The sequence below is a fragment of the Mobula hypostoma genome, chromosome 24 (assembly GCF_963921235.1).
Source record: "Mobula hypostoma chromosome 24, sMobHyp1.1, whole genome shotgun sequence".
Lineage (NCBI taxonomy): Eukaryota > Metazoa > Chordata > Chondrichthyes > Myliobatiformes > Myliobatidae > Mobula > Mobula hypostoma.
The window spans coordinates 9352984-9425072 of NC_086120.1; the positions used below are offsets into that span (position 1 = coordinate 9352984).

General features: G+C 42.7%; 1 protein-coding gene and 1 long non-coding RNA gene across 2 annotated transcripts; one reads left to right on the plus strand and one right to left on the minus strand.

Moving 5' to 3' along the window:
* The first annotated feature begins 18450 nt into the window (after positions 1 to 18450).
* LOC134337347 (uncharacterized) lies at positions 18451 to 48595 on the plus strand. The gene is made up of 3 exons (XR_010015971.1): positions 18451 to 18564; positions 22663 to 22828; positions 47075 to 48595. It is a non-coding gene; the product is annotated as an uncharacterized LOC134337347 (long non-coding RNA).
* Positions 44782 to 52131, minus strand: rpl37 (ribosomal protein L37). The gene is made up of 4 exons (XM_063032271.1): positions 52015 to 52131; positions 49376 to 49511; positions 48614 to 48698; positions 44782 to 44900 (listed from the first exon to the last, which is right to left on the minus strand). The coding sequence occupies exons 1-4, from the start codon at positions 52015 to 52017 to the stop codon at positions 44831 to 44833; spliced, it is 294 nt and encodes a 97-aa protein (XP_062888341.1). The 5' UTR covers positions 52018 to 52131; the 3' UTR covers positions 44782 to 44830.
* Positions 52132 to 72089: the final 19958 nt, after the last annotated feature.

Genomic DNA, 72089 nt, shown 5'->3' on the forward strand with positions numbered 1-72089 from the left:
TCCTTGATGATGTCCTGGATAGTACAGAGGCTATTTCCCATGATGAAACTGACTAATTCACAACTCTCTGCAGCTTAGTTTGATCCTGTGCACTAGTAACCCCCTCCCCCCTCATGCCAGAAAGTGAGTTAGGTCCCCAGAGACATTAACATGCAGGACCTTGATCACTTCATAGAGGGACCACTTCTGATCCCTCTGAGGGCTGGTGTGTGTTCCCTCATCTTAACTTTTCTGAAGTCCACAATCAGTTCTTTGATCTTACTGACATTGAGAGCAAGGTTGTTGTTGCAACACCTCCTCATCACCATCGGAGATTCTACCAGCAATGAGTGTATCACCAGCAAATTTACAGCTGGCATTTGAGCTGTGTCTAGCCACACAGTCATGGGTATTGAGAGAGTAGAGCAGTGGGCTAAGCACACATCCCTGAGGTGTGCCAGTGAGGTGGAGATGTTATTTCCAATTCTCACAGATTGTGGTCTTTTGGTTAGGAAGTTTTAATAATTAATTAAATGCAATAGTTAATTAAACTGTCGACCATAATGTGTATATCTGCTCTCTGAGATCAAGAGCTTCTGGTAGTGACATAAGTTGCCTGTCACTACTTCAATTGAACTCAGTTTTGTTTTCTTGTTTGGAGCTGCCCTGATAATGCACAGATCAAAGGAGGCCATGGTACAACTTCCTTGTAATACTTAGTCAGCCATTGTTTGGCATTCCATTCATTCCTTCAATTGGTCCTATTGACTCTGGATGATGTGGGCTATAGTTCGACAAAGTTTATGACAAGGATTGTTTAGACCCAAAAGCTGGGTTATCCAAAGCAAGGTTCGAGACATGGTATCAAACTGGATCTGAGCTCAAAACAAACACTAGATGATATCACGAGTAGGCTTACAATTGAGCACCAAATCACAGTTCAGGTGTTCCTTAGATACTTGATTCTTGGCACCCAAAACATGATTACCAATTAGTGGGACCATCCTGAACCCTCAAAGGCTATGCCAACTATCCGTGCTCCAGGGAGCTGGACCGTCTATATCCTGGAAGCTCAGAGAGATGGTCTTGGTCATCACGGATAAGAGCCAGTTCCAAGATGTGACTTTCAGGCACCCAGCACCTCTCCTCAGGTCTGAAGCCTTCCCAGTCCACGAGGTATTGTCAACCTCCCCGAACAGTACACAAGTCCAAATGTCTTCTCACTGTGAAGACCTATTCCCCTCGATAGACCTGGATGGCCGTGGGGCTGATGGTGGTGTGGCTAAGGGGCTGATGCAGACAGGTTTTAATATAGAGATGTGGAAGGTGGGATTGATCTTTAGCATCTTGGGGAGTTGCAAGGTGTAAGCCACCAGGCTTATGTTCCTCGGGACTTTGAAGAGGCCAATGAACTTGCGTGCCAACTTTCTTGCTTCCACTCGGAGAGGCAAATCACGAGTGGACAGCTAGACTTGCTGCCCAGGCTATAAAGCCGGTCCCTGTCTTCTGTTTTGGTTCAACGTGGTCTCCGCTCTTCAGGCTGCATCCAGCAAAAGCTCTCACCCCAATCCATTTCTGCCTGCAGTTCTGGATGAGATCTTCTGCTGCAGGGGCACCACCCTTGGCCTCCCGTTCTGACAAGAGAGGTGGAGGATAACTAAACAGGCATCAGCAGGTGACATCCCAGGTACCAAGTGCTGTAAGGTGTTGTGGGCGACCTCTGCCCACGTGAAATGGTTACACCACTTATCAGATCTTTCTGAGGTCAGGCATCTAAGTCTTTCTGAGGCCAGGCATCTAAGTCTTTCTGAGGCCAGGCGTCTAAGTCTTTCTGAGGCCAGGCATCTTACAGTACATTTTAAATCTTGGTTGATCCAATCCATCTGAACATTGGACTGCGGGTGAGACCCAGAGGAAAGGCTTGCTGTTGCCCCTATCAGTTGACAGAACATCCTCCAGAAATGGGATGTGAATTGTGGACCATGATCCGAGACAATGTCCACTGGGAAACCATGGCTCCTGAGGACCTGGTCCAGGTCAATTTTGGCCATCTCCACTGCAGACATAGTCTCTCTAAGGCAATGAATTTGCAGGCTTTCAAAAACCAATTGACAATTACCATGATAGCCGACCCTCTCGGAAGGTGGGAGACCCGTGACCAAGTTCTTGGGGCTGTGTGCCCAAGGTGGAACGGGTAGAGAGTGGGGGAGCCCTTGGGGTGGAGTACAGGTTCCTTGTTCTGAGCATACACCTCACAAGCCTGCACGTATTGCCAACCCTCTTTCATCATTCCAGGCCAGCAATACCCCCTCTTGATAAATTCGAGTGTCCTGGCTATCACTGGGAGAGCAGCCATTCTCGATGAACATCCCCATTGGAGAGCCTGGGGCCAGGCAGAACTTGGGACCAACAGCCAACCCGGAGGACTGTTCCGAGGAATCTCTACTTGTGCTTGGGCCCTGCAGACAAGAGCATCAATTCCCCAATGAATTGGCACTACCACCTTGGCTTGAGGCCAAGTTGTGGTAGGTTGCTCCACCTATTCTGGTTTGTCAAACTGAAGGGACAGGGCATCTGGCTTTTGTTTCTTCGACCCCGGTCGACAGGTCAGGATGAAATCAAAGCGGTTAAAGAGCAAACACCACTGGGCCTGCATGGAGTTCAGCCTCTTGGCCTCCTGAATATAGGCCAGGCTCTTGTGGTCGGTCCAAATGATAAAAGGGTTCTTGGCCCCCCTCAAGCCAGTGATGCCATTCCTCCAAGAAGCTTAACTGCAAGAAGCTCCCGATTCCCGATGTCATAGTTCCTCTCTGTCAGGGATAGCCGCCTGGAGAAGAATGCACACAGATGCAGTTTACTGTCTGAAGGTGGTCCTTGAGACAAGATGGCACCCACTCCAATGTTTGAGGCATCCACCTTCACAATGAAGGGAAAGTCCAGACTAGGAGAAACCAAGATGGGAGCTGTTGTGAACCATCATCTAAGCTCTGCAAAAACAACCTCCGCTTCAATCGTCCAGACAAAAGACCCAAGGATTTCTTAATTAGCGCTATCAGTGGGGCTGCTACTGAGCTGAATTTCCAGTAGAAGTTTGCAAACCCCAGGAATTGCTGGACTTGTTTGATGCTGTAATGTGGCGGCCAGTCTCTGACTGGGTAGGACCCATGTTGGGATTGCCACTGGAGATGATGAAGTCCAAAAATGCAACAGTCGTCACATGAAACTCAGACTTGTCCAACTTGACATAAGGTCCATGGTGTAGAAGCAAGTAGTCGAAGGCCTACTTGTGGAAAGCATCCCGAAGCACATCATTTATAAAGGACTGGAAAACGACTGAAGTGTTTGCAAGGTCGAAGGGCATAACCAGGTACTCGTTGTGCCTTGTCGATGTATTGAATGCAGCCTTCCCTAATATGGACCAGATTGTAAGCCCTCAGTAGGTCTACTTCTGTGAATACTCTCACTCCTTGTACCATCTTGAAAACCGTGTTCATGAGTGGAAGGGGGCTGTGATTTTTTGCTGTTTTGCAGGTTAATCCCATCTTTCTTTTGCACGAAGAAGAAGCCCGCACTGGCGGGTGAGGTGGAGGGCTGAATGAAGCCCATGGTATCTCTCTGGGCCTGAAAGTATGTACAATCGACCCTGCAAGGGATAAGCACTGGGCAACAGGTCTATAGCACAGTCGTAGGATCATTGCAGTGGAAGAGTTGAGGTCTTTTCCTTGCTGAAGCCTTCCTCCAAGTCCCTGTAGACAGAAGGGATTTTGACCAGTTTGGATGCTGCTATCTCCTGCAGTTCTTTCTTCAAGGGTGACTCCTGAGGCTTCTTAGGTGACAGGGGTGATTTGACAGATCTTGGAGTCCTCTCTCTGAGCTCACAAAGTTCATTTGTAGAAACAGAGTCCAAATCCCCGTCTGTATCATCAGGCATTGGCAGTGAGGTGTTACAGACTGTTCTTGCACCCCCCGTGCGCCCCCACCCCCATGCCCAGGAATATGCTTCAAGGATCAGCCTAAAGGAGTCTTTACCTCCCTTGAGACCTGGTGGCTGGATTCCTCAAGTTTAGCGGCAAGTTTCCCGGACTGTTCAGGCATCTCCTTGGGCCTCTCCTGAACTACAGAGTCCCTCTCTCCAGCTCCAGTGGGATCCCAAGGAGACTATGTTGGGACTCACACAGATCCATTGGCTGGAATTGGCCTTTCCACTCTTGAGGGAAGGACTAGGTCTCCAGAAGGTCTCGGGTTCCCTCGCACTAAAGGCTGCCCCTTTATTGATCATTGATCATGGGTCAAAACACCACACCACAAACAAACCTTTTAACAATGACTGAACCAGTCAATGATTGTCCTCTCCCTCCAGTCTGTGGATAGGTTATGCTGGGACAGCCAAGGGTACCCAGGGATCAGGGGTACGAGTAGAAAGTCAATAACGTAAAAACTACTGCCATCCACATATCCCCCTATCCTCATCTGCAGAGCCACAGTCTGGAATCAACGAGGGATGCTCAACAGCTTTGGCAGGGTTTGAATGCCATAACCTCCTACAAAGTTAAATCTAGCTACATGAGGGACAGCAGAGCCCCGCTTCCAGATGAGCTCAATGCCTTCTATGCTCAGTTTGACCTCCAGAAGAGGGAGGAGCCTTCACGCACCCCACGTCTCCCGATGATCCTTTGGTCAGAGTATCTGAAGATGTGTGCAGGCTGCCTTCAAAAGAGTGAATCCAAGGAAAGCATCTGGTCCAGACAGAGTTCCTGGCTGAGGATTGAAGACCTGGGCTATCCAACTGGCTGGTGTGTTCATAGATATCTTCAACCTCTCGATCCAGCAGTGTGTGGTACCCACCTGCTTCAAGCAGGGTTCAATCATACTGCTGCCCAACAAGAGCGTGGTGACCTGTCTCAATGACAATTGCCCAGTGGCACTTGCACCCACAGTAATAAAGTGCTTTAAGAGGCTGATGTTGAAGCATATCAACTTCTGTCTGAGTAGCAACTTGGATCCGCTCCAATCTGCCTGCAACATGTCTACAGCAGGTGCTATCTCATTGACTTTTCAAACAACAATGAAACATCTGGATGCTCTTTATCAATCACAGCTCTGCATTTAACACCATCGTCCCCTCAAAACTAATCAGTAAACTCCAAGACCTGGGCCTCAATACCTCCTTGTGCAATTGGATCCTGGATTTCCTGACTTGTAGACCCCAGTATATTCAGATCGGCAAAAACATCTTCTCCACAATCTCCATCAGCACAGGAGCAAACCAGGGATGTGTGCTTAGCACCCCGCTCGACTTGCTTTACACCTACGACAGTGTGGCTAAGTACAACTCCAACACCATATTCAAGTTCATTGATGACACCACTGTTGTGGGCCATGTTAAAGGTAGTGATAAGTCAGCATATGGGAGGGAGTTTGAAAATTTGGCTGAAGATGTCATAACAACCTCTCACTCAATGTCAGCAAGACCAAGGAACTGATTGTAGACCTCAGGAGGGGGAAACCAGAGGTCTATGAGCCAGTACTCATTAGAGGAGCGGAGCTGGAGAGGGTCAGTAACTTTAAATTCCTGGGTGTCACTATCTCAGAGGGTCTGTCCTGGACCCATCATATAAATGTGATTGCAAAGAAAGTACAACAGCGCCTCCACTTCCTCAGGAGTCTGCGGAGATCGGGCATGTCATCAAAAACCTTAACAAACTTCTGTAGATGTGTATTGACTGGCCCGTTATGGGAACACCAATGCCTTTGAGCAAAAAATCCTCCAAAAGGTGGTGGAGTACATCATGGGTATAGATCTCCCAACTATTGAGAGCATCTACATGAAACACTGTCGTAAAAAAGCAGCATCTATCGAACATCCTCACCACGCATGCCATGCGCTTTTCTTGCTGCTATCATCAGGTAGAAAATACAAGTACCACAGGACTCAATCCACCAGGTTCGAGAACATTTCTTCGGCTGTCCATCGATTTTTGATGTTGACTGAGGCCTGGGCCAGGTTGTATGGAAGACCGACAGTTGCCCATGCTGCAAGTCTCCCCTCTCCATGCCACCGATGTTGTCCAAGGGAAGGGCACTAGGACCCACACAGCTTGGCACCAGTGTCGTTGCAGAGCAATGTGTGGTTAAGTGCCTTGCTCAAGGACACAACATGTTGCCTCAGCTGAGGCTCGAACTAGCAACCTTCAGATTACTAGACCAATGCCTTAACCGCTTGCCACATGCCACAAACAGTTACTACCCCTCAACCATCAGGCTTGTGAACAAAAGAAGATAACTTCACTCATTCTACTTCTGGTGCTCCCACAACCAACAATCCCACTTTAAGGACTCTTTATTTTGTTATTTCATGCTTTCATTATTTAATGCTATTTATGAATATTTGTATTTGCATAGTTTGTTGTCCATTGATCCTGTTTACAGTTACCGTTCTATAGATTTGCTGAGTATGCCCGCAGGAAAAAGAATCTCAGGGTTGTATGCAACAACATGTATGTATTCTGATAATAAATTTTACTTTCAACCTTGTTTGTTTTCTGGCATCTCCTACATCTCTCAATTGTTTGACAAGCCTGCATCCTGAACTTCAGATTCCACCAAATTGAGAGAATGTATCAACCATGTTTTGAACTCCAATGTGTCCTAAGGAGTATATCTGCTGTGACAGATAAGGATGCAGCTCAGCTGGGGTCACCAGTCTATGACTGGTGCCGTAATTCCATACTCCATCGTCATTTAATAACCCACCATTTTCCATCCAGTACCACTTCTCTTCATTGGAGGACTGATGTTGCATTTCCTGAATACCTTGCATGTTCATCTGTGATACAGTGTTTAACTTGGTTTCCATGGTTTCAGTTACCAAGGTTTCTTCCACTTCTTTGATTTTCTTTATTCCTTCTTTTGCAGGTTTGTCTAGAAGTGCATTTCCTTGGCTTTCCATTGTAGTCATTTTAGAGCACAACCCTTACATTTTAATACTGTAACTTCTGATGGTAGATGTATGGTGGTGCAATGGCATCAGCGCCGGACTCCAGAGCGAAGGCTCCCGAGTTCGAATCCAAGTCGCCCCCCACCCCCCCCCCCCCGCCCAAGCACGCTTTCCATCCGTGCTGGGTTGAACATCCAGCTAGCCACTCGGCCTCAGGAAAAAAAAGGGTCGAGTCAGGAACGTTCATATCGTGACCCGGTTAATCCGAAAGGAGACCAACCCTGACACTACGTGCCGGACAAGAATGGCTGACTGTCTGGTGCGACACGCTAAAAAAAAATTGTGCTTTGCATTCCCGAGGGCAAGATCATCGAGCAAATAAAGTGCATCACGTTTGTTTCCAACTAGTAAATCAACATATTGCTGTGAGATGCAGTTCCACTTTTCTATTGGTTAGCAGGTGTGGAAATATATCTGGAACCCTGAATTCTTTATGAATTTATAACGTTTCTAAAACATAATGTGACAAAATGGAATGGAACCTGTGTGATCCAGAGAACTTTGTTAGTTAACTGGTTTGGATGGAGGCTTATAGGAAGTTACCTGTGTGCTTTATGACAGGGGATGTGTGTTTTATGTCTGAGGTGATTTTTTGAAAACAGAGAAAAACAAGACACAGCTTTCATGGGGAAGAAGCCTCTAAAGATAAACGGATTGATTGAAGAATAAATTGCACGAACCATTCTCCCTCTATCTCTCGTTGGTGGGGAGAGTTTGCTGCCGATTCCCAAGTTGCACAACTCGAAAAGAAACAACACATCAGACTTCAACATGGAAAATCAGTGAGTTGTTTTTTGCTGTTGGTCTCCCCTCTCTCTGAGTGACAACTCTGTGCCCCTTTTTGTGATTCATGAACAAGCATTCCCAAGTCCCTCTGCACAGCAGAATGCTGCAATCTTTCACCATTTAAATAATAATCTGCTCTTCTATTATTCCTTCCAAAGTGAATAATCTCACATTTACCAATGTTGTATTCCATCTGTCAGATCTTGGCCCACTCACTTAACTTATCTACAACCCTCTGCAGACTCTCCACATCCTCTGTATAATTTGCTTTTCCACTCAGTTTAGTGTCATCAGCAAATTTTGCTCACTACGTTCAATCCCTTCTTCCAAATCACCAATGTAAATGGTTCGAAGCAAGAAGGCTGCGAGTGGAACGGCTAGGGATTTCCGGAGCAAAGACATTTTACTACTCAGGGTAGAGAGAGGCAAGACTGCGCAGGTGCATGACGTCAGCCAGTAGAGCAGGAAAAGTTTAAAAAGAAGACTGCCTTATCCAGCGGGCAGCGTTTGGAGTGGGCAATGGAGTGAGAGAGTAGCAGAGTGAGAGGGCTTTGGCTCAACAGGCTTAGACGGTAACAGGACAAGGTGAGATAGGTTTACCTGTGTTAATTGCGGAAAGGAAGTATGTGTGAGAGGCCGGTGTTCAGTGTTCGATGTCAGATGTGGGAGATCCTGGAGTCTACCAGCTTCTCGGACAGCCACATCTGCACCAGGTGTGTCGAGCTACAGCTCCTAAGGCAGGGGTCCCCAACCTTTTTTTGCACTGCGGACCGGTTTCACATTGACAATGTTCTTGCGGACCGGCCGACCAAGGGGTGGGTGGGGGGAGTAGGGTTGCCAACGGACAAGAGTAGCAGTCAAACATTGGGTTTACCCCGGGAAAGACTACAATGACCATGAAGCCTTGCACGGGTACCAGTCCGCGTGCGTGACTTGCGCATGTGTGTTCGTGCCAATTTTTTTCTTCCTTTTTTTGGGCGATTCTGTTTTGGGGGGGTGTTAATCTCGACTGCAATATAGGTGATAAGTGGCTAATACACTCAAATTCGTTCCTCAAACGGTTTATCTAACGAATTTAATATTAAACACACAGAGCATATTTTTCTCGCATGAATATAGCGATGTCAATTATCAGGGGAGGACAGGGGAGCTTGAAGTAAGTGTTGAACGAACTTCCAGTAGAAGTGCTTAGAGGCAGGTTCAATATTATCATTTAATGAAAAATTTGATAGGTATATGGACAGGAAAGGAAGGGAGGGTTATGGGCTGAGTGCAGGTCAGTGGGACTAGGTGAGAGTAACGTTCAGCACGGACTAGAAGGGCCGAGATCACCTGTTTCCGTGCTGTAAGTGTTATATGGTTATATAAGTCAATAGCATCATAACATTTTAAGTAACATTTGGATATTAACCACACAGCACATATTTTCCCCGTATGAACATATAAAATCATTGCAACACACCAATATTGCTGAATCAATGGAAACCCCAGACTTGTTTTCCTGCAACAAGACGGTCCCATCGAGGGGTGATGGGAGACAGCGATACTCGAAGGGGGTTCCTTATGTCAGTCTATTCTGCAATTTAGTTTTCGTTGTATTCATTGCAGAAATATGTTGGAAATGGAAACAATGTTTTCAGTGCTTTCGTGGCTATCTCAGGATATTTAGCCTAGACTTTGATCCGGAATGCCGGCAGAGATGTTATGTCAAACATACTTTTTAGCCCGCCGTCATTTGCAAGCTCGAGGAGTTGATCTTCTTCCCGTGCTGACATGGATGACGCGCAGGTCATGACCTCACGTGTGTTCAAGCTCAACAGTGGGCGTGTCAGGGAATGAGGAAAGGTGCAGCTGACTCTTATCACCAAAATCATATCGTTTCCTCGCGGACCAGTAGCACATGCTTTGCGGCCCGGTGGTTGGGGACCGCCGTCCTAAGGGACCGCATTAGGGAACTGGAAGTGTGGCTCGATGACCTTCGTCTGGTCAGGGAGAGCGAGGAGGTGACAGAAAGGAGTTATAGGCTGGTGGTCACACTGGGGCCATGGGAGACAGACAAGTGGGTAATAGTCAGGACAGGGAAGGGGAAGAGTCATGTACTAGAGAGTACCCCTGTGGCTGTACCCCTGAACAATAAGTACTCCTGTTTGAGTGCTGTTGGAGGGATGGCCTACCTGGGGGAAGCAACAGTGGCACAGAGTCTGGTCTGTGGCTCAGAAGGGTAGGAAAAGGAAAAAGATGGCAGCTGTGATAGGGGAGTTAGGAGGTCAGACAGGCAATTCTGTGGACGCAGGAAAGAAACTCGGATGGTAGTTTGCCTCCCCGGTGCCAAGTTCCGGGATGTTTCAGATCACGTCCAAGATATCCTGCAGAGGGAGGGAGAACAGCCAGAGGTCGTGGTACATATTGGTACCAATGACATAGGGAGGAAAAGGCAAGAAGTCCTGAAAACAGACTACAGGGAGTTAGGAAGGAAGTTGAGAAGCAGGAGCACAAAGGTAGTCATCTCGGGATTACTGCTGTGCCACGTGACAATGAGTATAGGATTACAATGAGGTCGAGGATACAGCAGGGGCAGGGATTCGGATTTCTGGATCATTGGGACCTCTTTTGGGACAGGTGTGACCTGTACAAAAAGGACAGGTTGCATTTGAATCCCAGGGGGACCAATATCCTGGCGAGGAGGTTTGCGAAGGCTACTGGGGAGAGTTTAATCCAGAATTGTCGGGGGGTGGGAACGGAACTGAAGAGACTGGGGAAGAGGTGGATGGCTCACAAGTAGAGAAAGCTTGGAGACAGTGTGTGAGGGAGGATAGGCATGTGATAGAGAAGGGACGCGCTCAGACCGACAGTTTGAGATGTGTCTATTTTAACGCAAAGAGTATTGTGAACAAAGCGGATGAGCTTAGAGCATGGATCAGTACTTGGAGCTATGACGTTGTAGTCATTACAGAGACTTGGATGGCTCAGGGTGTCACAATAGCTGGGCATTGGGAGCAAGGGTGGACCCAAATGCAAGACACATCTTGTGAGGTTACTTAGATTTAGTTTATTGCTCAATACCAGGAGAGCAAGGCAGGAGCAGGAAATAGCGAACTGGACAAGGACTGAGGACTACGACTAGGCTGGGACCAAGGGTCTGGGCTTGGACTCGGAATCGGCTCCCAGAACTAGAGGAGACATGAAGAGGCTAGGGTGTGGACTCTGAGCCAGGGACTGGGCAAGGACCCAGTACCTGGCTCTTGCCTCAGGCTCGGACCCCAGAACCAGGCAAGGACATGACATGGGCTAGGGAGAGGAGGAACGTGGGAACACAGAGCCTCGGTCTCGGGGAGCAGGTACATGGAACCATGGACATATACACAGAACACAGAGTCGGGACCCCTCCTTGGGTACAGGACATAGAGTCGGGACTCATGACCCTCCGCGGGGCAACAGCAAGATGGCCTGACTTACCCCACGGAGGCAAGGACAAGACAAGACAAAACATGACCCCCTGCGGGGCAATGGCAAGACGGCCTGACCTACCCCACGGAGGCGAGGACAAGACAAAACAAGACGACTCCCCGCGGGGCAACGGCAAGATGGCCTGACTTACCCCACAGAGGCGAGGACAGGACAAGACAAGACATGACTCCCCGCGGGGCAATGGCAAGACGGCCAGACTTACCCCCACGGAGGCGAGGACAAGACAAGACAAGACCAACACGAATGAACACCAGACAGTACCTATCTAGCTCCGGCGATGGAACTAGACCGAAGTGCAGACAGGGGCTGCAGACAAGGGCTAGAGGCGAGAGGAGCAGAGAAGGGATTCAGACAGGAGGTAGGACAGGAATCACAGACCGCCAGGGCCAGGACTTGACTCAGAACTGGGAAGCCGCCAGGGACAGGACTTGACTTGGTGCTTGAATGCTGCCAGGGTCAGGACTTGACTTGGTGCTTGAATGCCACCTGGAACAGGACTTGACTTTGTGCTTGAATGCCGCCTGGACCAGGACTTGACTTGGTGCTTGAATGCCGCCAGGGCCAGGACTTGACTTGGTGCTAGAATGCCGCCAGGGCCAGGACTTGACTTGGAGCCTCCGGGTAGTGGCAAGCTCTCGATTCGGCCCGGGAACAGTAGACAGTGGTTCTTGATTCCCTCCGGCGGATTAAATGACGGACCCACCTCGGTGAGGAAACTTTGCAGGCTCGCTTTAGCGGGGTAACTTGACAGGGTTGCTCCGGTATGGAAAGGAAAATTACCGGCACTCGCGTCGGCAGAGACTAGGCTTGCTCCGGCCAGATGACATCGGCACACTATACCTTGGTGACTTTTCAAATGCTCCCCCACTGAACGGCTGAAAGCCGGAGACTATAAACTACCGGTTCAGCCAAGTGTTAATTGCCTCTAATCACCAAAGTCAAGACACACGGGAAAACAGGGATTCAACGGTCCGGATCGTAACATAAACAAGCTAAATTTAAAGGGACCCAGATCTGGACCGTGACACAGGGGCAGGAATGGTTAATTCAAGTGCTGGGTTTTAGATGTTTCAGAAAGGACAGGGAGGGAGGCAAAAGATGTGGGGGTGGCACTGTTGATCAGAGAACATGTCACGGCCACAGAAAAGGTGGACGTCATGTAAGAATTGTCTACAGAGTCTCTGTGGGTGGAGGTTAGGAACAGAAAGGGGTCAATAACTCGACTGGGTGTTTTTTATAGGCCGCCCAATAGTAACAGGGATATCGAGGAGCAGATCCTGGAAATAACAGAGTTGTTATGATGGAAGATTTTAATTTCCCAAATATTGATTGGCATCTCCATAAAGCAAGGGGTTTAGATGGGGTGGAGTTTGTTAGGTGTGCTCAGGAGGGTTTCTTAACACAATATGTAGATAAGCCTACAAGAGGAGAGACTGTACTTGATTTGTTATTGGGAAATGAACCTGGTCAGGTGTCAGATCTCTCAGTGGGAGAGCACTTTGGAGATAATGATCATAATTCTATCTCCTTTACAATAGCATTGGAGAGAGATAGAAACAGATAAGTTAGAAAAGCGTTTAATTGGAGTAACGGGAATTATGAGACTATCAGGCAGGAACTTGGAAGCTTAAATTGGGAACAGACATTCTCAGGGAAAGGTACAGAAGAAATGTGACAAATGTTCAGGGGATATTTGTGTGGAATTCTGCATAAGAATGTCCCAATGAGACAGGGAAGTTATGCTAGGGTACAGGAACCGTGGTGTACAAAGGCCGTAGTGAATCTAGTCAAGAAGAAAAGAAAAACTTACAAACGGTTCAGAGAGCTAGGTAATGTTAGAGATCTAGAAGAGTATAAGGCTAACAGGAAGGAACTTAAGAAGGAAATTAGGAGAGCCAGAATGGGCCATGAGAAGCCTTGGCGGGCAGGATTAAGGAAAACCCCAAGGCATTTAACAAGTATGTGAAGAGCAAGAGGATAAGACGTGAAGGAATAGGACCTATCAAGTGTGACAGTGGAAAAGTGTGTATGGAAACAGAGGAAATAGCAGAGATACTTAGTGAATACTTTACTTCAGTATTCACTATGGAAAAGGATCTTGGTGATTATAGTGATGACTTGCAGTGGACTAAAAAACTTGAGCATGTAGATATTAAGAGGATGTGCTGGAGATTTTGGAAAGCATCAAGTTTTATAAATCGCTGGGACCATATGAGGTGTACCTCAGGCTACTGTGGGAGGCGAGGGAGGAGATTGCTGAGCCTCTGGTAATGATCTTTGCATCATCAATGGGGACGGGAGAGGTTCGGAGGATTGGAGAGTTGCAGATGTTGTTCCCTTATTCAAGCAAGAGAGTAGATATAGTCCAGGAAATTATAGACCAGTGAGTCTTACTGTAGTGGTTGGTAAGTTGATGGAGAAGATCCTGAGAGGCAGGATTTATGAACATTTGGAGAGGTATAATAGTCAGCATGGCTTTGTCAAGGGCAGGTCGTGCCTTATGAGCCTGATTGAATTTTTTGAGGATGTGACTAAACACATTGATGAAGGAAGAGCAGTAGATGTAGTGTATATGGATTTCAGCAAAGCATTTGATAAGATACCCCATGCAAGACTTATTGAGAAAGTAAGGAGGCATGGAATCCAAGGGGACATTGCATTGTGGATCCAAAACTGGCCTGCCCACAGAAGGCAAAGAGTGGTTGTAGACAGGTCATATTCTGCATGGAGTTCGGTGACCAGTGGTGAGCCTCAGGGATCTGTTCTGGGACACTTACTCTTCGTGATTTTTGTAAATGACGTGGATGAGGAAGTGGAGGGATGGGTTAGTAAGCTTGCTGATGAAACAACGGTTGGGGTTGTTGTGGATAGTGTGGAGGGCTGTCAGAGGTTACAGCAGGGCAATGATAGGATGCAAAACTGGGCTGAGAAGTAGCAGATGGAGTTCAACCCTGATAAGTGTGAGGTGGTTCATTTTGGTAGGTCAAATATGATGGCAGAATACAGTATTAATCGTAAGACTCTTGGCAGTGTGGAGGATCAGAGGGATCTTGGGGTCCGAGGCCATAGGATGCTCAAAGCAGCTGCACAGGTTGACTTTGTGGTTAAGAAGGCATACGGTGTATTGGCCTTCATCAATCGTGGAATTGAATTTAGGAGCCAAGAGGTAATGTTGCAGCTATAAAGGACCCCACTTGGAGTACTGTGCCCAGTTCTGGTCATCTCACTACAGGAAGGATATGGAAACCATAGAAAGGGTGCAGAGGAGATTTACAAGGATGTTACCTGGATTGTGGAGCATGCCTTAAGAAAACAGGTTGAGTGAACTCAGCCTTTTCTCCTTGGAGCAATTGAGGATGGGAGGTGACCTGATAGATGTGTATAAGATGATGAGAGGCATTGATCATGTGAATAGTCAGAGGCTTTTTCCCAGGGCTGAAATGGCTGTCACAAGAGGGCACAGGTTTAAGGTGCTTGGAAGTAGGTACAGAGGAGATGTCAGGGGTAATTATTTAATGCGGTGAGTGGTAAGTGCGAGAATTGACTGCCAGCAATGGTGGTGGAGGCTGATACGATAGGGTCTTTTAAGAGACTTTTAGATAGGTACATGGAGCTTAGAAAAATAGAGGGCTATAGGTAACCCTATTTCTAAGGTAGGGACATGTTCAGCACAACTTTGTGGGCCGAAGGGCCTGTATTGTGCTGTAGGTTTTCTATATTTCTATGTAAACAGCTGCTGGCCCAGCACCGACCCCTGCGGCACCCCACTCACCACTGACTGCCAACTGGAGAAACATCCATTTATACCAACTCTCTGCCTTCTGTTGGTTAACCAATCCACTATCCATGCCAATACACTTCCTCCAACTCCATGCATCCGTATCTTGTTTAGCAGTCTCTTGTGGGCCAACTTATCCAATGCCTTCTGGAAATCCAAGAATACAACGTCCACCTGTTCCCTTCTATCCACTGCACTCATTATGTCCTCAAAGAACTCCAGTAAGTTTGTCAAACAGGACCTACCCTTTTTGAATCCATGCTGCGTCAGTCCAATGGAACCACTCCTTTCTAAATGTTTCACTATTTCTTCCTTAATGACAGCTTCAAGCATTTTCCCAACTACAGATATTAAGCTAACTGGCCTATAGTTGCCTGTCTTTAGCCTACATCCTTTTTAAAAAAGTGGTGTGACATTTGCTATCTTCTAATCCGCCGGGACCTGCCCAGAGTCTAGGGAGTTTTGATAAATGATTACCAACGCGTCTACTATAACCTCCGCCAATTTCCTCAGTACCCTGGGATGCATCCCATCAGGACCAAGGGACTTATCGACTTTCAGGCCCTCTAGTTTGCTCATCACTATCTCTTCAGTGACAGTGATTTTATCGAGGTCCTCACCTCCTATTTCATCCATAACATCATTCTTTGGCATATTAGATGTGTCCTCCACCATGAAGACCAACACAAAATTGTCATTCAATACCTCAGCCATTTCCTCATCACCCAATAGTAATTTTCCCTTCTCATCTTCCAAGGGACCTACGTTGTCTTTAGCCACTCTCTTCCGCTTTATATATTAACTAGACAACGGGGTGACCCATTTGGGAACCCTTTGAGAGAAGGTTTGTGCAGTCTGACGTGACCAGAATGAACATTAAATTTTCCTGAATGCTATTGGTATCACTTTGCTTTGGAAACTGAAGTAGAAAACCTCAGTTTATTAAAGAAGAACGACGCGTATATAAAGCAAATATAGCTGCTCCTCATTTAACAAAAGACACTTTTGATGGCATCATTTCTGGTTTATCTGCCACCCTTGTGCCTCTCGTTGTCATTCTGGAGACGTGCAGCCCTTTCATCCCCTGTCTCTTCATCTCTTCTGCTGTTTGTTGTTTGTCTCTGATCCTGGAGACGTGCATGCCTCTCCTCCTCTGTCTCTTCTTCTCTCATCTTTTTTTGTCCTGCCTCTTTGATCTTGGAGTTGTGTGGCCCTGGCCTCATCCGATTCTTATTCTCTCCCTCTCCTTGCCGCTTCCCGACGACGTTTGGGACCATAATGTCCCCCTTCCCTTTCCACGCGACATAATTAGGCTGACCATTTTTTTACCCTAATGCTGGATAGAAGATACGAAGCACTAACACCGAAGGATGCTGATTATTCTTGATGATGTGGTTGGTGCTCTCCTAAATGGACGTGATATAGTCACCACTGTCCTTTGACTGTAGCTAAGGGTTTTATGGGTGTCTCGAAGCACATCATTAGAATAAGATTTAATTATCTCTTATTGATGGGTGGCAGTTAGATCTGTCCCAATCCTGCACATGCTGACGGTGATCAGCAGAATGTGACCCCTCGAAATCCCTCCCCCTCCCTTCTCCCATCCCACTTTCACTCTGCCCCCTCCCCCAGCTGCCTATCACCTCCCTCATGGTTCCACCTCCTTCTACTACCCATTGTGCTTTCCCCTATTCCTTCTTCACCTTTGCTGCCTATCCCCTCCCTGCTTCCCCTCCCTCACCCCTTTATCTTTCCTCTTACTCTTACTGGATGTCCTGCCTCGTCCCTGTGTCGAAGACGCCGCGCCCCAGCGATCTCAATGACTACAGACCGGTGGCATTGACCTCCCACATCATGAAGACCCTGGAGATACTTGTTCTGGAGCTGCTCTGGCCTATGGTCAGGCCACACTTAGGTCCCTTCCAGTTCACCTACCAGCCCCGACTAGGAGTTGAGGATGCCATCGTCTACCTGCTGAACCGTGTCTACGCCCACCTGTACAAGCCAGCGAGCACTGTGAGGGTCATGTTTTTTGACTTCTCCAGTGCGTTCAACACCATCCGCCCTGCTCTGCTGGGGGAGAAGCTGACAGCGATGCAAGTGGATGCTTTCCTGGTGTAATGGATTCTTGTTTACCTGACTGGCAGACCAGAGTACGTGTGCTTGCAACACTGTGTGTCCGATAGAGTGATCAGCAGCACTAGGGCTCCACAGGGGACTGTCTTGTCTCCCTTTCTCTTCACCATTTACACCTCGGACTTCAACTACTGCACAGAGTCTTGTCATCTTCAGAAGTTTTCGGATGACTCTGCCATAGTTGGATGCATCAGCAAGGGAGATGAGGCTGAGTACAGGGCTACGGTAGGAAACTTTGTCACATGGTGTGAGCAGAATTATCTGCAGCTTAATGTGAAAAAGGCTAAGGAGCTGGTGGTAGACCTGAGGAGAGCTAAGGTACCGGTGACCCCTGTTTCCATCCAGGGGGTCAGTGTGGACATGGTGGAGGATTACAAACTACCTGGGGATACGAATTGACAATAAACTGGACTGGTCAAAGAACACTGAGGCTGTCTACAAGAAGGGTCAGAGCCATCTCTATTTCCTGAGGAGACTGAGGTCCTTTAACATCTGCCGGATGATCCTGAGGATGTTCTACGGGTCTGTGGTGGCCAGTGCTTCATGTTTGCTGTTGTGTGCTGGGGCAGCAGGCTGAGGGTAACAGACACCAACAGAATCAACAAACTCATTCGTAAGGCTAGTGATGTTGTGGGGATGGAACTGGACTCTCTCACAGTGGTGTCTGAAAAGAGGATGCTGTCTAAATTGCATGCCATCTTGGTCAATGTCTCCCATCCACTACATAATGTACTGGGTGGGCACAGGAGTACATTCAGCCAAAGACTCATTCCACCGAGATGCAGCACAGAGCGTCACAGGAAGTCATTCCTGCCAGTGGCCATCAAACTTTACAACTCCTCCCTTGGAGAGTCAGACACCCTGAGCCAATAGGCTGGTCCTGGATTTATTTCATAATTTACTGGCATAATTTACATATTACTATTTAACTATTGATGATTCTATTACTATTTATTACTTATGGTGCAACTGTAACAAAAACCAATTTCCCCCGGGATCAATAAAGTATGACTATGACTATTTTCACCTGTAACCTACCAGCCTTCTCCTTCCCACCCTCCCCCCACCCTCTTTATAGGGCCTCTGCCCCTTCCCTCTACAGTCCTGAAGAAGGGTTCCGGCCCGAAACGTTGACTGGTCGTTTCCACGGATGCTGCCCGGCCTGCTGAGTTCCTCCATCGTGGTGTGAGCGTTGCTCTGACCCCAGCATCTGCAGAGTATTTTGTGCCCTGGAAATAGAGCTGCCCTGCCCTTTTGCTCCGGTAGGTGTCGCTGAGAGGCTGGCCGTGCGCATGCGTCGGGCTGTTGCGTCCCGATTTCCATGATGCCCGATCGAGTCTCGGGTGAAAATCAGCCTGTCTATTTTTGGCGAATGAGCAATTTTTTCCGAATATATAACCCTGAACTTTGCCTGAATTCTGTAAGTTAGCGCATTTTAATTCGATTGAGCCAAAAAAAGTGCCGCTGTAATGCAGCGTTTGCGCTGATTGGAGGTCACAAACAGACAGACACAGCATGAGAGTTTTAGTAATATATAGATAAAAACTTTTGCTAACTGTTTTTACATTTTGTGCTAATTTACGTTCGTACTCTATCATTTCTTGTTTAGTTGTTCTTTGTTGCCTTTTAAAGTTTTCCCAATCCTCCAGCCTCCCACTACTCTTTGCAACGTTGTACACGAGCTTTTAATTTGATACTATCTTTTATTTCCTTAGTTGTCCAAGGCTGGCTCACCCCATACTTACTGTCCTTACTTTTGACTGGAATATACTTATTTTGAGCACTGTGAAAAATCTCTTTGAAAGTGTTCCACTGTTGCTCAACTGTCCTACCAAATAGCCTGTGCTCCCAATCCACATTAGCCAACTCCTCCCTCATCCTGTTGTAGTCTCCCTTGTTTAAGCATAATACACTAGTTTTAGATCCTCCATCTGTATGCGAAATTCAGTCATACTGTGATCACTCTTTCCAAGAGGATCCCTGACTACAAGATTGTTAATCTTACCTGTCTCATTGCAAAGGCCTGGATCTGGTAGGTTCACTAACAGGCTGCTCAAGAAAGCCATCACGATGCATTCTGTGAAGTCCTCCTCAAGACTTCCTCGACCAACCTGATTCACCCAATCTATGTGGAAGTTAAAATCCTCCATGACAACTGCCGTTCCATTCTTACAAGCCTCAGTTATTTCTTGGTTAATCACCTCTGCCCCTGCAATATTTTTATTAGGTGGCCTATAGACAACACCCACCAGTGATTTTTTTCCCTTTACTATTCTTAATCTCTACACCAATGGACTCAACATTCTGCTCCGTAGATCTTATATCGTCTCTCACATTCACCCTGATCTCATCCTTAATAAGAGCGCCACCCCGCCTCCTCTGCCTTCCTGCCTATCTTTCCATATTACCTGATACCCTTGGATATTCAATTCCCAGTCATCTCTACCTTGCAACCAGGTTTCTGTAATGGCCACTAAATCATATGCCTTGGTGCTGATCTGTGCCACAAGTTCACTAACCTTGTTTCTAATACTACGGGCATTTAGATAAAGTTCCCTTATACTCATTGTCCTTTTGGAATGTAGTGACCTCTCCGATTTTTGCTTTTTTACTTTTATGCGCTCTACTCTTACTTTTTTCTTCACTAACTCTGGCTTTAGTCTCTGCATCACTTCCCTTTTCTTTTCCGTGTGGGTTCCCATCCCCCTGCCATATTAGTTTAAAACCTCCCCAACAGCACTAGCAAACAATCTCCCTAGGATATTGATCCCGGTCCTGCCCAGGTGTAGACCGTCCGGATGGTACTAGTCCCACCTCCCCCAGAAGTGGTTCCAATGCCCCAAGAATCTGAAACCCTCCCTCCTGCCCCACCGCTCAAGCCCCATATTCATTCTATCTATCCTGCTATTCCAACTCTGGCTAGCGTGTGGCACTGGTTACAATCCTGAAATGATTACCTTTGAGGTCCTACTCTTTAATTTATCTCCTAGCTCCCTAAATTAAGCTTGTAGGTCCTCATCCCACTTTCCTCCTATATAGTTAGTACTTACGCGCACCACAACAGCTGGCTGCTCACCCTCCCCTTTCAGACTGCCCCGCAGCCTCTCCGAGACATCTTTGACCCTTGCACCTGGAAGGCAACACACATATGGGAGTCCCGTTTGCGGCCACAGAAGCTCCTCTCTAATCCCTTACCATGGAATCCCCTACCACAACAGATCCACCACTCTCTTTCTTGCCCTCATGTGCAGCAGAGCCACCCACGGTGCCATGATCCTGGCTACTGCTGCCCTCACCTGATGAGCCATCTCCCCCAACAGACTCCAAAGCGGTGTATCTGCTTTGGAGGGAGATGACTGCAGGAGACTCCTGTACTACCTTCCTGTCGGTCACCCATTCCCTATCTTTCCTTCGATCCTTAAACTGCGGTGTAACCAACTCACTAAATGTGTTGCTCCTCCAACCCGAGTGTGGCCTCATCGCGACAGTAGAGGAGGCCATGGACAGACATATTGGAATTGGAATGGGAAGTGGAATTAAGATGGGTGGCCACTGGGAGATCTTGCTTCTTCTGATGGATGAAGCGTAGCTGCTTGATGAAGCAGTCTCCCAATCTACATCTGGTCTCACCAATTATCCTCACCTACCACCCCACCATCCTTCCTGGTCAGCACATAATTCTCTCGAACTTCCGCCATCTCCAATGGAATCCTACCACCAAATCCATCTTTCCCTGCCCCCAATTCCTACTTTTCACTCCCTACGATACTCCCTTGTCCATTCGTCCCTCCCCACTGATCTCCGTCCTGGCACTTATGCTCGTAAGCCCCTACACCTCCTTCCTCACTACCATTCAACCTGGAGGTAGCATGGTGGTGTGGACATTTAAAATAAAGGATTGTTTGGAACCTCGATTTGAAGGATCATTTCAGGTATTGCTGGTTACTAATTCAGCCATTAAGGTAAGAGTAAAGCCATCATGGATTCACACCTCTCACTGTAAGAAGGTGCCTAACAAAGTAAAAAAACCACTAAGATTCCACATGACATCAGTCAGATTAGCCCTTGTCTTTTCTCTGACAGATGTAACTGCCAGAGACACTTTCTTATAAATGACATATAAATATGCAACAGGACCAAAGTCTGAAGCTGCCGGGTTCAAATGGCTGTCCAGGCGCGTGCAGAAATGGGTGTTCCCCCTTTTACCCTTGCCCTTCATTGGACAGAGGTGAACTGTTACTGTAATTTGTCCAGGCCCTCTGCCCGGGATATGTGTGATACAATGATGGTGGGACTCAAACATAGACTCCATTCCTCCCCTTATCGGTACAACCAGAATGTCACTGGGGGAAACAGTGAGTGTTTTAGAGAATGGTATATATCTCCATAGGACAATCCTAACCCCAGAGTTAAAGGACTTAGTGTTGTCCCTGGGAAAGGTAGCACTTGCCTATGGAACTGGAAAAGTAAAACGGGAACTGATTGACACGACATCAGCATTGGAAAAGTTAGCAAATGAAACTGCATTGGTGTTTGATCAAACCCACCAAACAATATCCAAATCGGCAGAATTGATGGTGGTTCCTACAGTAGCATTGCAAAACTGAATGGCTTTGGACTGTGTTTTATCCAAGAAAGGAAGCACGTGTGCCCTGATAGGAAAAGAATGTTGCACATACATACCAGATGAGTCCGAAGATATAACCCACTTTGCGGATCATGTCCAAGAGGCCACCAAAATGATTAAGAAAGTGGGAGATCGGTTTCACAATTATAACACTCCAGGAGAAGGGTGGTGGGTGGCTATCTTACATTACCGTATAATCATTGGTATCAAAATAATAGCTGTTATTCCTTTGCAGTTTTTGTGTAGTATAGCAGGACTAAGAAAGAAAGCATATTGAAAATGGGTACCTGTTGGTCCAGACTAGGAAAAGGGGAATTTGCTTAAATAAAGTTCTGAGACTATGCCATTATATGAATATTTGAAACAATTTTAGTTTCTGTACTCAGAACTTAACAATTGTGTTTTAAAGATTATGATGCTGTCATGAAATGACAAAAAGTAGGGAAAGTAGAAATCCTGAGTAACTGATCCAAACTGTCTTACAATGGTCCTCATATTCAGAAACATCATCTGAAGCCTTTTGTTTGCGATCAATCACTTTCTCCCACTTAGTCTCTGTTGGGGATTGTCATTTCGACCTCTTCTTAATTACATCCTAATCATCTGATAATCTCTGTTTATCCTCTTCTATACCGTCTTCAACTCGAAGTGTCAACTGGTTTATTTGCTGAGTTGTTAGTATGGTAGCTAAAATCTGAACATCATCAAATTGATGCAATTTGTATATATTTTTTAATTCATTGACGTTCAGCCCAAGATTTAAGCTGATATTTTGAGGATGTGGAACTTCCCTGGACCATTTGTCAATTTTTTCTTGATCTAGTAGTTGATGATAAACCTCCTATCTCCTTTCATCATCTCCATCCTCAATCTAGTGTGTTCTTCCCTTAGCTTTGTCATTACTGTCATCATCACTTCAGCCACCAGAGGTCCCTGTTGAATCAGTCAACACACATCAAAGTTGCTGGTGAACGCAGCAGGCCAAGCAGCATCTATAGGAAGAGGCGCAGTCGACGTTTCAGGCCGAGACCCTTCGTCAGGACTAACTGAAGGAAGAGTGAGTAAGGGATTTGAAAGCTGGAGGGGGAGGGGGAGATGCAAAATGATAGGAGAAGACAGGAGGGGGAGGGATAGAGCCAAGAGCTGGACAGGTGATAGGCAAAAGGGGATACGAGAGGATCATGGGACAGGAGGTCCGGGAAGAAAGACAAGTGGGGGGGGACCCAGAGGATGGGCAAGAGGTATATTCAGAGGGACAGAGGGAGAAAAAGGAGAGTGAGAGAAAGAATGTGTGCATAAAAATGAGTAACAGATGGGGTACGAGGGGGAGGTGGGGCCTTAGCGGAAGTTAGAGAAGTCAATGTTCATGCCATCAGGTTGGAGGCTACCCAGACGGAATATAAGGTGTTGTTCCTCCAACCTCAGTGTGGCTTCATCTTTACAGTAGAGGAGGCCGTGGATAGACATGTCAGAATGGGAATGGGATGTGGAATTAAAATGTGTGGCCACTGGGAGATCCTGCTTTCTCTGGCGGACAGAGCGTAGATGTTCAGCAAAGCGGTCTCCCAGTCTGCGTCGGGTCTCACCAATATATAAGAGGCCACATCGGGAGCACCGGATGCAGTATATCACCCCAGTCGACTCACAGGTGAAGTGATGCCTCACCTGGAAGGACTGTTTGGGGCCCTGAATGGTGGTAAGGGAGGAAGTGTAAGGGCATGTGTAGCACTTGTTCCGCTTACACGGATAAGTGCCAGGAGGGAGATCAGTGGGGAGGGATGGGGGGGACGAATGGACAAGGGAGTTGTGTAGGGAGCGATCCCTGCGGAATGCAGAGAGATGGGGGGAGGGAAAGATGTGCTTAGTGGTGGGATCCCGTTGGAGGTGGCGGAAGTTACGGAGAATAATATGTTGGACCCGGAGGCTGGTGGGGTGGTAGGTGAGGACCAGGGGAACCCTATTCCTAGTGGGGTGGTGGGAGGATGGAGTGAGAGCAGATGTACGTGAAATGGGGGAGATGCGTTTAAGAGCAGAGTTGATAGTGGAGGAAGGGAAGCCCCTTTCTTTAAAAAATGAAGACATCTCCCTCGTCCTAGAATGAAAAGCCTCATCCTGAGAGCAGATGCGGCGGAGACGGAGGAATTGCGAGAAGGGCATGGCGTTTTTGCAAGAGACAGGGTGAGAAGAGGAATAGTCCAGATAGCTGTGAGAGTCAGTAGGCTTATAGTAGACATCAGTGGATAAGCTGTCTCCAGAGACAGAGACAGAAAGATCTAGAAAGGGGAGGGAGGTGTCGGAAATGGACCAGGTAAACTTGAGGGCAGGGTGTTGAATCAGTATCACTTTGCAGTTCCTTGGAGTTCCCAAGGTGTCGCTGTTTCTGGAGACGAGTCAGTGTTGGCTGCCTTTCAACATGATTGACATCACCATTAACACGCCCACTGGGTTGGCTGAACCACCCAGCAAGGTCTTTCCCGTGCAGCGAGGGTTTCCCCATTTCACTCTGCAACTCTGAATTCAACTCCTGACTATGGACATACAGAACATACAGCATGCTGTTCTTTCATCTGTTCCGTTAACACAGAGATCTGCTTTTCAGACTTCTTGTTGTCTTTTTCATACTGCTCTTTTAGCCTGCCAGGTTTCCTCTTCTTCCAGCTGGTTAGTTAAATCATCTACTTACTGACACGGTACACGGGATTGATTCTCTAAATCAGCACGTCTGCGTTTTAATCTGATTTTGTATCTCGTTATGGTGGCACTTTTGCGGCTCTGTTCAGGTCACTAGCGTTCAAGCTGTCGTCTTAGTTCCCGACCACATCTTTCCGATCGTATTCCGTCATTTTCCACATCATAAACCAGTCCTCACTAGACTTGGCATCGATAGCACTGTCTGTCTGTCTGTATCTTGTTTTACGGCGGTTGGCATCCAGCTTAATGGTGCATTACCGCCACCCTCTGCTCCAGAATGTGCACTAGACATACATTCTAAATCCCTTCACCCAATCTCACACACACACACACACACACACACACACACACACACACACACCTACACTTTACCCTCCCATCTTTGACCATCCTAGTACCCTATTCCTGTTTATCCGTCATATCCTATAAAAAAAACCCCTGTACCCCTTAAGAACGCTAAAAATACCCGGACTTGTGCTCTCTCACCCATGCCCAGCAACCCTTTTAATGTGAATTCCTGCATCCCCAACTCCCTTAGTTTAATTCTCATCATCTCTCTCTGTATCCCACCCCATACTTCCTGCAACACAAAACTACATGTTCTACTGACTCCTCTTCCTGACATTCCTCACACAATCCTGTCTGGTGTTTCCCTATCATTTTCAATGCTTTGTTTAATGCACAGTGCCCCAGCCTTAACCTAGTCCACACAATTTCCTCTCTTCTGTTTCCATTACCTACCCTAGTAACTGCAACACTCTTTTGTATTTGATATAAATGCCTCCCTTCCCCCTCCCTGCCCCATCTTTCTTGCCACATTTGGTTGACTTTTTCCCAGATTACACACTTAACCTCTGCTTTACTGATACTAATGTGCATTTCCACATTTTCTTTCTTTAACGCCCTCTTTGCCAACTCATCCACCCTCTCATTCCCCTTCACCCCTACATGTGCTGGAACCCATAGAAATTTTACCTGACCTCCCTGATTTGCAATTCTTGTAACTAACTGAAGGATTTCATAAAGTACATCTTGCCGACTGTTTGTGTGAAAAGACCTTAAACTTGCTAGAACTGAGGATGAATCTGAGCATATCAATGCTTCGACTTGTCTGGCTTTCTGCACCCATTGCAACGCAACCAACACTGCCAGCATCTCCACTGTAAACACCCCTAACTTATTAGATGTTCTTCTGCTGATTCCAATTTCTTTTGCTGGTATAACCACCCCAAACCCTGTCACTCCTGTTTCAGGTTCCTTCACACCATCCGTATAAATGTGAGTATAATCACTATACCTTTCCATCACATGACAGTTAAATGCATTTACCAAATCTGTTTTATATCTTTCTTTCCTTTTTACCTCTAACAAATGCCAGTCTATGTCAGGCCATACAAGCTTCCATGGAGCTACAACCGGATAAACTACTGAAGGACTTATCCTTAGATCAAACACTCCACATTCTTTCGCGATATCATTCCCTACCCGACTAAAGGTATCCCTCTGAAACCTCCCATTTTCCCAGCACTCCTGCAATACTCCTTTAGCAGGGTGAGAATCATTGTGCCCCTGCAAGTTAGCCCAGTAAGTTGCCATCAGTTGTATCCTTCTTTGTTCCAAAGGCATTATTCCCATTTCTACCTGTAGGGCTGACACTGGTGACGTTTTAAAAGCCCACTGCACACTCTCAAAGCCTGAGCCTGAATCACATCCAGTTTCCTTATAAGAGACCTAGCTGCTGATCCATATACTATATTTTCATAGTCCAACACAGATCTCACTAAAGCCACATACATTCTCTTCAACGCTGAACAACCTGCTCCCCATTCCCTACCAGCCAAACATCTCATCACATTTATTACTTTTTTACATTTCTGCTCAACTTTCCTGATATGGTCTGCCCATGTTCAAATATAACTCCCAGAAATTTAATGATGCAACCCTTTCTAATTCAACCCCATACATTCTTAACTTCTTCCCTACCTCAACTCTTTTCCTGGTAAAAAATACAGTTTGAGTTTTATCTACTGAAAATCTACATCCCCAATCATAACCCCACTCCACCACTTCATCAATTGCTTCTTGTAGTTTCCTGATTATATGCTCCATGTTCCTGCCTCTTTTCCACAAGGCCCCATCATCCGCAAACAGTGACCTACCTATATCCACTGGTATCTTTGTGAAGACATCATTGATCATAATGATGAAAAGTAACGGGCTAATCACACTACCTTGAGGTGTGCCATTTTCCACTACGTACTGTTTTGATAATTCTGATCCAATTGGAACTTGAATTTTTCTACCAAACAAAAAATCTTTAATCCAGTTAAAAACTCTCCCACCAACCCCCATCTTGTGCAGTTTAATTAATAATCCTTCCTTCCACATCATATCATAGGCTTTTTCAATGTCAAAGAACACTGCCACTACTGTCTCTCTATTTGCCTGGGCCTTCCTTATTTCAGTCTCTAACATTATCACTGAGTCCATGGAATTCCTTCCCTTTCTAAAACCACTCTGATAACTTGCCAGCATTCCCCTTTTCTCAAGCTCATACGATAGCCTTTCTGTTATCATCCTTTCCATTATCTTACATATACTTGATGTTAATGCAATTGGTCTGTAGCTAGTTGGTTTTGATGGATCCTTATTGGAATTACTACTGCTTCTTTCCATGCACTTGGTAATCTTCCCTCCTCCCACACTCTGTTATAAAAATGCAGCAACTTCAAGAGTGCTCCTTCTCCTAGATTTTTTAGCATCACAGAGCATATCAGATCTTTCCCTGGGGAGGTTGGTCTCGATCTCTTTATTGCTGTCACCATTTCTGCTAATGTAAATGGATCATCAATTATATCATCTGTTCTTCCCTCCTGTTTAACACACATGGGTGTTGGCTCATTATTCTTTCCCTTCTCCTTCTCCTTTCTTCAGACAAATTTTCTGAACTGTGTATCAGTACAAATGACTTGGCCATGTTCTCTGCCTTATCCCTACTGGAGACTGCAGTTTCCTCCTCAGATATCATTACTGGATATTCCCATTCCCTTCTATCTCCCCCCCCCCCCACCATCCTCTTAATCATTCCCCATACCTCTCCCACAGGTGTTGATCTTCCTATTTTGTTGCAAAAACTCCTCCAACTTGCCTTTTAGCTTGACGTATAGTTCTTCTCACTACTGCCTGTGCTTTCTTATATTAAACCAAATGCTGCATATTATGGGTTCTTTTAACTAGCCTGAATACTCTATTTCTGTTTTTTACAGCCTGACAACATTCCTCTGTCCACCATGGTACCAGTTTCCTATTCATCCTATTTTTACTCCTGGGTATAGATCCTTCTGCTGCCATGATAATTGCTGAAGTCACCTGACTGTTTAATTCATCTACATTTCCAGAAATATGAATCTTCGTCAATGCTTCTTCACTCAACTTCTGGAACTTACCCCAATCTGCTTTTCCAAACACCCACTTTGGGATTCCGCCACCTGGTCTTACACATGACACTCCTGGCTTGACTGATTAGTGAGGTTCTCCCTCACTTCCTCCCATGTCAGTCCTACTAACCCTACTAATTTCTGCCGTATGTATTTATTGAGATACAGCATGGAAAAGGCCCTTCCAGCCTTTCAAGCCACGCCGCCCAGTGACCCCTGATTTAACAATGACCAATTAACCTACCAACCAGTACATTTTGTGACTGTGTGAGCACCCGGGGGAGACCCCCTGGGAGAATGTACAAACTCCTTACAGGCCGCGGCGGGAAATGAACCCTGGTCGCTGGGACTGTAAAGCTGCCGTGTTCTTTACCAATGGTATCAAGTTTACATACGTCACTTAAGTAAAGCTTAAGACTTCAGTTAACTCCTCCCTCCCAGCTGGGAATTGGAGGGATTCACTGGTCTGTTTCAAAACTTCGGCCACTGTATTAGATTTGATCTTAAGATGCTAAGATCCAGTAAGATGGTGGTGTGTACACACAGCAGCCTCTCGGGGGTCAACCAAAGGCGCATTTTCCTTTGTTAAGTGAGCTTTTGTACATAGTAAGACGATTCTTGACTCCAATAACTATGTGTACGGCAGGTCTACTGCATCAGTGAGCCGCTCATTGTTCAGAGTAGCCGGCTAGGGTGTTATAAGAACCAACCAAACGGTCCACACGAGGCGAGTCGGGCTGTCAGGCTGAGGACTTGAGTCGGGGTGCCAAGTCTCAGAAGGAGCCAGGCTGGGTTCAGAAGTGTTGACCTGGGTGCAGACCACGCTGCTGCCTGGTTCTCATAGGTTCCAGAGTTAATGCTTTCGAATTGGCACAAAGGCGGTGTGTAGTGAAACCGTAAGTGACGATCCTAGAAGTTTCTTTTGCGATCGCAAGACTCTGCTAGACACTGATTGCCGCAGGCCTGCTTCCCTTGTTTGGTGGTGAGATAGTCTGCGTGGCAGCAGTGTCGCCTTGGTTGTAGCAAGGACTAGGCCACAAACCATAGGCTTGCATTGTAGCATGGCGTCCAAGCTCAGTTGAGGGTGGGCTGTCCTATCCATGCTGCCCTCCAGTGGTGGATTGGTGGAATTACAGGCTGGATGCCAGGAACCATAAATTTGCAGGACTTGTCGCTCAGGGTCTTGGACTAAAAATGTGTTTTCTTATGTGACTATGTTCTTTTTTTTTTCTCATTATTTTGAATATGTGTGTATGTTTTTGCGCCTTGGGTCCAGAAGAACACTGTCTCATTCAGCTGTATCTATGTATGGTCTGAATGACGATTAAATTTGATTTGATCTGAAGGGATAGTCTTCACTTTTACACATCGAACATCTCACAACCCTGTTATGACTATAATATCAGGTTATAACCATGAAACAAACTTATACATCCAATATTTTAGAACTTTTATTGGCCTCTTGTCCAACAATTTATATCAGCCTCTGTGTTTCTCTGAAAATGTTTACCAACTGCCACAGGTAAAATAAAATACAGCCTCCGCTCACTCTTAAACTACCTTTAAACGATGTACTGAAGATATTTATTCTCAGACAATTAAGGAACAGAGGATGTTGTCTTACCTCCCAGATGCACACTTAAAACTTCCTTTCTTCGTCTGGTTTTATTCAAGTAATTGTCCCACATTTGGGCACCAAATTGTTGGATCTGGTTACATGTCGGATCCTTGTTCTGGTTCTTAAACGGGATCAAGTTGGTGAGCTGCCTTAAATTTTTTTTATAATTGTTTATTTTAAAGTTTAAAGAAACATACAAGTACTAAGCAAAGAGCTGAGAAACAAAGCTGGCTTGATGATGAAGACAATACTGCTCAGAAATGAGCAGAGTGTTGTACATTGGTGAGGGTAACTTTGGAGTGGATGTGGGGCATGGTAGTCAATGTCACCTCAGCAATTAGAAATGATAAAAGGCCAGACTGGAGAGTTTAAGTGGAGGAGTGTACTGGAGATTAGAGTAAGGGTCATCACTGGAGGTGGGGATGATAAAGAGTCCTTCGACATAAAGGAAGAGGAGCTCCTTGTCCTCAAGAATAAAAACATAAATCCAACCTGCTGGTCGCTGCTTCATCAATGTACTCCCATACATCATAGTGGTGGGAGCAATGTTTAACTCTATTTACCAATACCTAGTTAGGGTCCATCCTAGTCCAGACCTTGTGAACATAGATAAAATTGCTGAATTTCACAGACAAGGTACTAGTCTGACATCAATATGCCTCAGTAAAATTAGTCATACAAAAGGCCATTCAGCCCACCACATCCATGCTGGCCACCAAGTACCTATCAATACTAATATCATTTTCCAGTACTTGGCAAATAGCATAGTCACCTAAATGCCCTTTACATTAAACCTAGGTTCTCTATCTTGAGAGACCTTTGCTACAGGCAAAATCTGCTCACACTCTACATTATTAATGCACCTCAATTCTGTTTACGTCAGTCCAATCCTCCTTGACGTTTTCCACCGCTTGGAAAACAAACCCTGTCTATCCAGTCTCTCCACATGGCTGAAATACTAGATTTCAGGCAAGAACCTGGTGAATCTTCATTGCATCCTCTCCAGTGCAATTACATCTTTCATATAGAACAATGACCGGAACATGAATATTAATTATTAAACTAACTAATCATTAATATAGATATACCATCGCTATGCACTTCAGTAAGGTTGACATAGACGGGGGAGGTAGTGAGGATAAGCTCCCACTACCTATTAAATGCGCCCAATGGCGTGCATCACAATAGCTTCTGGATACCAAGTCCAGTTCCTGGCCTTCACGTGCGACTTAGCTACTAAGCCCAGCAGATACATTTCCGCTGACAGGAGAAGGGACAAGGTACGTATTGGCACCCTAAAACCAGTCGCTTCAGGCAGACGGGGCTGGTCAGCTGTGGTTGGCAGCTCATCTGGGAGAAGAACTGTGATCTCAAACCTCCGCAGCCTTGCAGCTATATCCAGTCATGGAAAAGACTTCAGGAGTAAACCCAAGCAAAAATCCAGAGATAGAGTCCTAAAGGCAGCACTGAGTTCAACTCCGTCTGGCAACTCGTGCAACACCGCTGGTGACAAACTGTATTGGTCTCTGCTGTTCCTTTGTATTTATCAGCTGCATGAGAGGGAGAGCCTTCTGTATTGGCGACGACATACTTTCCATATTGTACTGCTCTGGCTTGTGTATCATATTAAGAGGGAAAATGCAACATCTATGGTTGATCTCGACCAACAGAGGGCCTCAAATCCTGGAAAATGTGAGCCAATCATTTTATGAGCGATTCTAAAAGGCTAGGATAGGCACAACGAAAGCCGGGACTTAAGGAGGCTCAGAACATTATCAGTTTGGTAATGGGCTTAATGGTGAACTGAAAGAAAGCATTCAAAAGCAGCTCCTAAATGAAGCACAACTCACATTTAAAAGAGCAGTTGAAATTGCTGTTTCAATGGAAACCACAGACAGAGATGCGATTGAGTTGCAGTCAGGAATGAAAGTGAGCGTGAACAAAATTGCAGCATCTAAACAGAAACTAATTTGGCCGAACAAATTGTATTACTGTTGGACAGGGGCTCACGTAGAGCAGATAAATGCAGATTTTAAGGTAAAAATTGCAGAAGCTGCATCAAAGTAAGACACATACAAAGAGCATGTTGGGCAGACCAAAATAAATGGACTGCAAAGGGAAGAGAAAAAGATTTTAAAAAATCAAGTTGCAGTTTTAAAAAGAGCACTAATCTACATGCTGTTGATGAAAAAAAAATCTGATCTTGATGAGAGTGACACAAGACTGGGTCACCCTGAGATTAAAAATGTGAAAACTAGCAATAGACAAGCAATACGGCTTTCACCAGATGTGAACTGCAAATTAATTAAAATGGAATTGGACACTGGTTTGGCTTTGCAGTCATTCCACAAAATGAATTTGAATGGTATATCAAAGATACTGATCTGAAGTCTGCTGATATGTGACTAAGAACTTATACTGGAGAAAATAACTCCTGTGTGAATTACTTCTGCGCCAGTGAAATACAACAACTATCAAGCCTCATTGAGCTTGAATGTGGTAAAAATAGGAGGACGAGCATTGTGGGGACGTGATTGGCTGAGACAACTACAACTTGATTGAAGATGCATCCAGTATTTGCATGCTACATCCCCTGCAACAGAGTCAACTCGAAGCAAAATTAAAAAGATGCTACATGATACAAAAACTTTCTCCATGCTGTACATCATGAACTGTGGCCCAACAGAGGGCAAACCAGCGGCGCTTGTATAAAAGGAGAGTTTCACAGGTGTTCGGGCTCATTCTGACGGCCTAATCAGCAGCAGTGATGAGGTTACTCACAGGTTGGCGACACTTCTTTATAAGTACAGAAGGGACAAACGGGGCAGCCACTGTTGGGAGTAGGCCAGTGGTGAGAGTAGGAATGTCAGGCTTTGACTCAAGGGAGGCTTTGGCTCGGAAGAGACGTTGGCTCGGGGTAAGCTTCTGTTAAAGTTCCCTTTTTTCTCTCTCTCACTGTACCTCGTGTAGTAAATAGCTGTTGTGTGTTCTTCATGCCAGATGTTGGAGTCCTGGGAGGGCCAGAGAGTCCCAGGGAACTATATTTGCGTGGTGCATCCAGCAGCAGCTCCTTGAAGTCTGTGTTTGGGATTGGGAGCAGCAGCTGAATGACCTTAGACTTGTACTGGAGATCAGAGTTAGAGGGAAGTAGTCACCCTTAAGTTGCAGTAAGTGAGTAGCCGAGTGACTGTCAGGAAAAATGGAAATGTGTTATCGCAGAGCACCCATGTGGCCATTCCTCTCAAAAATAAGTATACAGTTTTGGGTACTGTTGTGGGGGATGACCTCCCAGGAGGATGCCACGGAGATGGGGTTACTGGCACCGAGCATAAGTCCATGGTACAGAAGGGAAAGAGGGTGAAGATGGAAGCATTAGCGATAAGAGACTCAATAGTCAGAGGAACAGACAGGAGATTCCGAGCACATGAACGGGACACCAGGATAGTAAGTTGTCTCCCAGGTGCTAGGGTCAGGATCACATCCACAACATTTTGGAGAGGGAGGGAGAGCAGCCAGATGTCTTGGTACATATTGGTACCAATGACATAGGAAAGAAAAACAAAAGAGGTCCTGTAAAGAGAATTTGGAGAGCTGGATAGAAAGCTGAGAAGTAGGACCTCCTGGGTAGTAATTTCTGGATTGCTGCCTCCACCAGGCACTAGTGAGGGTAGAAACAGGATGATTTGGCAGATAAATCTGTGGCTGAGAAGCTGGTGCAGGGGGCTGGGCTTCAGGTTCTTGGATCATTGGGATCTCTTCTGAGAGAGGTATAACCAGTCCAAAAGTGACGGGTTGCACTTGAACCTGAGGTGGACCAATTTTCTCACGGGCAGGTTCATTAGAGCTGTTGGGGAGGGTTTAAGCTAATTTGACAGGGGGGTGGGAACCAGAGTGAAGGGACTCAGGACAGGACGGATGGTAAAAAAAGCAAAGATAGTGTGCAGTCAGACCGTCAGATGATAGGACAGAACTGCAGCCAGCAGGGTGAGTATCAGTGCATTAAGGATGCAGAATCAGAGGGTAGCAAATACAGCACTCAAAGTGTGATATCTCAATGCACAGAGTATAAGAAATAAGGTAGATGATCATGTTGCAATATTACAGATTGTCGGGTATGATGTTGTGGCCATCTGTGGCTGAAGGATGGTTGTAGTTGGGAGATGAATGTCCAAGGTTACACAATGTATCAGAGGGATAGGAAGGTAAGTAAAGGGGGTGGCGTGGCTCTGCTGGTAAAGAATGGCATCAAATCTGTAGAAAGATGAGAGATAGGATTGGAAGATGTTGAATGCTTGTGGGTTGAATTAAGAAACTGCAAGGGTAAGGGGACCCTGATGGCAGTTATATACAAGCCCCCCAGCAGTAGCTGGGATGTGGACCACAGATTGCAGCAGAAAATAGAAAACACAGGCAATGTTATGATAGTCATAGGAGATTTCGACTTTCAGGTCGATTGGGAAAATCAGGTTGGAAATGGCTTGATCAGGAGAGTGAGTTTGTTGAATGCCTATGCGATGTCTTTTTAGAGCGGTTTGTCTTTGAGCCTGCTAGAGAATCAGCTGTACTGGAATGGGTGTTATGTAATGAACTGGAGGTGATCGGGAGCTTAAGGTAAAAGAACGCTTAGGAGACCGTAATCACAATATGATTGAGTTCAACTTGAAATTTGATAGGGAGAAAGTCACGTCTGATGTAGCAGTATTTGAGTGGAGTAAGGGAAATTACAGTGGTATGAGAGAGGAGTTGGCCAAAGTAAATTGGAAGGAGCTGCTGGCAGGGATGACAACAGAGCAGCAGCAAAGGTGGGAGTTGCTGGGAAAATGAGGAAGGTGCAGGACAGGCGTATTCCAAAAACAAAGAAATACTCGAATGTTAAAATAGTACAACTGTTGCTGACAAGGAAATCCAAGCTAATGTAAAAGCAAAAGAGACAGCATACAACAAGGCAAAAATTAGTGGGAAGACAGAGGATTGGGAAGCTTTTAAAACCCTACAGAGAGCAACTAAAAGAATCCTAAGGAGGGAAAAGATGAAATATGAAAGCAAGCTAGCAAGCAATATCAAAGTAGATCGTAAATGCTTTTTCAAGTATGTAAAAAAAATAAAAGAGAGATGAGAGTGGATATAGGACAGCTAGAAAATGAGGCCGGAGAAATAGCAATGGGGAAAAGGGGATGGCAAATGAACTAAATGAGTATTTTGCATCAGTCTTCACTGTGGAAGACACGAGCAGTGTGCCAGATGCTGAAGGGTGTGAGGGAAGAGGACATGCAGTTACTATTACAATGGAGAAGGTGCTCAAAAAGCTGAAAGACCTAAAGGTACATATGTCACCCAGACCTTATGAACTGCACCCTAGGGTTCTGAAAAAGGTAGTGGTAGAGATTGTGGAGGCATTAGTAATGATCTTTCAAAAATAATTGGACTTTGGTATGGTGCCAGAGAACTGGAAATTTGAAAATCTCACTCCACTCTTTACGAATGGAGGAAGGCTGCAGAAAAGAAATTGTGTATCAGTTAGCCTGACCTCCATGGTTGGGAGGATGTTGGAGTCAATTGATGATGGATGAGGTGATGGAGTACTTGGTGACACAGGACAAAATAGTACAAAATCAGCATGGTTTCCTTCAGAGAAAAGCCTGCCTGATGAACTTGTTGGAATTCTTCGAGGAGATTACAAGTAGGATGGATAAAGGGGATGTAGTAGATGTTATATATTTGGACTTTCAGAAGGCCTTTGACAGGGTGCCACATGAGGCTGCTTACCAAGTTAAGTGCCCGTGGTATTACAGGAAAGTTACTGGCATGGTTAGAGCATTGGCTGATTGGTAGGAGGCAGTGAGTGGGAATAAAAGTATCCTTTTCTGGTTGGCTGCCAGCGACTAATGCTGTTCCGCAGGGGTCGGTGTTGGGACCACTTCTTTTTATGCTGTATATCAATGATTAAGATGATGGAATAGGTGGCTTTGTTGCCAAGTTTGCAGATGATACGGATTGGTGGAGTGTTGAGGAAACAGGTATATGCAGAAGGACTTTAACAGATTAGGAGAATGGCCAAGAGAGTGGTAAAAGAAATACAATGTTGGAAAATGCATGGTCATGCACTTTGGTAGTAGAAATAAATGTGCAGACTGTTTTCTAAAGAGAGAAAATCCAAATATCTGAGATGCAAAGGGATTTGGGAGTCCTTGTGCAGAGCACTCTAAAGGTTAACTTGCAGTTAGAGTCAGTGGTGAGGAAGGGAAATGTAATGTTAGCATTCATTTCAAGAGGTCCAGAATACAAGAGCAAGGATGTGATGCTGAGGCATTATAAGGCACTGGTCAGGCCTCACCTTGAGTATTGTGAATAGTTTTGGGCGCCTCATCTAAGAAAAGATGTGCTGGGAATGAGAGGGTTCAGAGGAGGTTCACAAGGATGAAAGGGTTATCATATGAGGAACGTTTGGCAGCTCTGGATCTGTACTCACTGGAATTTGGAAGGATGAGGGGAGATTTCATTGAAACCTTTCAAATGTTGAAAGGTCTAGACAAAGTAGATGTGAAAAGGATGTTTCCCATGGTGGGGGAGTCTAGGACATGAGGGCACAGCCTCAGGATAGAGGGGCATTTATTTAAAACAGAGATGCAGAGTCATTTATTTTGCCAAAGGGTGGTGAATTTGTGGAATTTATTACCACAGGCAGCTGTGGAGGCCAGATCATTGGGTGTATTTAAGGCAGAGCTTCATAGGTCTTGGTTGGACACGGCATCAAAGGTTACGGGGAGAAGGCCTGGGAGTGCGGCTGAGAAGGGGGAAAAGTGATCAGCCATGATTGTATGGTGGAGCGGGCGCAATGGGTCAAAAGGCCTAATTCTGCTCCTATGATCTTATGGTGTTGGTGCCAACCTCTGTGCCTCTGTTTTGAAAGCATATTGGGCCAAGGAAGGACCATGTTGCTCAGAGGAATTGAGAAACTGTCGAAAGCATTGGTCCAACTATAACAGTATCCGAGAAAGTTTCTGATATGTTAATCAGGCAATTACTTGAGAAATGTGGTTTGGTTTTAAGCTGGAAGAGGGTTCACGGAGCTTCAGGAAAGTTATAAGCATTTAGCTTTTGTGTGTATAAAGAACCAGAATCTACTCTGCGCGCATTAAGGTTAATACATGAACTTCAAATAGGAGACAAAAAGCTGCTTGTAGAAGTAGATGCAAAGACCAAAGTTGGATGATTGAAAGGCCAACAAGAAAGGAATCAATGGAGATATGAAAATAGAGGACTCGTCAGCTTGTATTGTGGATGAGGAGAGAAAGAGGAGAGATTAGATCATAAAGGGAGCAATAGAAGAATTAATAAGAGAAAACTCCAGTGAACTAAGTACACCTTCCCAAGATCAAGATACTTTATACTTACTTTATACTTTATTGTTGCCAAACAATTGATACTAGAACATACAATCATCACAGCAATATTTGATTCTGTGCATCGCTTTCTTCCTCGAAAGAAGAAAAAGAACGGGAACAAGAGAGAAAGAAGCTGAGACTGGGAAAGAAGCAAGGAGCGAAGTAGATCCAGTGAAAAGGAGAAAGGTGTCCAGATCTCTCAGAAACACTTCTTGCAGCATCAGAATCAACTCCTACAACCACCACAAAGAAAGCCCCAGAACCTGAGGTTGTTTCCTCAACCACAAGTCTCACCTGTCAAGCAGAGTGATTTCCCTTGTCAGGAAAATATTATCCCACAAGAATAAGAAAGCCTCCACTGCGATTAAATCTTTAGGTCTAAATGGGACAATTTAAAAATTTACTATGCTGTGAATGTCTGTATATAGTAGTTATATAATATACTGTATATATTGTTGAGATGCATTCTACATTGAGTTGGAATTTATACCCAAGTGGGGAAGTGTGGTGTATTTAATATTTCAGTATTATATTTGAGTAATATTCTATATTGTTTAATTAAGCATTTGTGCTTGTTTAAACCAGTCATTAGATGTGCATAAACACATGAAATGCATACATCATATGTGACACATGCTTGCCTTGCTTAAAGTAAACAAGAAATTAAACTCACATTTCAAACTCAAACACAAGGAAACCTGCAGATGCTGGAATTTCAAGCAACACACACAAAAAATGCTGGTGAACATAGCAGGCCAGGCAGCATCTCTAGGAAGAGGTACAGTCGACGTTTTGGGCCAAGACCCTTCATCAGAACTAACTGAAAGAAGAGGTAGTAAGAGATTTGAAAGTGGGAGGGGGAGGGGGCGATCCAAAATGATAGGAGAAGACAGGAGGGGGAGGGATGGAGCCAAGAGTTGGAAAGTTGATTAGCAAAAGGGATATGAGGGTGGAGAAGGGAGAGGATCATGGGACGGGAGGCCTAGGGAGAAAGAAAGGGGGAGGAGGGAAGCCCAGAAGATAGGCAGTTATAGTAAGAGGCACATTTCAAACTCCCGTATCTTCCTTTGAATTAGTTTAATGAATTGAATTGACTTTATTTCTTACATCTTTCACATACATGAGTAAAAATCTTTGTTACATCTCCATCTAAATGTGCAATGTGCAATCATAGTAATTTATAATAATTTAAAATAAATAGAACAGTCAATGTAACATAGAAATATACTCAAATCAGCGTGAGTTAATCAGTCTGATGACCTGGAGGAAGAAGCTGCCTCAGAGGCTGTTGGTCCTGGCTTTTATGCTGTGGTACCGTTTCCTGGATGGTAGCAGCTGGAATAGATTGTGGTTGGGGTGACTCGGGTTCCCAGTGATCCTATGGGCCCTTTTTAAACACCTGTCTTTGTAACTGTCCTGAATCATGGGAAGTTCACAACTGTGCTGGGCTGTCCGCATCACTCTCTGCAGAATCCTGCGATTAAGGGAGGTACAGTTCCCATACCAGGCAGTGATGCAGCCAGTCAGGATGCTCTCAATTGTGCCCCTGTAGAAAGTTCTTAGGATTTGGGGGCGCATACCAAACTTTCTCAACCGTCTGAGGTGAAAGAGGCGCTGTTGTGCCTTTTTCACCAAACAGCCGGTGTGTACAGACCACGTGAGGTCCTCGGTGATGTGGATGCCGAGGAACTTAAAGCTGTTTATCCTCTCAACCCCAGATCCATTGATGTCAATAGGGGTTAGCTTATCCCCATTCCTCCTGTAATCCACAACCAGCTCCTTTGTTTTTGCAACATTAAGGGAGAGGTTGTTGAAGTTACATTTTGAAGTTACAAAACGTAACATCTACATTGACTACAGCTCAGCATTCAACACTATCAACCCCTCAAAACTAATCAATGAATCCGAGATCTCAACCTTAATACCTCTTTGTACGAGTGGGTCATCAATTTCCTCACTTGCAGGCTACTCAATTCAAGAACATCTACACAATCTCCATCAGTACAGGCACAGCACGAGGCTGTGTGTTTAGCCCCCTGCTCTACTTGCTCTATACTTAGGACTGTGAGGCTAAGCACAGCTCCAATGCCATATTTAAGTTTGCCGATGACACCACTGTCGTTGGCCAAATCAAAGGTGCTGATGAATCAGCATGGCGGAGGGAGAATGAAAATCTGGCTGTCTAGTGCCACAAGCACCTTTTGCTCAATACCAGCAAGACCAAGGAGCTGATTATTGACTACAGGTGGAAGAAACCAGAGGTCAATGCAACAGTTCTCACTAGGAGATCAGAGGTGGAGAGGGTCAGCAACTTCAAATTCCTCGGTGCTATCCCTTCAGAGGATGTCTTGGGACCAGCACACAAGTGTCATTACGAAAAAAGCACATCAGCACCTGTGCTTTCTTAGATTCGAGCATGTCATCTAAAACTTAGACAAACTTCTGTAAATGTGGTGAAGACTACATTGACTAGTCGCATCACAGTCCGGTGCAGCAACACCAATACCCTAGAACAGAAAAGCCTACAAGTTGTGGTGGATATGGCCATGTCCAACACAGGTAACACCTCCCCCCCCCCCCAACCCAACATTAAGCAGATCCCATCTCAAGACCATAAGATATACAAGCAGAATTAGGCCATTTGGCCCATCTAGTCTGCTCTGCCATTTCATCATGGCCAATCCAATTTTCCTCTCAGCCCCAATCTCCTGCCTTCTCCCTGTATCTCTTCATGCCCTGAACAATCAAGAATCTATCAACCTCTGTCTTAAATAATAATGAATTGGTCTCCACAGCTGCCTATGGCAGAATTCCAGATTCACCACCCTGGCTAAAGAAATTCGTCCTCATCTTCATTCTAAAAGGATGCATCCTCTGGAAATGACTCGGCCATCATTTGAAACATTCTCTCCACATCCGCTCTGTCGAGGCTTTTTACCATTCAATAGGCTTAAATTAGGTTTTCCCTCATTCTTCTGAATTCTAGTGAATACAGGCTCAGAGCCATCACTCTTCAAATGACAAGCCATTCAATCCTGGAATCATTTTTGTGAACCTCCTTTGAATCGTCTCCAGTTTCAGCACATCCTTTCTAAGGAGCCCAAAACTGCTCATAATACTCCAAGCGAGACCTCACCTACACTACATAATGTCTCAACACTACTCTTGCAACATCAAGGTCGCCACCATACAGGCTATGCTCTCTTCTGGCTGCTGCCATCAGAAAGAAGGCACAGGAGTCTCAGGACCTGCACCACCGGATTCAGGAACATTTATTACCCCTCAACCGTCAGGCTCTTGAACCAGAGAGGTAACTTCACTCACCCATCACTGAACAGTTTCCAGCACCTATGGACTCACTTTCAAGGGCTCTTCATCTCATGTTTTAATATCACTAATTTGTTACCTTTTTCCCTTTCTTTTTGTATTTGCAGTTTGTTGTTATTTTATTTTCCACATCGGTCTTTGTCCATTAGTGGGGAGTGGTCTTTCATTGATTCTATTTACTGTGACTGCCCACAAGAAAATAAATCTGAGGTGACACTTTAATAATAAATTTACTTTGAACATTTCAACTTAAAATTTGCCTTATATGTTTAGAAGTTTAACAATAAAGCTACATGGGTCAACAAACTAATGGATGTGCTACTGTGAGGCAAGGGAAAACACATGTACGTGAGAGAAATCAGGAAAGCTAAAAAAGAGATACAGTGGCATGCAAAAGTTTGGGCACCCCGGTCAAAATTTCTGTTACTGTGAATAGCTAAGCGAGTAAAAGATGACCTGATTTTCCAAAAGGCATGAAGTTAAATGTGACACATTTCTTTAATACTTTAAGCAAGAAAACTTCTATTTATTTTATATATTTTTTAAAATTTATTAACTTACTTACTTATTTCCTTCCTTCCATCCATCCATCTTTTAGGGTTTCAAAATAACAAAAAAGGAAAAGGGCCCAAAGTAAAAGTTTAGGTACCCTGCATGGCAGTACTTAGTAACACCCCCTTTGGCAAGTATCACAGGCTGTAAACGTTTTTTGTAGCCAGCTAAGTCTTTCAATTCTTGTTTGGGGGATTTTCGCCCATTCTTCCTTGCAAAAGGCTTCTAATTCTGTGAGATTCTTGGGCCATCTTGCATACACTGCTCTTTTGAGGTCTGTCCACAGATTCTCGATGATGTTCAGGTCAGGGGACAGTGAGGGCCATGGCAAAACCTTCAGCTTGCGCCTCTTAAGGTAGTCCATTGTGGATTTTGAGGTGAAAAGTTCTATTCAAAAGGTTCAAAGGAACATCTAAACAAACCTGATGTATTTTGGAAACAAGTCCGGTGGACTGAAGAAGTTAAAATAGAACTTTTTGGCCCCAATGTGCAAAGGTATGCTTGGAGAAAAAAGGGTGCAGAATTTCATGAAAAAAAACACTCTCCAACTGTTAAGCACGGGGGTGGATCGATCATGCTTTGGGTTTGTGTTGCAGCCAGTGGTACGGGGAACATTTACCGGTACAGGGAAGAATGAATTCAATTAAATACCAGCAAATTCTGGAAGCAAACATCACACCCTCTGTAAAAAAGCTGAAGATGAAGAGGATGGCTTCTACAACAGGATAATGAACCTAAAAACACCTCAAAATCCACAATGGACTACCTCAAGAGGCGCAAGCTGAAGGTTTTGCCACGGTCCTCACAGTCCCCTGACCTAAACATCATCGAGAATCTGTGGATGGACCTCAAAAGAGCAGCGCATGCAAGACGGCCCAAGAATCTCACAGAACTAGAAGCCTTTTGCAAGGCAGAATGGGCGAAAATCCCCCAAACAAGAATTGAAAGACTCTTAGCTGGCTACAAACAGCATTTACAAGCTATGATATTTGCCAAAGGGGGTGTTACTAAGTACTACCATGCAGGGTGCCCAAACTTTTGCTTCGGGGTCTTTTCCATTTTTGTTATTTTGAAACTGTAAAAGATGGAAATAAGAAGTTTTCTTGCTTAAAATATTAAAGAAATGTGTCTTTAACTTTATGCCATTTGGAAATCAGTTCATCTTTTACTCGCTTAGCTATTCACAGTAACAGAAATTTTGACCATGGGTGCCCATCTTTTGCATGCCACTCTAAGGTTGTTATAGAATACAAAACAGAGAATCCCAAAGGCTTCCACGGATATAAAGAGCAAAATAGCAAGGACAAAATTGGTCCTCTTCAAAGTCAGCATGGTTGTCTGTGCATGGAGTCAAAAAAGATGGGGGGGGGCAGTATATTAAATTGATTTGTTTGTATCTGTATTTACTTGATGGTAATGGTATGATCATTAGATGCAGTGTTCCCCTGCACAAACTTGTTACTTGCCCTGTCTCATTCCACAAGAGAATTGCACACTGTCATTGGGACTTCTACACACTGATTATGGAAACTTTCCTGAACACATTTGACAAACTCTATCCCATCTAGTCCTTTTACCATATAGGAGTCCTAGTCAATATATGTAAAGTCATCTACTATCATCTTATGTTTCTTACAACAGTCTGCAATCTCTCTACATCTGTCCCTCCAAATTTTGCAGACTGTTTGGTAGAGGTCATAGATTAAGGGTGAAAGGTTACTTAAGGGGAACTTCACCCAGAGGGACACATGGAACAAGCTGCCAAGTGAATGCAGACTTAATCTCAGGACACGATGGCTGGTAGGGTCTCAGGGGCTTTGGTCCAGGTGCAGGTTGATTTACAGTTCAGCATGGACTAGATGGGATGAAGGGTCTGTTTCTGTGCTGTACTGCACCACAACTGAGAACTGGCAAGCAAAGTCTTATTTCTCAGTGCTTGAACTTCTACAAGTATCTCATTTTAATCTAGTGTGTTACTTCTCTTAACCTCTGATACAACCCTGATTCAATGATTTCAATCAGGGAAACAACGGACAGGGAAGAGGATGCAATTGTGAGTGGCAAGGAATTAAAGATTGTGACACCAGAAATTCCGAGGCTGCCATTGACCAGGGTCGACCATAGATATTGTGACCTATGTGCAAGCCAGGGTAGTACAATATGGAGAGCAAACTTTTGCCTATGCAGCAGGCTTCCCCCTCCTCTCACAACTGATAAATCCAAAGGAACCAGAGGCCGAATACAGTCTGGCATGAGCAGCATCACAGTTGCCAGTCAACATTGAACTTAATGTAGGACTTCAGCTCTGGATCTTTCCTTGGTGCTTACTCTCAAAGCCTTCTTCTCAAGTGTGTATAGCCGCAAGGCAGCAATTATTTGAGCTGAGTTTTGTCTTTGCTTTGATGAACTTCTAATCATGGCTGATGAGCCCCATCTGCCCAAAGTAATTGGTTTTAAGGTGTCAGTAACCCACCTTTGTCCCTTCTGTAAACTGTTCCACAATTACCAATAAGTAATCAGACAGAAACTGCTCTACCAGTTATTCATGGCTGACCAGAATGTACCATCAATTCTAAATCGATCTTACCTCCTTTCATTCCCATTCTTAATAAAATTCTACCTCCGTCTTAAAAAAAAATCCACTTTTCCAATACCCTTTGAAGAGCACTCCAAGGATTCATAACCCTCAGGCAAAAGCTCACCACATTCACCCATTCATTTTGGATGGGGACAATTATTTTTAAGCAGTGAACTCTGGTTCTAGATTCTCCCAAAAAGAGACAACTCTACAAAAATATCTTTTCCCCTTTTCATATAACGTCCAGTAGCAGTAATCCAGTCATGTTTAAATGCAACCAGTCAATGCTATCATATTCACCCAGTAGTGTAGAATCAAAGAAATACAAAACATGGCCAAACACAAGTATCCAACAGAAAGATCCAGAGAGCATTTTGTCCATAGTAATTCACTAAATTTCATGATATTACATAGAAACATAGAAACATAGAAAATAGGTGCAGGAGTAGGCCATTCGGCCCTTCGAGCCTGCACCGCCATTTATTATGATCATGGCTGATCATCCAACTCAGAACCCAGCCTTCCCTCCATACCCCGTGACCCCTGTAGCCACAAGGGCCATATCTAACTTCCTTTTAAACATAGCTAATGAACTGGCCTCAACAGTTTGCTGTGGCAGAGAATTCCACAGATTCACCACTCTCTGTGTGAAGAAGTTTTTCCTAACCTCGGTCCTAAAAGGCTTCCCCTCTATCCTCAAACTGTGACCCCTCGTTCTAGACCTCCCCAACATCGGGAACAATCTTCCCGCATCTAGCCTGTCCAATCCCTTTAGGATCTTATACGTTTCAATCAGATCCCCCCTCAATCTTCTAAATTCCAACGAGTACAAGCCCAGTTCATCCAGTCTTTCTTCATATGAAAGACCTGCCATCCCAGGAATCAATCTGGTGAACCTTCTTTGTACTCCCTCTATGGCAAGGATGTCTTTCCTCAGATTAGGGGACCAAAACTGCACACAATACTCCAGGTGTGGTCTCACCAAGGCCTTGTACAACTGCAGTAGTACCTCCCTGCTCCTGTACTCGAATCCTCTCGCTATAAATGCCAGCATACCGTTCGCCTTTTTCACCGCCTGCTGTACCTGCATGCCCACTTTCAATGACTGGTGTATAATGACACCCAGGTCTCGTTGCACCTCCCCTTTTCCTAATCGGCCACCATTCAGATAATAATCTGTTTTCCTATTTTTGCCACCAAAGTGGATAACTTCACATTTATCCACATTAAATTGCATCTGCCATGAGTTTGCCCACTCACCCAACCTATCCAAGTCACCCTGCATCCTCTTAGCATCCTCCTCACTGCTAACACTGCCACCCAGCTTCGTGTCATCCGCAAACTTCTTTGTCTTTTCCCCCAGACATCTTGTTTCTGAACTGATGAAAGGGACTTCTAAGCGAAATTATAGGGATGCTAAAATAACTTCACAAAGCATAGCTTTATTTGTTATTATTGATACACCAACAGTTTATGCAGTGCTGGAAGAAGCCATTGCAGCTCGCCTGGGCTTTGGAGTGGTGCCTTCACGGAATCCATTCCTGTGAGACAAAGGAAATCACTGGTTAGGACACAAAACAGTTGGTGGCCAAGATTTAATTCAAATGCCAGGATACCCCAGCTTCTCATGCAAGTATGGTGAAAACCTTACTGTTCTCAAATTTTCTGTGTATTTAAGTACATTGCCGTTTCTCTCCACACAAAAATAAGCACAAATGCAGATGCTGGAAATCTAGAGCCCGACACACGATGTGCTGGAACTTAACAGGTCAAGCAGTATCTATGGATGGGAACAGTCAACATTTTGGGCCGAAACCCCTCATCAGGACTCTCCTGATAAAGGTTTTTGGCCTATAACTCGACCGTTTACTCCTGACCTGCTGAGGTCCTCCAGCGTATTGTGTGCACTGTATTTAGTTATTACTGAACCACAGACCGGAGCTTTACTGTCATGTTAATGATTTCAAATGCAGCCTGAAATCAGTAACTAAAGTAGGCCAAAGACGAAACTTCTTTGCCACACATGATGCAAGTACCTTGCGTTTTGACCTATATAGATAGATACTTTGACTCCACAGGAAATTACAGTGTCACAGTAGCATTACAAGTGCACAAATATAAACATTAGAAGAGCAGTAGAAAGAATAAAAAAAATAAGTCACCACAAAGTTGAACAGGAGGGGGTTATCACTTCCCTGGCTATAGGTTAACTCACAATAGAGCCTAATGGCTGAGGGCAAGAATGACCTCATACAGCGCTCGTTGAAGCAGCGCAGTTGTTTTAAGTCTATTGCTAAAAGTGCTCCTCTGTTCAGCGAAGGTGGATTGTCCAGAATTGCCAGGATTTTCCGCAGGGTTCTTTGTTCTACCACAGCTGCAAGTGCGTCCAGTTTGACTGCTATAACAGAGCCAGCCTTTCTGATCAGTTTATTGAGCCCGTTGGCATCAGCTGTGTTGATGCCATTGGCCCAGCACACCATCGCATAGAAGATTCTACTGCCGACAACTGACTGGTAGAGTACGTGAAGGAGAGGCCTGCATACTCCAAAGAACCTCAGTCTCCTCAGGACCTACTAAGCTTCTGGGGATGTTAATACTGAATATAACAAATTAAAATCAGTCAACGTTAGATGAGAGGAGAGTGTTGGTAAAGTCTACAAGGTTGAACATGTGCCCATTTTAGAACTTTTTTTGTAGTTAGACAACTGCTTTTTTTTTATTTTCACAGGAGTTTAATAACCGAAGAGTTCCTCCTCATTGTTAGGTTTCCTGGTGTTTCATGTAGTCTCCACAAGGAAATAAGACAATTACACAACAATCCTACAGAATAAACAATAGGTGCAGGAGTAGGCTATTCAGCCCTTCGAGCCAGCACTGCCATTCAGTGATCATGGCTGATCATCCACAATCAGTACCCTGTTCCTGTCTTCTCCCCATATCCCTTCACTCCGCTATCTTTAAGAGCTCTATCTCTTTCTTGAAAGAATCCAGAGAATTGGCCTCCACTGCCTTCTGGGGCAGAGCATTCCACAGATCCACAACCCTCTGTGTGAAAAAGTTTTTCCTCAACTCCATTCTAAATGGCCTAACCCTTATTCTTAAACTGTGGCCTCTGGTTCTGGACTCCCCCAACATCGGGAACATGTTTCCTGCCTCCAGCGTGTCCAATTCCTTAATAATCTTGTATGTTTCAATCAGATCCCCTCTCATCCTTCTAACTTCCAGTGCATACAAGCCCAGTCTTTCAACATATGACATTCCTGCCACCCCTGGAATTGGCTACAAGGTGAAGCGAATCAATTGGGCTCAAGGACATCTTCAAGGAGTGGTGTCTCAGAAAGGCAGTGTTCATTATTAAGGACCTCCAGCACCCAGGCATGCCCTTTCTCAATGTTGCCATTGGGCAGTAGGTACAGAAGCCTGAAGGTGGTTCAGGAACAGCTTCTTCCCCTCTGCCACCCAATTCCAAAATGGACATTGAACCTTCGGACACTACCTCACTTTTTAAATTTTTTTGGGACAATTTTTAATCTATTCAATACATATACTGTAATTAATTTACTTATTTATCTATGATTATTATTTTATTTTGGTTTTTTCTTCTATATTATGTATTGCATTAAACTGCTGCTGCTAAGTTAACAAATTTCACAACATATGCTGGTGATAATAAACCTGATTCAGATTCTTCCCTATATTTTCTATATATTCCCAGTTTCTGGAAGGATTGGCAGGATCCACCCTCAAACCCACAAGGAGGCTCAAATCCCAGCAGTGTATGTGGGTCAGAGATGACCGGGGACTCAGGATGGCTGGCGTTTTACAAGATTCCCTGCGAATGCAGAGCAGTGTATATCGGTCAGATGAGACACACAGTGCAAACCCACACGAAGGAGCACAGATGGTGTACCTGGAGAAATCAGCAGTAGCAAAACGTTGCATTTGCAATGGCCATAGGACCGTCTTTGACGGCACAAAAGTACCGTGCTGCACCGATGGCTAAAGGGAGCCATTGAAATGAAACGAGAAAAATTTTTTAACAAAGATGAAGATCTCGCTCTAAGTAAGAACTGGAAGTGGATTGTAAACAAGGTGGCCCAGCAGAGACCCGACTGGATGAGGACTAACCAAGAGGGATGGATGACAAAGATATAAATACCACCACAACAGACATGCCCAGGTATCATCCCCGATGAAAAAGGCAGAGTTTGTCATCGAAACATCGGTTAAAATTGATGCCGGTACCTGGCTGAAAGCCCGATGAAGAGTTTATTCATACTGTATTTTGTTTTATAAATCAGTTTATGTATTCTACAGAACAATTATTCCATTTTTGTACTATTTTATGCATATTAACCTAAACTGCTCACAGCCCGTATTCTACAGTCCTACCAGACTACATAAAACATTTCAAATTCCTTACGGGATTAAAGATCAGCTTGCATTTATGAACTTTATTTTTATATTCGCAGATGAAAACATTTAACTAGACTTTTCTGTTCACAATGTTAAACCTCTAAAATGAACCCCGTACCAGCTCTGCCTCTTTACTACTGTTTAGTAACATAACAGTTACAGATTTTTGTATTGGTAATGCCAGATATGCATTACTCCAGTGGGCACCCAAGGTAGTTCTCCCATCTCTGGAGACAGGAATTTAAAATGAAAGTCTAACATTAAAGACAGAAAGAGCACTGTGATATAAACTGCAACCACTACTAATTTCTTAAACCCAAAATCACTGATAACATTGACATTTTAATCAACAATTTGGCCCATGCTACCTCAGCACTGTGACTCATATTTACTCCCCTACCCCAAGTCATAAAACAGCACAGTTTTCTTCTCCTATCTGGAACTGTCACCTCACTGTAAGGTAAATGTACAGCATTACACCAATAGACCCAAAGCACAACATCACTGATACACTCCTGGGGGTATATATATTTATTTCTGCTGCATCGGATTCAGAGTAACAATTAATTTGTTCTCTTTTACACTTTACTGTTATATTATTTTGTACTCATTTATTGCTATTTATTTATATCTGCATTTGCAGAGTTTGTTTACAGTTACTGTTCTACAGATCTGCTAAGTTCTCAGTGTTGTATGTGATGACATGCATATACTCTGATAATAAATTTTACTTCAAGCTTTGAACTTGTCTACTAATTGAACAATCTTGAATCATGACCACTAGATAGTTTCCATGTACTATGAGCTACAGTTAACCTTCCATCAGAGTGCCCCTTACCGGAATCTCCGAAACACCACCTTCAGGTGCCTCATGCGACCTGTGCCAGTTGTGTTTCTCCTTTTGGCTTTCACACTCCAGTTATCTACAAAACAGACAGAAAGGTAACTACCGGCTCTTCAGCAAAATGAGTATTTACCATGAAATAAAAGAACACTGGCCTTCAGAATGACTGACCAAGCACTCACTGTCTTCCAGCTACTTTCACATCACTAAATATATAGCTATTAAAATCAGACCAATCCAGGTAGTAAGGCTTTCTTCCCCACAACGTGGTTAAGGGAAACAGAACTGAGATCTTCAGGCAATGGTGGCATGAAGAGCGCAAGATTTTCACCCTATGGAAACCACTTAAGGATTTGTTAACCATCATGAAGCCAGCCCATAAATTTCATGAAAATTTACTTCATCTTTAATTCAAGAAGAAATTGAAGGAATTGGAAAGCCAGGAATAGAATTGAAGTTGGTAACTTCACCTGCATGAATCTGATAAGCCAAATTAAACGCTCTCCATGCTACAAATATTTGGACAATTATGTTAAATATTGTACCAACCAAAACTTCCCTTGTGGTTACAAACTAATACTCTCCTCTTTTGCATATTATTACTACTGTTGAACATGACAAATGTCTTAAAGCTTCACCCAAAAAGTCAATCATACTAAAGCCATGAAAATGGTGTTAGCAAATAAACTGACCAGAGGGCATCCAAACAGAAGCTAATCATAGCCACTTACGAGAATTAGCAACAAAGATACTTACACTTCCTCTTTCTCTTGGCAGGATAGGCACATTTACCACAGGTAGATTTCTGTAGGTGAAATGCTTTTGCCCCACACCGTCGGCAAAGAGTGTGAGTCTTGTTCCGCCTCTTACCAAATGACGATGTTCCCTTCGTCTGAAAGAAGGATAATAAAGACAATGAATCCGACTTACAGGCATTAATTATTTTAAACTAGCTCCTCAATCATCCAGTGTGCAAGATAAATCCAACATTAGCCGACTGGAAGCTGGACATAAAAACAGATTTCTCACTTCAAACTACACATAAACAGCAATATAACCTGTAATCGCCAATGCTTAACAGTTGTCCAGCAGCATGTTCAAGACACTCCCAAGGTGGTATAACGTGGTCTTCACTTACTAGCTGCCTAACGTGGCCAAAGTGTGGAAGCTGCAACTGGGAATACAAAGCTTCTGCTTTAACCCCACATTCAATCTCGAGTTGTACAATTGCTTTAATTAGACAACTTTCTGCTCACTTCATGCCTGGGCATTTGTGGCCATCTGGATGCTGCGTGTAATGCAATTAAACAAAACAGTTAATTAGCCTATAAGGTATCAAGTTGCTGAAGTGGATGGTCAGGAAAATCAAATTGTATGGGAACACAGAATGGTTGTTTGAATGATCCATGATGTGGCAGATGGAACATTATTCAGAAAGATATGTGGTCAAAAATTTGTAAAGAGGGCTGTTTAAGCAATTGATTTAAACGTTACTGTTTAGATGTATCTGGGTGTTGCTATCCAGCAAGCAACTAGGAATTCAAGTAGCATGTTAACTTTTGGCATGAGGACTGGAGTACAAAATTAAACGTGTCTTACTGCAGTTACTTAGGCCATGGAATATCACCCACAAGTCTCGTGTGCTGCCCAAAGACACTCGTGATAGAGGCAATTTACAAGCTTTATTCTGATGCTAAACAAAGCTTTGTTTCCGCAGATTTGGACACCAAATGCAACTCTGATTAAACTTCAGGTTCCACTTTGTTACGGTTTCTATTTTCTAATGTCAATTAGTTTTGGTAAACAAAAGACACAAAAGGCCCCAAATGCTGGAATCTGGAGCAATAAATTGTTGGAAGTCGTCAGCAGATCAGGCAGCATCTGATGCGGGATTCCGACATAAAACACCAAGCATTCTCTCCCTTCCCCCCCAGATGCTGTCCACATGGCTGAGTTCTTTAGGAAAATTGTTTGCTGGTGTCAAGCTGGTACATGTGGGTGTTCTTATTTTATTTATATTATAAAGTAACTTGCACAAAATTATGTCAAAATGTAAACAATCAAAGCATTCATTAGGACAATGAACTAAGGCAGTCACTAGCTTTCGTGCAGGAACATGTGCACTGAAACAAGCATAATTAAAACCCACTTCCTATATGAATAATATTACACATTTATCAACATCTGAAAAACCAGTCTGGGTAATTGTTTTTTATACTGGGTATGCTCTCTTCTGAAAGATTCAATCTAAATATTCTAATATTTTTCTGGATGTGGTTTGGCAATACTTTTCCTGTTATGTCACATTACTGACCCTCCATAACATCCTGGACTGCAAACCAAAGTGGTCTGCCATAATCTTAGATGAAGGGTTCCCAACTTGGGTCCACAGGCCTCTTGCTTGGCCCATGGCAACAAAAAAGGTGTCTGGGAACCCCCATCCTTGATCCTACAACTATAACAAAAAATCAGAAAATACTGCATCTGGAAGCACGGAGACAGAAACTGAGCTGACACTTCAGATTAATAAACTTTCATCAGATGTAACATTAAGTTTCTGTCAACAATGATGTAGGTTGAGTTGTAAACCTACTGCAGTTTCTAATTAGAATTCAGATTTTATTTGATCAATAATCAGCTAGAATTATGTCTATTATTGCCAATTGTACCAAGGTACAGTGAAAATCTTTGTTTTACATGCCATCAATGCAAATCAATTCATCGCGGTCTAGTAATACGAGGGACGCAACAACAAAATCCAGAATATCGTGCTAGTTACAGAGAAATTACAGTGCAGACAGATAATAAGGTTCAAGGCCTTGGAGCGAGACTGAAGCCAAAAGCTCATCTGATTGCTCTACAGCCCTTTAACAGCGGAATAGAAGCTTCCCTTAAACCTGGGGGGTGCTTTCACAAACAACGGATTGTCTAAAATCGATTACAGATTGAGGTTAGACTACACTTTAGCAAGAAATAATATGAACGAAGGGAGATGGAAGTGGAGGAGGAAAGAGATGAATGGACGATTTACCCAGCAGACTAGAAATGCTCCGTGGCATTTAATCCAGAGACTGCAGACTGTACCCTGCACCCTGGAACATTTACCCTGCCTGATACGGCCGAGTTTGTGCGAAACAGTCAACTCACAGAGCCACTGCCAGCGAGAAGACTAACGCGCTTCGGCTCGATCCGTACGGCGACGGTGATGGGAGACCCGACCGCGGCCTAACTCCCCAACCCTCATCACATCAACACATCCCGCCGTCTCCGTCATATAAGCACAATAAATTAACCGACGTGCGTTAAGAGTTAAGGAGCCGCCAGAGGATAGCTGTCGGTCACATCCCGGCGGAGGATGGACGCGGATAATCAGCCCGGGCCACCACTTCACTCACCATTTTGCCTGCGCGCCCGAAAGACCGGAAGTCTCTTGACAAGGCCTTCTTATACCCTGATACCGGAAGTGATTCTTAGCGCCGCTGATCCTGGTTTCAAATCTGTCGCTGCGGAACTTGAGACCAAATAATAGTTCCGGACATTTGACGTTCCTACTCCGTTTCTTCGGGCCCTTCTCAGAGAGAAATCAGAACAGCGTGCGTGTAACTTCGCAGAACAGCGTAGTTTTAGTTGAGAGAGAACTGACTTCATAATCCCTGCTTCCCTTCTTCCAACAGGATTCCTCCAACTGCAGTCTTGAGAATTATTTTTTTCCAAAATTAAAAACAAAGTACTGGAAATGCTCAGCAGCTCAGGCAGCATTGGTGGAGATAGAAAAGGGAGAAGGGCCAAAAAGCTTCCCTCTGGAGCAAAACACCAACTCTCGGAGGAATTCAGCGGATCCAGCAACACCTATGGAGGCAGAGGGGTGGCCGGTGTTTCAGATTCACAACCTGCACCAGGAATTGACTTGAGCGGATTTTAAGATGCAGCAAAAGGGGGAGAAAAGATGGAGAGGAGATGTGGAAGGTAAAACTAAACACCATTCTTATATTGTTCTAACGTTGGTGCAAATATCTCTACCAAGGCCCCGGTAATTTCTTCAAAAGCTTCACACGATACACTTGATCAGGCCTGGGAATTTATTCACTTTGATGTGCTTTAACACCACCAGCACCTCTCGTTTTCTAATGTAGTTGTGTTTAAACACATAACTGTTCGTGTCGTTCACTTCTTAACCTCTATAATCTTCTCCGCAGTACAGTAAATACAAATGAGAAATACTGTATTCATCTAACTTTTTGCTGTCTTCATCTCCTGCAGCCCCACACATAGATGACCACATTGATCCTTAAGGGGACCGATAATCTCCGTAGTTACCCTTTTGATTTTTATATACTTGTAGAGGCTCTTAGAATTATTCACCAAAGCTACCTCATGTCCCCATCTTGCCCTCCTGTTTCCCCTCTTCATACACTCTTACATCTCTGACATTCCTCAGTAGGTGCTTGTGCCTCCCATATGTCCGTATTTTTTTCCTAACCTGAGCTGCAATATCCCTCTGCTGGTAAGAGGTGGAATTACATCTTTAGAAAGAGGTGGCAGGGCCAGAGAATGTTGAATCTTTGTGGGAGGAATTAAGAAACTGCAAGGGTAAAAAAAAATTATGGGAATCATATATGGGCCGCCAAACAGTAGCCCAGAAGTGGGGTTGATTGTAAAGGGAGCTGGAATAGGCATGTAATAAGGGTAATGCCACATTTGTAATTAGGGACTTCAATATGCAAGAGGATTAGGAAAATCAGGTTGGTGTCAGATCGCAAGTGAAATAATTTGTTGAATGCCTACAAGTTGGCTTTTAGAGTAGCTTGTGCCTGAGCCTACTCAGGGAAAACCCATCTTAGATTGGGTGCTGTGTAATAATCCAGATTTTATTAGGGAGCTTAAGGTAAAGGAACCCTTAGGATACCATGATCATAATATGATTGAATTCATACTGCAATCTGAGAGGGAGAAGCATAACTCACATGTATCAGTATCGCAATGGAATAAAGGGAATTACAGAGGCATGAGAGAGGAGCTTGCCTGGGTGTTTTGAAGGGGGATACTGACGGGAATGACAACAGAGCAGAGGCACGGGATAGACATATCCCACAGAAGAAGTTGTTGTCAAATGGCAGGGGTAGGCAACCATGGCTGACAAGGGAAGTTAAGGACTGCGTAAAAGCCAAGGAAAGGGCATATAAGGCCACAAAAGTGAGTGGGAAGTTGGGTGATTGGAACGTTTTAAAATGGCAACTAAAAAGCCATAAGAAAGGAAAAGATGAACTATGAAGACAAGCTAGCCGAAAATATTAAGCAGATTACTAAAAGATTTTTTCAGTTATATAAAGAATAAAAGAGAGGTGAGAGTTATATTGGACCACTGGAAAATGATCCTGGTGAGGAAGTTGATAAAGTTTAAGGGTGTTGGGGAAGTAAGAAATGATTCTCTGATTCTGGTAAATAGCAGGTTAAAATTAGGTGCCAGCTTGCGTTTGCTCTCTTCTGTGAAAAGTTGGAGAGACTGTTCTTGACTAAAAAAACTGCCTTCAGTGTTTTTTTTTAACAATTCACAGCTGTCCCTTTGAGAACAATCTGTGGGCTGTATTCACACATGCTGCATACATCATGTCTTATGAGTTCACATATTGATCTATGTTTCCACCTTTGTCTGTTCAAGTTTTACGGATAGGGCAAGAATTTGTCTGTAATTAAAACCAGTAATTTAGTGGACTGTCTTATCAAAGTAATTGGGTTTCACTCTAACTGACCTTGATATACCATTGTAACTGAGTGTTCTTTGTCTGCTGATTCTATATATTATAGCATTTCTGTTCTAAAATCAGAAAGCTCATCTGAGCCTCTAAGAGAGAGAGAGAGAAAGAGTCTCTGTCTAACTGGTTCCGAGTCTTTCTCGCCAGCTGAACTGAGCACAATAAACTGGTGAAGAGGTTAAAGTAATAACTGTGTGATGTGATTATTGGTCCGGCAACTTTTTTAAGTTTACAAAGTAATGGGGGACAAAGAATTGGCAAATGAACTTAATGAGTACTTTGCATTAATCTTCACTGTGGAGGACACTAGCTGTGTGCCAGAGGTTCGTGAGTGTCAGGGAGCAGAAGTGAGGGCCATTGCTATTACAAAGGAAAAAGTGCTAGGCAAACTCAAAGGTCTTCAGGTGGATAAGTCACCTGGACCAGATGGACTACATCCCAGAGTCCTGAGAGACGTTGCTGAAGAGATAGCAGATGTATTGGTTATGATCTTTAAAGAATCAGTTGATTTTGGCATGGTTTCAGAGGAATGGAAAATTGCAAATGTCACCCCTCCCTTTAAGAAAGGAGGAAGGCAAAAGAAAGGAAACTATAGGCTACACACATCGAAGTTGCTGGTGAAAGCAGCAGGCCAGGCAGCATCTCTAGGAAGAAGTGCAGTCGACGTATCAGGCCGAGACCTTTCGTCAGGACTAACTGAAGGAAGAGTGAGTAAGAGATTTGAAAGTTGGAGGGGGAGGGGGAGATCCAAAATGATAGGAGAAGACAGGAGAGGGAGGGATGGAGCCAAGAGCTGGACAGGTGATTGGCAAAAGGGATACGAGAGGATCATGGGACAGGAGGTCCGGGAAGAAAGACAAGGTGGGGGGGGGGACCCAGAGTATGGGCAAGGGGTATATTCAGAGGGACAGAGGGAGAAAAAGGAGAGTGAGAGAAAGAATGTGTGTATAAAAATAAGTAACAGCTGGGGTACGAGGGGGAGGTGGGGCATTAGCGGAAGTTAGAGAAGTCGATGTTCATGCCATCAGGTTGGAGGCTACCCAGACGGAATATAAGGTGTTGTTCCTCCAACCTGAGTGTGGCTTCATCTTTACAGTAGAGGAGGCCGTGGATAGACGTGTCAGAATGGGAATGGAATGTGGAATTAAAATGTGTGGCCACTGGGAGATCCTGCTTTCTCTGGCAGACAGAGCGTAGATGTTCAGCAAAGTGGTTTCCCAGTCTGCGTCGGGTCTCACCAATATATAAAAGGCCACATCGGGAGCATCGGACGCAGTATATCACCCCAGCCGACTCACAGGTGAAGTGTCGCCTCACTTGGAAGAACTGTTTGGGGCCCTGAATGATGGTAAGGGAGGAAGTGTAAGGGCATGTGTAGCACTTGTTCCGCTTACACGGATAAGTGCCAGGAGGGAGATCAGTGGGGAGGGATGGGGGGGACAAATGGACGAGGGAGTCACGTAGGGAGCGATCCCTGCAGAAAGCAGAGGGGGGGGGAGGGAAAGATGTGCTTAGTGGTGGGATCCCGTTGGAGGTGGCGGAAGTTACGGAGAATAATATGTTGGACCCGGAGGCTGGTGGGGTGGTAGGTGAGGACCTATATATAAACTATAGGCTAGTTAGCCTAACCTCAGTGGCTGGGAAATTGTTGGAGTCCATTATTAAGGATGAGGTTTTGGGGTACTTGGAGACTAATGATAAAAAAGTCAAAGTCAGCATGGTTTCTGTGAATGGAAATCTTGCCTAAAAAATCTGCGAAAGTTCTTCAAGGAAGTAACAAGCAGTGTGGACAAAGGAGAGGCAGTGGATGTCATTTACTTGGATTTTCAGAAGTCATTTGATAAGGTCCCATTTGAGGCTGCTTAACAGTATAAAATCCCATGGCAATACAGGAAAGATACTGTCATGGATTGAGGAATGGCTAACAGGCGGGAGACAGCGAGTGCGAATAAAGGAGGCCTTGTCTGGTCGGCTGCCAGTGACTAGTGGTGTTCTTCAGGGGTCAGTATTGGGACCACTACTTTTCACGTTGTTTGTCAATGATTTAGATAGTGGAATTGTGGCAAAGTTTGCAGATGATACAAAGATAGGTAGAGGGGTAGGTAGTGCTGAGGAAGCAATATGATTGCAGAAGGACTTAGACAAATTGGAAGATTGGGCAAAAAAGTGCAGATGTAATACAGTGTTGGGAAATGTATGATAATGCATTTTGACAAAAGGAACAAAAGTGGAGACTATTATCTAAATGGGGAGAAAATTCAAACATCAGAGGTACAGAGGGACTTTGGAGTCTTTGTGCAGGTCTTCCAGAAGGTTAACTTGCAGGTTGAGTCTGTTGTAGAGAAGACTGATGCAATATTGGCATTCATTTCGAGGGGAATAGAATATGAAAGCGAGGAGATAATGCTGAGGCTTTTTAAGACACTAGTCAGGCTGCATTTGGAGTATTGTTAAGAGCTTTGGGTCCCATATCTCAGAAATGATGTGCTGTCATTGGAGAGAGTTCAGAGGAGATTCATGAGGATGATTCCATGATTGAAGGAGTTAACGTATGAGGAGTGTTTGGCAGCTTTGGGGCTGTACTCACAGGAATTTAGAAGAATGCAAGGTGGGTGGGGGGGAATCTCATTGGAACATATGGAATGTTGAAAGGACTAGATAGGGTGGGTGTGGAGAGGATGTTTCCTATGGTGGGGATATCCAGAACTACAGGGTACAACCTCAAAATTGAGAGAGTGACCCTTCAGAACAGAGGTAAGGAGGAATATTTTTTAGCCAGAGAGTAGTGAATGTGTGGAATGCTCTGCCACAGACAGCTGTGGAGGCCAAGACCATGGGCTTATTTAAAGCGAAAGTTGACAGTTTTCTGATTGGTCATGGCGAGAAAGCAGGTGTATGTGGTTGAATGGGATCCAGGATCAGCCATTATGAACTGGTGTAGCAGACTCGATGGGCTGAATGGCTTAATTCTGCTCCTATGTCTTCTGGTCTTATTCAGGGTTCCCTAATTCTGTCACGTTTGCCCTTCACTCCCTCAGGAACTTGTTGACCCATCTTTTCCTGTCTCACTTTTTAAAACCTTCCTACTTGCCAGCTGTCCCTTTACCTGCCCTTCCCAATCTACCTCTGCAAATTCCAGTCAAATGTCTTCAGAATTGGCCTTGACCCAATTCTGGACTTTAATTCATGTACTAGTCCTATCTTTTTCCATGGCGATTTTAAAATTAAGAAGATTATTCTCATTAGCCCCAAAGTGTTCCCCCTCCCAGATACTTTAGTCATTTGCCCTGCCTGAATACCCAACAGGAGGTTCAGTGTAAGACCATCTAGATATTGTTTCCTTCTTTTTCAATATTTTTATTGATAGTATATAAATTCCATGAATACAAATACACAATTCATAAGGATAGAAGTAAATAATACAAATTACATTACGTTTAAATCACAGTAACCCATATTCCAAATCAATCATGTAGAAAAAAAGATTGAATTATGAAATGAAATAGCATAAAATAATTGTATTTTATTAAAAAGATCTACCTCCCCCTACCAAAATGAGCTGGTTGGTAAAAAAAAAGAAGAAAAAAGAAAAATACCGTACCATATGAAATTATAATAATAATGGCTCAGATCCATACTTTAATAACAGTTCAAAGATTGTGAAAGTAATTCAGAAAGGGTCCCCATAACATTTGAAAATCATGTTTAGAATCAGAAATCGACTTCTCTAGATCAAGGCACGACATAACGACAGATAGCCATTGAACATGCGTGGGCGGGGCAGCCTCCTTCCACTTGAGCAAGGTCACCCTCCTGGCCATAAGAGACATAAAAGCCAATATCCGCAAACTAAATGGCTTCAATTTTGTTGCACTATCCTCAACAATACCAAACAAGGCAGTCGAAGGATTGGGCTTAAAGCTGACATTGAAAAGTGCAGAAAACGTTTGAAATACATCTTTCCAGAATTTTTCAAGGCTCGGACATGTCCAAAACATATGAGTTAGTGTGGCCACTCCATTAGTACATCTATCACAGTAAGGGGAATTATCTGTGTAGAAATGAGAAAGCTTGTCTTTAGACATATGAACTCTATGTACCACTTTGAAGTGTAATAAAGAATGACAAGCACATAATGATGAAGAATTAATCAATTTTAAAGAAGCCTTTTTCCTTCCCAACAGTAGACCATAAATGTAAGATATTGAACTGTTATCAAAGGGTTTCAGATTAAAAATTGTATCTATTATATTCTTATCTGGACTTGTAGGAAATGTAGGTAATTGAGATCTTAAAAAATCTCTACTCTGTAAGTATCGAAAAAAGTGAGTGTTGGAAAGGTTAAATTTCATTGAAAGTTGCACAAAAGAATAGAGATTCCCTCCATCAATCAAATCCTGAAATCATTTAATACCTAATCTATCCCATTCTTTAAAAGGTAAGTCAATTAAAGATAGTTTTAAAAAAAAATTAGAAAATATGGGACTTGAGAGGGAGAATCTCAATAAACCAAAATGTTTTCTAAACTGTAACCAAATCCTCAATGTATGTTTAACCACCACATTGACAATTAGTTTATTTAAAGATAAAGGAAGCGAGGATCCAAGTAAAGAAATAATGGAAAATTTTGTAACAGAGTTGACTTCCACAGAAACCCATGTAAGACAATTCTGTGGTTAATGAAATATATCCAGAATGTAATATTACGTATATTAACTGCCCAATAATATAATCTGAAATTGGGTAAGGCAAGTCCTCTGTTCTGTTTGGTTTTTTGAAGGTGAGCTTTATTTATACGAGGTTTTTTATTCTTCCATATATAGGAAGAAAGAATTGAATACAGGGAGTCAAAAAAAGATTTGGGAATAAAAACAGGCACAGCTTGAAAAAGGTATATAAATTTAGGTAAGATATTCATTTTAATAGAATTGATTCGGCCAATCAGTGATAAAGAGAGAGGCAACCAACTAGAAAGTGCTTTTTTCATTTTCATTTTTAGATCTTTTTATTAATTATTATTGAAAATCAACAACAAAGAAATGCATTGAAGTAATCAAGTCAACATATCAATATGTACAATAAGAGTTAAACTATCAACCAAGCTAAACAATATTTAGGTGTCCCCCGCTTTTCGAACGTTCGCTTTACTCACTGTTACGAAAGACCTACCCTGTTTTCGCTAACAGAAGGTGTTTTCACTGTTACGAAGAAAATGAGCGCGTGAAAAAAAATCAGTGCGCAATAAAAAAAATCAGCGCGTGCCCCGAGCAGTCACTCTCCCCGGGATTCGGAACTGCATTCTAGCTGGCATTGCTTTAACACATGCCTGTGAGCAGCCGTTAGCAAGATGAATTCTAAGGTATCGGAAAAGCCTAAAAGAGCTTGTCAGAGTGTTACACTTAGCGTAAAACTAGACATAATTCAGCGTTTTGATCGTGGTGAACGAAGTTAGGACAAAATGAGTTTGGCTTGTGGAAGTTGAGGAAGATGATGTTGAAGAAGTTTTGGCATCCCATGACCAAGAACTGATAGATGAAGAGCTGATGCAATTGGAAGAGGAAAGGATAACAATCGAAACCAAATGAGTAATGATAAAGTACGACTTTAATTTTGAAAGGGTACGTCAGTTTGGGCATATTTGCAAGATGGTTTGAGTCCTTACGAAGAACTGTATGATAGAAAAATGCGCATGGCTCAACAGTCTAGCAAGCCTTCCACATCAGCCACAACAGACGATGAACCTCGACCTTTGACATCAAGGCAGGCAGAGATAGAAGAAGATGACCTGCCTGCCCTGATCGACGATGAGATGACACCCCAGTGTCCCACCACTCCAGCCCCCGGGCTGCAGACACATACCGATTCGCGGAGAATACAGTGGTAGCCGGGAGGCACACAGTGCATCTTTAAGAAAAAAGCCGAAATAAACATGCTAATTAATTAGGTGCCGCCCAGCACGTAATTGTCAGCCCAGATCAGTGCCGATTGCATTGCCTCTGATCTGGGCTGACAATTACGTGTTGGGCAGCACCTAATTAATTACGTTGTTTATTTCGGCTTTTTTCTTAAAGATGTGCTGGATGCGTCCCGGCTACCGCTGGACCCCTGCTTGCTTCGCGGATCGGTATCGGTCGGTGGCCTGGAGGGTGGGGGCCACTGCACCACCCCAATCTCCGACGACTCAGCCTAACACACCATCATCAGTGTGCTCAGCGCCGTCCCAATTCCGGTAAGTGATACTACACTGTACATACATTATTTCTACTTTATATCGGCTATGTATTTTTACGTGTTATTTGGTAGATTTGGCAGCTTCAGAGCTTAAAGTTTACTGGAGAGCGCATGTGCCGTGTTTTTGCCTACGGCGCTTGTGTGAGATTTTCGCTACGGAGAACAGTTCAGGCAATGATTGTGGAAAAGTATTTCTACCATATATAGGCTGTGTATTTATCATGTCATTCCTGCTTTTACTATATGTTACTGTTATTTTAGGTTTTATGTGTTATTTGGCATGATTTGTAGGTTATTTTTGGGTCTGTGAACGCTCACAAAATTTTCCCATATAAATAAATGGTAATTGCTTCTTCGCTTTATGTCATTCCGACTTACGGACCATTTCATAGGAGCGTTCTACCTTTGGATGGCGGGGAAACCTGTATCAATAATAATAAGAAAAAAGAAAATGTTAAAGCTATTTCTTTTTTGGAAAAAGGAAAGAAGGAAAAAGAACCCCTGCTAACTAAAACAAAAAAAACCCTACTAGCGAAAAAACCCATTTGGAACACAAACCCGGAGCTATACGCCATACAAGCTTCCATAAAAGAAAGACATCAATCCGCCAACCAAATCCATTTACACAAGAATCAGAAGGGGACCATCTTAATTGACTCAAATCAAATGATAGGAGCGGGCAAAAGAGCCCTAGCTTTTCTCAAAGTCAAATCAAGGATCAAAAGTTCGACTTCTGATTTTCTCTAAACTAAGACATAACATCAGCTGAGAAAACCATTGTTTCAAAGTTGGAGCAGAAGCATCTTTCCATTTTAATAAAATAGCCTTTCTGGCCAATAATGTGACAAATGCAATTACATGTTGGTCTGATATAGAAGCACCATGAATATATTGAGGGATTATACCGAACAAAACTGTCGATTTATTAGGTTGTAAATTAATTTTTAAAGCTTTAGAAATTGTAAAAAATAGATTTCCAAAACTGTTTCAATGCAGAACACGACCAAAACATATGTGTCAATGTAGCTGTCTCAGTTTTACATCTATCACACTGACTATTAACATTAGGAAATATTTTAGACAGTCTCTCCTTTGTCAAGTAATAACGATGTACCATTTTAAATTGAATTAGAGAGTGACTGGCACAAATCAAAGAAGAGTTAACCATCTTCAAAATTCGCAACCAATCCTCTGTTATCAAGGTCATGTTAAGCTCTCTTTCCCAATCTTGCTTAATCTTAAGTAAAGAATAATTATCCTGTTGTAATAGTAAATTAAAAATTTTCCCAATGAAATCTTTCACGAAAGGATTCATTTTTAAAATAATGTCTAAGAGGTCAGAATCTTGTATATATGGAAAATTACTTAAATATTCTTGGAAGAAATGTCTGACCTGAAGATATTGCAAGCAGTGTGAGTATGAGAGAGAATATTTAGTTACTAATTTCTTAAAGGACATCAATCGGCCTTCTTGAAACAGATCCATGAAGGAATAAATTCCTTTATTCCTCCAAAGAGAAAAGGTAGGATCACTAAGTGAAGGTTTAAATAAATAGTTACAATAAATTAAACTAAGAAGGTTAAATTTTTTAAGATTAAAAAACTCACGAAACTGATACCAAATTCATAATGACTGCTTAATCATAGGATCTATATTTAGAATAGAAATTTTGGCTAATTGTACAGGTAAAGAGGTTCCTAATAATAAAGTTAAGTAAAATTGTTTCACAGCTTTCAATTCCAGATCAACCCATGGTGGTCATTCATTTTTATCGGTCCAATATAACCAAGAACACGCATAGCGTATATTAACCGCCCAATAATACATTCTTAAATTAGGCAAAGCAAGACCTCCATCTATTTTTAATTTTTGTAAATGATATTTTCCAATTCTTGGTCTTTTAGTATTCCAAACAAAAGATGAAATAATAGAATCAACCTGATCAAAAAACTTCTTAGTTAAAAAAAGGAATATTTTGAAATACATATTAAAAATTTTGGTAAAATCATCACTTTAACTGCATGAATTCAACAGGCTAACAAAAGTGTAAGTGGATTCCATCTGGAAAATAATTGCTTCATAAAATCCACTGAGGGAACTAAATTAGCTCTATAAAGGTCTGCATAATTTTTAATGATGATAATACCTAAATATTTGAAAGAATCCGTGACTTTAAAAGGAATGTCATCATATATAGAAGCAGAATCATTTAGATTAGATTAGATTATGAGGACACGCAGTCCTCTTTTATTGTCATTTAGTAATGCATGCATTAAGAAATGGTACAATATTCCTCCAGTGTGATATCACAGAAACACAAGACAGACCAAGGCTGAAAAACTAACAAAAACCACATAATTATAACATTAAGTTACAGCAGTGCAAGCAATACCGTAACTTGATGAAGAACAGGCCATTAGCACGGTAAAAAGTTCAAAGTCTCTTGAAAGTCCCACATCTCACGCAGACTGGAGAGGGAAGAAAATTCTCCCTGTCACACCCAACCCAGTCCGACTCTGAGTCGTCCGAAAACTTCAAGCTCCGACCAGCCCTCTGACACCGAGCACCATCTCTGCCGAACGCTTCGATCCCAGCCCTGGCTGCCAGCAGCGGGCAAAGCCGAGGATTTTGGGGCCTTCCCTCCAGAGATTCTTGATCGCACAGTAGCAGTGGCAGTGAACGGGGCATTTCAGAAGTTACTCCAGATGTTCCTCCGTGCTCTCACAGCTGTCTCCATCAAATCAGAATTGTGCAATGCCCCTATTTAACAATACAATATCATTTTACCGGAGAGGCTACGTGTGCTGCGTCGCGCTGCCACCTTCTCCTCCCGCCAAAGAGGAAATAATTCACTTTTATGCAGATTTAATTTATATCCTGAAAACTTTCCAAATTCATTTAATAATTTCAATGAACTAGGAATGGATTCTTCAGGATTTGAAACATAAACTAAGAGATCATCAGCATAAAGGGAAGTCTTATGAATAGTCCCATTTATGGAAATTCCTTGAATATCTTTAGCTTCACGAAGTGCAATAGCCAAAGGTTCCAACAACAAATTAAATAACAAAAGACTTAACGGACATCCTTGTCTCGTACCCTGCGAAAGTCAAAAAAAAGGGGATCTGCAACTATTACTAATAATAGGGCTTTTATATAACATTCTAATCCACTTAGTAAAATTAGTACCAAAGTTAAATTTCTCTAAAACATTAAGTAAGTATTTCCATTCAACTCTATCAAATACCTTTTCAGCGTCAAGAGAAACAACACATTGGGGAGTCTTCGAGAGGGATGAGTATATAACATTTAACAGTCTCCGAGTATTAGAAAAGGAATAACGGCCTTTTATAAAACCTGTTTGGTCCTGAGAAATCACTTTAGCTAGTATATTCTCCAAACGATTAGCCATTATTTTTGAAAGAATTTTAGCATCTACATTTAATAATGAGATAGGTCTATATGAAGCACAATCAGCAGGGTCTTTATCTTTCTTAAGAACTAAAGAGATAGAAGCTTCATAAAATGTGGAAGGTAACTCTCCTAACAAAAAAGAATCTTTAAGCGTTTCCAACATATAAGGAGTAAGCAATTCTTCAAATTTTTTATAAAATCCTACAGAAAAACCATCCAATCCAGGAGCTTTACCAGATTGCATTGAAAGAATAGCTTTCTGAATTTCTTTTTCAGTAAAGGAAGTATCAAGAGTTTGATCTTCAACAGATATTCTAGGAAAATCAATCGTTTGTAAAAAGGCATTCATCTTAGAAGGATCAGCTGGAAACAGATTTATAGAGTTCACTGTAAAAGTCTTGAAAAATTTTATTAATATCTTCATAATTACAAGCTAAACTACCATCTGCCTTACGAATTTTTAAAATTTGTCTTTTAGCTCTAACTGCCTTTAGTTGGGATGCTGATAGCTTATTACTTTTATCTCTAAACACATAAAATTGACTTTTTAATTTAAGCAAATTTCTTTCAATAGGATAAGTTAATAGTAAATTATATTGTGATTGAAGTTCAACCCTTTGTTTAAGTAAATCAATATTAGGAGAAACTGCATAAGTGTTATCCAAGTCTTTAATTTGTTTTGAAATCCTATCTAATTCTATTTTTGTCTGTTTCTTAAGCTTAGCCAAATAGGAGATTATCTGACCTTGCAAATGTGCTTTAAATGTATCCTATATAATCAATTTCAACACATCTCCCATATTATTAAAAAGAAAAAAATCTTTTATCTGGGTCTCTATAAATTTGACTAAGTCCAAACTTTGTAATAAATTTTCTGGAAAATGCCAAGGCAAGTTTACATTACTAACATCATTCAATTCAAATGTTAAGCTTAAAAGTGCATGATCCGAAACAACAATAGCATCATATTCACATTTCTGGACCTTGGACAAAAATCGGAAATCAGCTATAAAATAATCAATTCTCAAATATTTTTTATGAACATGTGAATAAAAGGAATAATCTCTATCATTAGGATGTAGATTTCTCCAAATTTCAATCAAACCATAATCAGTTAAAAAGGAATTAATAAGTGATGCTGAACAACTCAGAAGCTGCTGATTGGTTGAACTCTTTGTCAATCAAAGGATTTAAGCAACAGTTGAAGTCACCTCCCATCAGCAGCATATATTCATTTAAGTCTGGTAATAAACCAAATACATTTTTAAAAAAGAAGGATCATCTACATTAGGTCCATATAGATTAACCAGGACAATTTTTCTTTTACAAATTGTTCCTTTAACAATTAAAAATCTAGCATTGATATCTGAGACGATGTCTTCTTGGATAAATGAAATATTAGATTTAATAAAAATAGATACTCCCTTTGTTTTATTTTGACAAGTATCATGATATTGAAGGCCCTTCCACGTTTTAAAAAATCTATTTTGATCGCCCGTTCTGATAAGCGTTTCTTGAACAAAAATTATATCGGACTGGAATCGATTAATATTTTTAAAGGTCTTCTTTCGCTTAATAGGGTGATTCCAGCCACATACGTTCCAACTAACAACGCTTATCTGTTTAACTACCATAGAATATTGTTTTTAACACAAAAGTACACGCATACCATCGCGGGCTAATCAAAGATGGCGGTGATGAGTATAACCATGTAGAAAACACGCATGCTCCAAAACTCCATAATGGGAAAAAAATACAGGATGTATGTAAAAAACTGAAAAAAAACTCCCATGATAAACCCCAAAATACAAAACTGCCCCCAATCCTCCCACCATCCCAAAAGGTAGAAATCCGGCAAAAAGAGAGAATAAGCTGGAATGCATCCCCAGAGAAACAAAAAAGAAGCAGAACTCCACATGCCGCTCAATTTAAATAGTGATTTAAAAGTTTTTTCTCTTAATTCCCCCCTCCCCTTTACAAGGAAAACAGATGACCCTAAGATAAGAAAGCCCAGCAGAGAAAAAAAAGATGTTTATACTTAATCATTGAAAATAAACTAGAGAATGCAAAAACAGTCTCCAGAGACATCAAAGCAATACTATTAGACCTAAACAACACTCACAACACACTGGAGGAACTCAGCGGGTTGGGCAACACCCGTGGAAAAGATCGGTCGACGTTTCGGGCTGGAACCTTTCATCAGGAGTCCTGTCGAAAGGTTCCGGCCCGAAACGTCGACCGATCTTTTCCACGGATGCTGCCTGAACTGCTCAGTTCCTCCAGCGTGTTGTGAGTGTTGCTTTGACCCCAGCATCTGCAGATTATTTTGTGTGGACCTAAACAATATACTCTCTAACAAGAGAAAATCAATGCCATTATTCCTTTGACTTACTACCCGATTTTAACAAAAAAAACTAAAGCTAATTATCTATTACTAAACACTCCTCACTATTAAGAAAAAGTCTATATAAACTATAAATACTATCACTTAATGAAAGAAAAGGAAGAAAGAAACAGATAATCAAACCGGTTAACAATCTGTCAGCTGTGTTAATTCACTCCGTATACCAAACAGACTTCGGAAAAGTCATTCATTAGTCAAACCAAGAAGTTCACCTCTTCTTTAAATAGTCCATCGATCAAAAGATATCTTCAACATATCAGAAATCTTCAAAGCCTGTTTTCTTTCAGAAAATTATTCAGCAAACCTAATATCCTTCAGCCACCTCCAAGATAGAATTAACATAGTCCAATGCCGCTTGGGGATCCAAAAAAACACATGGAGTAGAATCTTTAGAAAATAATTTTAATTGGGCTGGGTAGCGAAGCGATGGAAATAATCCATTTGCATGGGGTATCTTCATAGCTGGAACAAGTTTGATCCGCTGTTCCATAACTTCCCGTGGATAGTCTTCGTAAAAACGAATCTCGGAACCCTTAAATTTAAAAACTTTCTGTTTCCTTGCACATTTTATGATTTGGTCTTTAACTTTAAAATGAAGAAAATTAACCAAAATTGGCCGAGCTTTACCTGAAATTTGAGAATTCGAAGTGAAAATTCTGTGAGCTCTTTCAATATCGGAGGGCTGAGGTAGGATATCCGGAAACAGAGATTGAAGCAAATTGGCAAAATCAATAAATTCCCACTCAGATCCTTCCTTCAGTCCAACAATTCAAATGTTATTCCAACGAGATTTTCCTCCAAATCGATAATTTTGCATTGAGCCTGTTTCAAGCGGGCTGTTAATATCCACAATCTGACATTTCGATTCTTTAAACTCAGTAGTCAAGGAAATAATATTGTCCTCTACAGTCTGAAAGCTCTGTCAGAACGACTTCAACTCAGAAGTGTTATTATCTATTTTGTTGTCGAGACCCATCAACGCACATTCCAAACGCTCAGCCCAGACAGGCATATCTTCCGATTTTTCTTTCAAAGTTTTCCCTTTCCATTGCTGGATTCAGAAAGCTGCTTTCCACTTCTTAAAGATTGTGACATAATGACAACTATTCCCCTCTAAGATCCGAGAAATAAAAGTTAAAAATTCAAGGTTTAAACTGGGGAAAAGGAGGAATTAAAGGCAGCCACAAAATTTATGTATTACTCCATTGAGCTGCACGTGGAAGTCCCCAGAAAGTGTTTTTTTTTTAACATAATTCAATAAACTTTAAAAATTTTCCTTAAATAAATCTTTATAATTCTTAGTAATTGTTACTCCTAAATATGTAAGTTGTTTTCTTAAAATTTTAAAAGGAAGGTTAATACCAGTCGGTATTAAATTGTTTAAAAGAAACAGTTCACTCTTCTGTAAATTTAATTTATATCCTGAGAACTGACTAAAATTAGTCAGTAAATGGAACACAAATGGTAAGGAGGTTGTAACATTAGATATAAAAAGCAATAAGCTATCAGCATAGAGCGACACTTTATGAATAGTACCTCTCCTTAAAATACCAGTGATCCCTTTAGACTCTCAAAAAGCAATTGCTAAGGGTTCTAATACCAAATCAAAAAGCAGAGGGTTCAAAGGGCAACCTTGTCTAGTTCCACACTGGAGTTTAAAGGGTTTAGAATTCTAAAAATTAGTAAGAACCCGAGCGGAGGGAGATAAATAAAGTAATTTAATCCAATGAATAAAATTAGGTCCAAAATTGAATTTTCCTGAGGATGTAAATAGAAAGTTCCATTCAACTCTGCCAAAAGCCTTCTCTGTATCCAAAGATATCACACATTCCGATAGTTCCTAAGATGGAGAGTACATAACATTTAACAAACACTGTATATTAAAATGGGAATATCGGTTTTTAATAAATTCTGTCTGATCATCCGAAACTATAGAAGATATATTATTTTCAAGTCTGCGAGCCAACACTTTAGATACAATTTTAGTATCAAAATTGAGTTAAGAGGTAGGTCTAAAGGAAGAACATTCAGTAGGATTCTTAATCTTTTTGAGAATGAGCGAAATGGAAGCTTCTTAAAAAGACTGTGGTAATCTTCCTACCTTAAAGGAATCTGTGAGGGTAGAACATAAGTGTGGTATAAGCAAGGAGGAAAAAGCCTTGTAAAACTCCCCAGAGAATCCATCGAGTCCTGGGGATTTCCCAGAATGCAATTCTCGAATAGCCTGAGCAATTTCCCCCTGGGAAATAGGTTGATCCAATTGCCTACGATCATCTAATGAAAGATTAGGAATATTTAATTGATCTAAAAATTATTCATTGCAATATTATCATTAACAGAGTCAGAGCTATACAATTTAGAATAAAATTCCCTAAAAGTGTCATTAATTTCAAGGTGGTCAGTTGTCATGTCCCCATTAATTTTACATATTGCTTTAATTTTCCACTTGGCTGTAAATGGCTTCAATTGATTAGCCAGTAGCATACCAGTTTTATCTCCATGAATATAAAATGGACTTCTATCTTTTGAAAGTTGACTTTCAATTGGATACGTTAAAAGAAGATCATATTTAGTTTTAGTTTCAATACGTCTCTTATATTTTTCAGGATCAGGTACCGATGCATATTTATGATGCAGTTGTTTTAACTGATTAGCTAGTTAATTTCTCTCTTTGTTAGCTTTTTTAATGATGTTTGCAGTATAAGAAATAATTTGACCCCGGATGTACGCTTTAAAAGTATCCCATATAATAAGGCTAGATGTCTCTTTCAACGTATTTTCTTCAAAACAAAGAGTAATTTGATTCTCCATAAATTTTTAAAAATCCTCATCAGATAACAGAGTTAAATTAGGTCGCCAAAATCTACTCATAGGAATAGGACCAGGAAGATTTAAAGATAGAAGTACAGGAGAGTGGTCAGAAATAGCAATCTCTTTATATTCGATCGATCGAACTAATGGAATCATTTGACTATCAATAAAAAAAATAGTCAATCCTGGTATAAGAACGATGAACATGAAAGAAAAAAGAATTCTCCCTGTCCGTCGGATGGAGAAAATGCCAAGCATCAACTATACCACATTTAGTTAGAAAGGATTGGATAAATAAAGCTGATTTATTAAGTGTAGCTGGCTTAATAGATGAGCGATCTAATACTGGATCTAACCAGCAATTAAAATCTCCTCCCATCACAAGGGAGTAAGTACACAAATCTGGTAAAAATGAAAATAGACGTTCAAAAAATCCTGGCTCGTCTACGTTGGGGGCATATACATTAGCAAAAGCAATCAATTTACTGTCTAAACTCCCTGATACAATAACAAATTGACCATTACGGTCCGAAACAACTTTATGCTGAACAAAGGAAACTGTATTATCTACAAAAATCGAAACTCCATGTGATTTTGCTCTAACTGAAGGAATTGCATATCCTTCCACCGAGTAAAAAAATGTAAGCTATCACAGTTGCGTATGTGCGTTTCTTGTAAGAAAATAATGGGTGCTTTTAATTTTTTAATATAAGCAAAACACTTTGTTCCTTTTGATGGAGTGATTCAGCTCTTTCATATTCAAACTAAGTAAGTTAAAATTTAGAACCATTTTAAATACCAATCAACATGTATTTAAAAGATCTGGCCATAAGTTATTAAAACTAGAAAGCAAAGTGTAAGGTAAGGTATTCAAACGAACAATCATATATTCAACTCAACACAACTCCCAGAGAAAAATAGGTCTTCTCCTCCCGCACCCAAAGCAAGAAAGCTGACCAATGGACAGTCAGCGTGCTCAGAACTGAGTTTCCCTCCCAAAAAAAATTCCTGTTGACAGAAAGAACTCCGGTCCTGCAAGGTCATTATATCCCTACCAAGACACAACATATAAAAAAAAATCTCAGTATTCGAAAATATGAAAAGATCAGTTTAAACAAATTCAAAGAAAACTGTATTGAAATAAAGCCTCAAAAAGGGATAAAATAAAGTGTCAAAAAAATAACAAAAGACAACATATGAACAGCCAAAACGTAAGCTTAATGAAACCTTATTTCATATTCATATTAACAGCAGAAAAAAAATTGATCAAATAAGAAATATAACAGTTTAAGACATCATCCTTCAGAAACTCTTTTGCTTCTTCAACCAACTTTATTCTTTTTCGCAATCCGTTCTTCAAAGCAATACTGAGACGGGCAGGGAACTGAAGGGATGGTTTATATCCTTTATTGTAAAATTCCGACATATCTTTTTTATACTTCATGCGATCAGCCATAACTTCAGGCGAATAGTCTACCACAAATCTAACCTTGTAATTTTGGAAATCAATCATTCCTTGTCGACAGGTATGGCGAATTAAAAGGTCCTTAGTACGAAATTCATCAAAGCTTAGAATGACTGATCTGGGTTTCACCATTGACGACAATGGCTTCGAAGTTGGAGAGCAAAAAGCTCGATTGAGCTTCGGCTCGGAAGTGAATAAAGCAGGGAAAAGCTGTTTCAGAAAGTTTGTGAAAAACTTCGTAGGGTCAGCGCCTCCAGTTGATTCTTCAAGACCCAGAATTCGCAAGTTATTTCTCCTGTTTCTATTTTCGAGACTGATAATCCTTTTCAGCATTTTATCATTGGGTAAAGATAACTCCTTGCAGAGTTTAATCGTATCGTCAACGCCCTCTTCAAGTGTCATCAGCTTTGCAGTATTTTCCTGAATTCGGTCCTCATGCTCAGATAAAGTTTGTTGAATTGTATCCAATTTGCCATTAAGTCGTTGAAACTCCTCAGAAAATCCTGATTTTTGCCGTTTAAGGAAGTCACTGATTGATTCCAAAGTGACTGGGGATTCATCTTCTGTTTCCCTTTCTTTTGCAATGCTTTGGTTCTTTTCCCAGCCATAGTAAAGCAGTATTAAAGTATTATAATAAGGTTTCAAAAAAAAGACTGGTAGGAGACAATTAAGTAAACATGGTAGGAGCAATCTAAAAATGATGTTACTCCATCAGCTGCCAACAGGGCTCTCGATATTGTATGAATAAAGTTTCTGGGGCACAGTTGCTGAATTTCTCCCTGTCCAAGCCCCATGTATTCCTAGTCAATGTAAATCATCCATTATCACTGCCTGATTTATTCACATAGTGATCTGCAATCTCTCCATGTATTTGACCCTCTGATTCTGGTGAATTCTTGGTGGGGTGGCTATAGTACTATCAAACTGATCACCACTTCATATTTCCCCATTCCATCAAGATAGTCTCGCATATAGTGTTGGTTAACACAATTGCCGCATTTCACCACATGTTTCAATGTATACTTGATAAGTAAATCTGAATCACTGGATGATCTCCCAAGAATATTCCTCTCACTTCCAATGTGATGTTTTCCCTAATCAAAAATGGAACACCCCCTCCTCTGTTATCTCCACTTCCACCTCTACCATGTACTAGGAACATTGGGTTGCCAGTCGACCTCTCCTTCAACCATATTTCTGTTCTGGTGATAGTATCTCAGTCCAATGTACTGCTCCATGTTCTGACTTCATTATGCCTTGCCTATCGGGCTTCATGCACTACAGTAAATACAGTTTAGTTTACTAGACCATCCTCACTCTCTGTCTTGACTCCAAATGTCTTGCCCAGTGACTTTCTCACTTTAACATTTACATTTGGTTCATCTTTCCCA

Bases quoted from the DNA above. Each gene is read 5' to 3' on its own strand.
- rpl37 (XM_063032271.1), bottom strand. The intron at 48,699-49,375 runs GTAAGTATCTTT...TCTGTTTTGTAG, and splicing joins TGCCAAGAGAAAGAGGAAGT to ATAACTGGAGTGTGAAAGCC. The intron at 44,901-48,613 runs GTAAGGGGCACT...TTTGTCTCACAG, and splicing joins GTGGTGTTTCGGAGATTCCG to GAATGGATTCCGTGAAGGCA.